The 63,726-nt window shown below is 35.3% G+C and overlaps 1 protein-coding gene across 1 annotated transcript; it reads left to right on the top strand.

Moving 5' to 3' along the window:
* The first annotated feature begins 15,142 nt into the window (after positions 1-15,142).
* On the top strand, positions 15,143-43,885 carry BSL1 (BRI1 suppressor 1 (BSU1)-like 1). The gene is made up of 21 exons (XM_039031841.2): positions 15,143-15,650; positions 15,845-15,905; positions 16,016-16,094; positions 16,202-16,281; positions 16,356-16,450; positions 19,446-19,545; positions 19,642-19,711; positions 34,408-34,509; positions 34,620-34,701; positions 34,795-34,965; positions 35,766-35,955; positions 36,070-36,262; positions 36,346-36,510; positions 37,769-38,007; positions 41,540-41,624; positions 41,714-41,812; positions 41,887-42,086; positions 42,155-42,230; positions 42,432-42,567; positions 43,185-43,324; positions 43,417-43,885. The coding sequence occupies exons 1-21, from the start codon at positions 15,446-15,448 to the stop codon at positions 43,498-43,500; spliced, it is 2,652 nt and encodes an 883-aa protein (XP_038887769.2). The 5' UTR covers positions 15,143-15,445; the 3' UTR covers positions 43,501-43,885.
* The last annotated feature ends 19,841 nt before the right edge of the window (positions 43,886-63,726 follow it).

The following is a 63,726-nucleotide window of genomic DNA, read 5'->3' as shown; positions in this document are numbered from 1 at the left end:
TTACTAACATTGTCAATGCTTTAGAAGGACTTGGGAAAAAGTACTCAAGTCTTGAGAAGATAAAGAAGTTATTGTGGTCTTTGCCTAAACAATGGGAGCCTAAAGTCACCGCCATTCAAGAGGTAAATGATCTCAAATCTCTCTCCATTGATGAACTCATGGGCTCGTTGTTGACGCATGAGATAAAGATCAAGAAAAACATGGAGGGTGAGAAGAAAAAGAAAGAAAAGAGTATAGCTTTAAAGACCATCTCTTTAGAAGTTGACTCCCAAGATGAAGATGACCTTGATGAAGATGATGTTGCCTATCTTTCACATAAGTATAAGAACTTCATCAAGAGAAAGAAGCAATTCAAGAAGCATCTCTCCAATCAAAAAGAGTCAAAAGGTGAAAAGAGCAAAAAGGATGAGGTAATATACTATGAATGCAAGAAGTCGGGTCATATTAGAACCGATTGTCCTTTTCTCAAATCATCCAAGAAATTCAAGAAGAAAGCAATGAAAGCTACTTGGGATGATAGCGATGAAAGCGAAAGTGGGAGTGATACTGAAGAAGAGGCCAATTTTTGCTTCATGGCTCATAGTGACAAAGATGATGAACAAAATGATGAGGTAACTCTAGAACCTCTTTCTTATAATGAATTGTTTGAAGCTTTTGAAAATATACAAAATGATTTAGAAAAACTTAGTTCTAAGTATGTTGTGCTTAAAAAGAAATATAATGTTTTATCTAGTAAAAATAAATCTTTACTTGAAGAAATTGCTTGCTTAAAAGAGAATGAGCATGATGCTATGCATATTGATGAAATGAATATCTCTTGTGACAAGCACGCTTTTGATTGTGATGAAAAAAATGCCTTTCTTGACAAAGTTAAATTTCTTGAGCATAATAGTTGTGAAAAAGATAATTTGATTAAATTACTCAAAGAAAAGGAATTTAGTGCTTTGCAAGAACTTGATAAGGCTAAAGAATCTATTAAAAAGTTGACAATAAGTGCTCAAAGATTAGACAAGATAATTAAAGTAGGCAAGCTTTTTGGTGATAAAAGAGGTTTAGGCTATATTGATGAATGTTCTACTCCTTCAAGTTCTAAAACTATCTTTGTTAAAGCTTCTCATAATATGCCTAAAGTTGTGTCTAAGCATGTTAAATCTAACTTTGTGCCTATATGTCATTATTGTGGTGTTGAAGGCCATATTCGACCTAAGTGTTTTAAATTTAAATACGCTCATACTACTTCTCCAAGAAGAAATTTTTCTCAAAGGGCAAAGTTTCACAATGCTCCAAGGAATAATTTCTCCAAGAAAAGTAGAGTGCATAAATGTGTTGTAAGAGATAAATCTTTGCATAATGTTGTTTGTTTCTCATGTGGCAAGTTTGGACATATAACTTATTCTTGTTACTTGTCTAAATCTAATGCCTTAAATGTCTATGCAAAAATAAAATGGATTCCCAAGTTTGTCAATGCTAACCATCTAGGACCCAAACAAGTGTGGGTACCAAAGAATCAAACTTGAACATTTGTGTTTGTAGGTTTGTTTGAAAGCCTCTAAGAAAAACAAGTGGTACTTGGATAGTGGTTGCTCGATGCACATGACGGGAGACCCGTCCAAGTTTGTCTCTCTCTCCAAAAAGGATGGAGGTCTTGTAACCTTTGGTGACAACAAGAAAGGTAAAATAATTGGTAAAGGTAGTATAGGTAATGAATCTTCTATTTTAATTGAAAATGTACTTTTGGTTGATAGTTTGAAGCAGGATTTACTTAGTATTAGTCAATTGTGTGATAAAAGCTTTAGAGTTGTGTTTGATAAAAAGAATCGCATCATTGAAAATGCTAGTGATAGAAAAGTTATATCTGTTGGAAATAGAGATGAAAATGTTTATACTATTGATTTGAATGATTGTCCTATTAATGATAAATGTTTATCGGCTTTGCATAATGATTCTTGGTTATGGCATAGAAGACTAGAACATGCTAGCATGCACTTAATTTCAAATATTTCCAAGAATTCTTTAGTTAGAGGTCATCCCAAATTTAAATTTGAAAAAGACAAAGTTTGTGATGCATGTCAAATGGGTAAGTAAACTAAGTCCTCTTTCAAATCTAAAAATGTAATCTCTACAACTAGACCCCTTCAACTATTACACATGGACTTATTTGGCCCTTCTAGAATTGCTAGTTTTGGAGGGAACTATTTTGTCTTTGTGATAGTTGATGATTTTTCAAGATTCACTTGGGCTTTGATGCTAAAACATAAGGATGATGCTTTGAAAAACTTTTCTAGTTTTGCAAAAAGAGTTCAAAATGAAAAAGGTTTTTTGATTTCTAAAATTAGGAGTGATCATGGAGGAGAATTTGATAGCAATGCTTTTGAAACTTTTGTGAAGAAAATGGTTTTTCTCATAATTTCTCCGCTCTAAGAACTCCTCAACAAAACGGTGTAGTTGAAAGGAAAAATCGTACTTTGCAAGAATTTGCTAGATCAATGTTGCATGAGTATGATTTACCTACATACTTTTGGGCGGAAGCCATTAACACCGCTTGTTATGTTTTAAATAGAGTTTAATTAGACCTTCTTTGGATAAAACTCCTTATGAACTTTGGCATAACAAAATTCCAAATATTAGGTATTTCAAAGTTTTTGGTTGCAAATGTTTTATTTTGAATAACAAAGAAAAACTTGGAAAGTTTGATTCTAAGACGGATGTTGGTATTTTCCTTGACTATTCATCTACTAGTAAAACTTATAGAGTTTTCAATAAAAGAACTTTAGTAATTGAGGAATCTATACATGTAGTATTTGATGAATCTTGCATTGTTATTTCTAATGAGCCTATTTGTAGTGATGTTTTAGAAGGAAATTTTGGAGATTTACTTGTTAGTGACAAAGGCAAGGAAATTGTTTCAAGTAAGCAAGAGTTGAGCTTAATCGAAAAGAACGAAGTTAGTTCTTCATCCATGCCTAAAGAGTGGAGGTATGCTCCTTCCCATCCCAAAGAATTAATTCTTGGTGATCCCGAACAAGGTGTGAAAACTCGTTCCTCTCTTAATATATTTAATAATCTTGCTTTTGTTTCTCAAATTGAACCAAAAAGTTTTAAAGATGCCGAAAATGATGATTTTTGGGTTTTAGCTATGCAAGAAGAATTAAATCAATTTGAAAGGAATAAAGTTTGGGAGTTAGTCCCTAGGCCCTCTCATGCTCTATAATTGGAACTAAATGGGTCTTTAAAAATAAAATGGATGAAAATGTAAATATCATTAGAAATAAAGCTAGACTTGTAGCTCAAGGTTATTGTCAAGAGGAAGGAATAGATTATGAAGAAACTTTTGCACCCGTTGCTAGATTAGAAGCTATTAAATGTTGCTTACTTTTGCTTCTTATAAGAATTTCATTTTGTATCAAATGGATGTGAAAAGTGCATTTTTAAATGGTTATATCATGGAGGAAGTTTATGTAGAACAACCTCCGGGTTTGAAAGTTTTGATTTTCCTAATCATGTCTATAAGTGGAAAAATGTTCTTTATGGCTTAAAACAAGCTCCAAGACTTGGTATGATAGACTTAGTAATTTCTTGCTTGAGAATGGATTTAAAATGGATAAAATTGATACTACTCTTTTTATTAAGACTAAAGAAAATGATATGCTTTTAGTACAAATATATGTGGATGATATTATTTTTTGTTCTACTAATCCATCTTTATGTGAAGAATTTTCTAAGTGTATGCATAATGAATTTGAGATGAGTATGATGGGAGAACTTAGCTTCTTCCTTGGACTCCAAATCAAACAACTCAATGATGGTATTTTCATAAGTCAAGAAAAATACACAAGAGATTTGCTCAAAAGGTTCAAATTCAATGGAGGTAAAATTGCAAAAACTCCTATGAGTACATCCACTAAGCTTGACAAGAATAAAAAAGAGGTAAGTGTGTGGATATAAAAACTTATAGAGGTATGATTGGATCTTTACTTTATTTAACCGCTAGTACACCGATATTATGTTTAGTGTATGTCTTTGTGCTAGATTTCAATCTTGTCTTAAGGAATCACATTTACATGTCGTTAAAAGAATTTTTAAATATTTGTTTGGTACTATTGATTTAGGCTTATGGTATCCTAAAAATGTTGAATTTAATTTGGTAGGATATTCCGATGCGGATTTTGCGGGTAGTTTACTTGATCGTAAGAGTACTAATGGGATTTGTCAATTTCTTGGTAGTTCCTTAGTTTCTTGGTTTAGTAAAAAGCAAAATTCGGTTGTCTTATCCACTACCGAAACGGAATATATTGCGGTTGCTAGTTGTTGTGCTCAAATTCTTTGGATGAAACAAACTCTTTGTGATTTTGGATTAAAGTTTAATAATGTGCCTATATTTTGTGATAATATAGTGCTATTAATTTGACTAAAAATTCTATACATCATCCTAGGACTAAGCAAATTGATATTAGGCATCACTTTATTAGAGAACATGTGCAAAATGATAATATTACTCTTGAATTTGTAGGCTCTAATAATCAATTAGCGGATATTTTTACCAAGCCTTTAAATGAAGAAAACTTTTGTAAAAATAGGCTTGAGCTCGGTATTATTCGTTGTGATGCCTCTTGATTTTATAATTTTACATGTTAAATCTTTTAGAAAGCATTTTGATAGGGGGAGATATGGAAAGCATGAATTAATATTCTTAGGGGGTAGTTGTGCTAAATTTATGTTCATGTTTTTAAGGGAAACATTTGTAGTTCTAAATTTTTCTTAATTATTCTTTTTTATGATTCCAAAGGGGGAGAAGTTTAAGAAAAATATGCTATAAATTTGTTATGATTTTGATTGTATTAATTAAGGGGAGAATTTTTTTTTTTGAGTGAATTTCAAAAATGATCTTTATGGTGATATGTTGAATTTTATTATGTGCTACATATGGTTTACATTTATTTCAAGCTATTTTTCTTGAATGGTTTGTCATCATAAAAAGGAAGATTATTGGCATTTTGGCTCTTAATCTTAAATTAATTAATTTTAATTAATTAATTAATCGATGTTTTGATGATAACAAACTCAATTTTTAATTACTGAAAATCTTAGTGTTTTAATATGTCCATAGCGTAGAGCTCGGAACAACGATTCCAACACCTCTTGAATCAATCAAATCGGAGCTAAAACGTAGACGATATGACCGAAACAAGTCTATAGAGAAAATATCGTGGTGATGACATGGCATAACCAGACCATTTGCATGTAGACATGTAGCAACATATTGGTTGAATAGTGGATCATTAAGAAATTAACATATGATGGACTTTTGATTTTTGGATTGATTTAATATAAAAAAAATTGAAATTTAATATTATTTTATGTTTGTGTCTAACGACTAGTTTTTTTTATCCATAATATGTTTTTTATTTTTGGATTGACTTTAAAGATAATGAATTTAAAAAGAAAATGAATTTAATATTATTTTATGTTTGTGTTTAACCGCTAGTTTTTGACACATGATATGTTTTTTTATTTTTTTGGATTAATTTTAAAAAGAAAATGAATTTTAAAAAAAAAAGGAATTTAATATTATATTTTATTTGTATCTAACGACTAGTTTAGTTTAAAATCTCCACCATTGATTTTTCTTTTCCAAAATCCAATGGTCCAAATTAATTGTGGTTTCTAAAAATTTTTCCATCTCTATATAAATATCTCCCTCTCCAAATTTTAAACCAACAAATTTTACATTTCATAATCCTCCAAAACTCAAAAGTTCCATTGTTGCTCTCTCTAAGTTCCCAATCTTTCTTTTCATCTTATTCTTGAGAGAGTGTTATTGTATTGTGAGGATAAACTTGTTGAGTGCTTAAACTTGTAAATCCACTCTAGTGAGAGTTGTATTGTGTTCTTAAAAAATTCCAACATTTGTAACGATTTGATCCTAAACTGTGGAAAGGATCAGGTTTGCTCTTGAACCTGTAAATAAAGCGGTGGTGTAACCGTTGGACTCTAATCCGTGGAAAGAGTCGGAAAGATTTTATTCAAATTCCCAAGAGGCGCTTGGGGAATGGAGTAGGTCGAGTTTAACCGAACCATTATAAAAACTACGGTATCTTCTTCTCTAACTCTTTCCTTTTTATTTTTGTAATTAATTTAAGCAGTTTATTGTATGTTTTAGTTTGTTCTTATTTATTTGTTAAAATTTGATAGAATTAAATTATCACATTTTTGTCATCTTATTTGTTGCATAAATTGAATTTTTCTTATTATTTATAAAACAAGTGTATTAATTAGTTTAATTGGGTTAATTTAGAAAAAAAAAAAGTTTAATTAAACCCTATTCACCCCCCTCTAGGGTTGCCATATCGATCCAACACTTTTAAATGCTAACACACGACAAGCCCGATCTCTAGTACTTGGTCGTCCAATTCTTTATGATGAATCTATACGATTGATTTGAAGGAAGGAAGGAAGTACGTGAATGTTCTTGTCTTAGAAGAACATTTGCATCTTTAAGGAGTGTTCAACTTCAAGAGTTATAGTCCTTTAATTGTCGGGAGAATTCTCTCTAGGCCCTTAGAATAAAAAATTTCGAACCCTTAAATTTGAAGAGTCTATTTATAGAATTCTCATGTGGGTTTTGTAGGCGTGGATTTGATTGGTCTGTGGACCTAGCCATTGGGTATAACTAATTAATTTTGAATTTGGTTGGCCTTTGGGCCAAATTAAGCATTTTTAGGCTCAATTGGACTCGAGCTCAAATATTAATGTCAAATTGGGTCAAACTATTTTATTTGATCTAACGATTACGATGAGAATACACGACATCATTGGAATTTGTCAACTTATGTTTTCGATTTCAATTTAGGACACATGTCAACTTTTAATTAGTCCCAAATTTGATTATTTATAATCTCGTCATTAATTAAAAAATAACGTACCGATTTGTAGTTAGTCCAAAATTTTTTGTTCAACAAATGGAAAAAAACCAAAATGGCAGGAAATTTAGGAGTTTTATCACTTTTTGAAATTCCAAATTAAATTCTTCATGAGGTTACCTTTCAATCATTTTAAATGAGTCTATAAAGGCTTGTTCAGTTCGCAATCAATATTCTATTTTATGTTTTCAGATTCACTGGGTTCAGCGAATATATGTTTAGCAGACAATCCAAATTCTATTTCTGAAAACTGTTATTGAATTATGTGACCAAAATAGTGTAAATTCTGAAAACAACATTTTTTTTATATTTTCTTTGTATCCATAATTTGAATTTTAAAATTTAAAATACAGAATTATATTAAATAAAGATAAAAACATTTAAAAATATAGTATGTCATGTTATAAATCCAATTCAATTTTTTAAAAAACTAAAATATATATTATGTAATGTATTATAAATTAATTTAGATTAAATGTAAGGAGTTAAATGTAACTACAAAGCGAAACGGTAATTTTGACCCAGCTGTACTTACGAACAATTTGTGAAGAGTCATCGAACTGTTGACTGGTTATATTCAATGGACACAAAAATATATTTGTAGTGCGAAGAGTGTAGTCATCGGTCTTTAATGAAGTGCCCGACAATTAATGGATGTTGAATAATTTAGTTAATTCAATTAAAGGAGTTTAATTAATTATTCAAGTACCATTGAAGTTTCAATCTACAGGTTCATGAGGTCCCTCTGTAGCTCAACAGAGATTTAATGAGAATTAATTTTGGATTAGTTTAAATTATTCAAATTAATCGAGAGAATTAATTATATGTGATATAATTAATTTTCTACTTAATTATATATGATATAATTATTATAATATATTTGATATATTATTTGAGAGAAAATAAATATTTGAATTTGATTTAAATATTAATTATGTGGATTGGATTCATATAATTAAGTTTAGTATAAATATGATTTATATTAAATATCATGTATTGTTGAGAGAATGAAAGCTATAGGTTATATTGTGTTTGATATAATATTAAACTATAGGTTATGTGTTATATTTGATATAATATATAGTTTAATATATATTATATGATAAGACAGTTATCATGTAAATATATATTAAATGGTTTTTTAAATAATTTTTAATTTATTTTGAAAATGTTTTTGGGAGGAAGTTGTAACTCTCTTCTTCTATGTCTCTTTATTAATGCGTGTGTGTGGTGGCGTGGAATGTGTGCTTTTCCAATTCTAAAAAGAAAAAAGTTTTTCTCTAGAAAAACACAATTTTCCTCTTAATCTCTTCCTCTTTTCCAAAAATCTAAGAGCTCACAACTCCTTAGTGATTCTCATCCCAAAAGAGAATACAAGAGGTTTTATTTATTGTGGTGTTTATTTGTATCATTTTTCTGTTCATGATTGTTCATGACAAAAACGGAGAAGGGAATTGGTTTTTGAGAAGAAAGGTTATTCAAGGATAAGTTTTTTCTCACCATAATTCTCTCTTTTTTATTTATGATTGCATGCTGTAAATTTATAACTATGCATAATATTTGTATTATGTAATTTTGATTTTGTGAAAATAAAACTTGGACTGATCTCCACGCTTCTGCTCAAGGACTTTAACAGGTTCCGTTAGATGACTTCTGTTTGTCATTTTTTGTCCGTGATTAAAAGTTGAAAATCCAATTTTATGGTAATTAAGGTGTTCTTAAGCATAATTAGTGGCCTAATAGTATTAATATGATACTTTAAACATGAAATTAAAAGAAATTGGAATCCTAAGTTGGATTTGAAGTTGGTTAAGAGGTTAATTTATAAAGTAAACCCTAATTAGAGTTAATGGAAAAATTAGGTAAAATTGGACAAAATTAAGGTTAATCAAGATGTTCTTTGATGGAACGAACACATGCGCGGTGGAAGAAATAATGGATCTAAAGTACTCTAATTAAGTTAATTTCAAAAACTAAACATGCAAGTAAAATAAGAATAAAGGGTAAGAAGACATACAATCTTTGTAAACTTGAATCTTCTCCAAATCAACTCCAATCTCCTCACGAACGATTCGTAGATCACCACGAGAGTCTTCCCGACTATTCTCTAACCTTAGAACGGGATGGTGTAATCCAGTGAGTGACTAATTTAGAGAAGAAAAAATTAAGAATTTGAGAGAAAATAATTTCGAGATTATCAAATAATCTCATAAACATCCACTTTGACCAAGAGTTTTAAAATTCATAAAACTCTTCTTTTTTAAAAGTCATTTCATGCAAAAACATGCAATTTTAAGTTTTACGAGAATTTGACACTAAAAAATCCACTAACTCAAAGTGGGATTAGTGGGGCAAGTGTCTTCAATTGAAAACAACACTTAGCAATGCAAACATTGGTATTTCTCACTAAAAAATGTAGGATTTTTTCACTAACTTGGTCAAAGGTCAAAGTGTGACTTTCAAAGTCAAAAGTCAATATTTTGACTTTTATTGCATTTTTACCTAGTCAATCATTTTGACCAACTCCATTTAATTTCAAAATTAATTCTGATAATTAATTTTAAAATTAAATTAATATTAAATAATTAATTAAACAATTTAATTTATTTAATTTAACATTAAATCCAACACTAATCTCAATTAATATGGATCTGTATTCATAATATTGATATTTAAATCTTATTTAAATATCTCCTATTTTCTTTTTCTTTATGTTTAATTCACAATTAAACATTAGGTTAAATATATCGTATATATATTTAACGCTTTTCTCCAAAAAACGAATTCAAACACTTTAAATTCGTTCATCGCACTATTCTAAGGTTTAGTCAGAGAGCTATTAGGGGACCTCATGAACCTATAGAACATGGACTCCAACGATCTGAGATTAATTGGCTAAGCTCTTTAACTTAAGTAACCATCATTCCTTAAATATCGGGTCACTCCACTAAAGCCCAGTCGTTGCACTCCCTTCACTGTAGATATATTGTATCCACTCGATATAAGCATGATTAGTAAGTCAACCCTTCACAGGTTGTTTATAATAATAGTTGGGTCAAAAGTTGTTTTACCCCCAAGATTACATCTTGTTCCTTAAGTTCCACTGATCCTTTAATGAAAATTGGTTTGTGATCAAATCACTAAACCGAGTCCTTCTCGAGCCAATGAGAGAGTGGGGCCCCTTGTTTAAGACTTGGAGTCAGCACTTAAAGGAACAACCTCTCTACTATCCCTAAAAGGGGTATGAGTGAATTCCGTCTTGCATCCTATGTCCCCAGCTATCTACTTGATTTTACCGCTGAAATAGGAAGCTTATTGAGTAAGCTCTGTTAAGCCAACCCTTACCCATGAAAATCTAAGAATAATCCCGAATAAATAGAAGTTCATAGTTATCTCAAGATTAAGATCAAGTTACCTAGGTCATCGCTTTAAAATAGTCAGTCTTAAACAATAAACCTCGTTATAAAGTAAGAGTGACTTATTTCTTGGTTCCATCTTATACAAACTCACTACATAGAACGCCTCCACTCCTCATGTCACTACATGAATGAATCAGTATCACTTCGCTTGTAGCACTTCATAATAAATTGTAACAGTACAAAGTAGGCCGCATCCGATAGTGTTACCAGAATAAGGCACCCAACCTTATTCATATACTATAAACCGTTTTGGCTATTTACTCAAACCTGATCCATCTTTTGTGTTGCCATATAAAGTTTAAGTATTCATATAATAACCATCGATCTTTAGTTTATTAGATTTAGTCTTCTTTCTAGAACAAAATGAGCAATTCATACATTCAATAACAACTTGAATAAAACCTCAATTATATCTTTATTGATAACGTAATAAGTTTATTGTTTATAAACCACGAGTTTTAGGACATAAAACCTAACATTCCTAAACTTAATTTAAGTCCTCATAGGTATTAATTAGATGTTTTGACCTTGGGATTGAATTGATTTGGAATCATAAGTTAATTTTTAGGTAATTTGAGGATCAAAGTATAAGGTGAAACTCTTAATTGGATAAATTAGGGTTTGAAAAAAGTAAGGATAATTGGCAATATTAGGGCACCTAAAACCTAGAATTGGAAATTAATTTTGAGATTTCAAGTTGATTTTAAGTAATTAAAGGACCCATTGCAGAATAAAAACCCTAAATTGGACTAAATTAAGGTTTTATGGAAGTTTAAATAAAGTTAGGATATTTTAGGGATTTTTTAGGGGTTAAAGGAATTATGACAAAATGAAAGATGTTTATGCACTGTTTGTACTGGATAATCATCTAGAGGATAACCATAAGTTAATAATGTTATTTTCAGGTCAAGTTCAATTAGGAAAGGTTTAAAAACCCCAAGGTTGGAGTCGGAAATTGTGAGTGACAGGTTTTTACAAATGATTTTTCTGCGTATAGTCAATTTAACATGTTGTTTTTATATCATGATTTTCTCGACACATACTGTAAATATATGTTGATATAGCATGATCCATATTTTAAAGACTAAAATTTTATATGTGAATTGACATGTATTTTCAATAAGGTTATGCCATATTATGAAATATGTTGAATATCTACAAAAGGATTTATAAGCATGATTAATGTTTACAAGGCACTATGCAATGACATGTAACTTTAAAATTTAACAATTTCATCATTGAGTATGTTGTTTTATGTTTAAGAAATGTTTTAATGATTCGTGCCTTGTACAAAAGCCCTACTCCAAATGTTGGTAACGCATGTATGGTAAAGTACCCAAATTTCATGTCATGCTAGGGATCCTTAATAATGAAGATATGGTAAAGTAATCAGGATCCTATTCAGTTCTACGTGCATGTATGACCTATGTTATCGACGCTAATGAAATCGAGCAAAAGGGCTCTCGCTTAACTAAGGATATTAGAAATTGAGCAAAAGGGCCCTCCCTCATGTTCAAATAGAGGAGTAAAAGTGCTTTGCAAGAAAAGGATGATGAGTTTTATTCCAGAATTTTTTTTTATGTACTATAATTCCATGTTTCTAGTTTCTATTTTCAAACAGTAGAAATGAGAATTTAAATGGTTCATGATGAGCAGGTTTATTTTTATTTATGTTTAAAATCTTTTAAAGAAGTCACTCACCGAGCGTTTTTAAGTTCATTCTTTCAAATGTTTTCTCTTCCCAGGTAGCGGTCGACGACTTGAGGCCTAACATTTCTACCAGTCAGACACTATTCAAGGATAATAGAGGGCTTGAAGTTTAGGTGGTCCACTATGTCCTGTTTAAACCTTAGTGTTTTTTTTTTTTTTTTTTTTGTACATGTCATGGGAAATAAGGTAGAACTTGTGTCGAACTGATGTTGTAAATAGGCTTGATTTTTCTGAAATTGCTAAGTATGTTGAAGTCAATATTCTGATTAGTAGTAATTTATATGCTTTGAGTTGTTACTAAGATTGCGTGTTAAGTTCTAGAGAGTTATAAACTGCTAATTAGGTTTAACAGGTGCTAAAGACACAGGTTCACAAGAGTATGTTGGGCAGTAGTTGTCATAAGAGGGTTGGCAACTACTGTATTCATATCTCTTCTCAGATTAAAAGGGTAATTTAGGGAAGGGTGTGACACAGGTGGATCATGTTTAAGTGATAACCTAAACGATCTATAGTAGATGGAAAATGTTGGATATCTTATCCTGATGACACTAGGAATACAACTTGTTTTGTAGTTGTTATAATTGTTATAAAGTGCTACAGATTATTTGATCCTGACCATTCATGTGGAGACATATGAGCGGGGGTATTCCATACAAAGAGTTTGTATAAGATCGGATTTGATTTGCATGGGTGAACGTGGCCAGTTTTACCAATTCAATATGCCTACCATTTTGAGGACTCGTCTGATGGAAAACTGAGAACACAATTACACAAGAAGAAATTCACTCATTTTTAGTTAGAGTAAGTAGAGGAGTTGCTCCCTTAAAGGCTGATTCTGAGACTTGAACAATGTGGCGCCATACCCTCTGCTAAGCTGAGAGGGGTTAAGTTATAGTTGGACTATAACCTATTGTTCATTAGAGAGATTAGTGGTACTTAAAGAGTTAGATGTAACTATAGGTGCAAAATAGTAATTTTGGTCAAACTGTGCTTACGAGCAATTTGTGTAACACACCATTGACTAGTTATATCCAATGGACACAAAAATATGTCTGTAATGCGAATAGTGCAACTGTCGGTTTTTAGTGGAATGATCAACAATTAATAGAAGTTAATTAATTTAATTAATTAATCAAGTACCATTGGAGCTTCAATCTATAAGTCTATAAGGTCCATTCATTAGCTCAATTGGAATAAATTAGAATCGAATTGATTTGAATTAATTTGAATTGTTCAAATTGATAAAAGGAATTAATTATATAAAATATAATTACATGAGATATACTTTGAGAGAAAATGTTTATTTGAATATGTTCAAATATCAAAACTAACATAAATTTGATTCATCTTAAATATTGTTGAATTAATGAGTGATCTTTTTAAATTTATGTTTATATATTATTTAAAGAAAAATTAGTTTTAAATAAATAATTTCGTAATTAGAGACAATAAGTCATTTGATAATCTTTTCCTTTCCTTCATTATTTTCTCATTAATATATGGAAGATGAAAAGAAACGTTCTTTCATTTCCCTCTTGCACTCTTATATAAACACTAAAGTATACTGAAGTTGCGTGCTAGAAAAATTGTTTTTTGCTCTCAAAATTTAAATAATACATTCAATTTCAAATTAATTTAGAAGCTCACATACTCTCTACAAATCTCTATCTCGAGAATACCGAAGTTTCCGCATGGTGGTGTTCGATTGATTGCTGCATTTTTCACGATCAAAGTATTCGTTGTGTTTGTGATTTGGAAAGGAATCGGGAATAGACTAGTCTTCAAGGGTATGTGCCTTTTGAATCTCTTTTTCATATTTTATTTATCCTGTTTCCGTCTTATATATTTTTTGTATGTTATGTAAAATTAAATAAGGATGCAACCACTTTTGCAAAAGGGTACTCATGTATCGTTTCAGTTCCCATCCCATTCTTGCTGAACCGCAACCAAGCCATCCAAGATAGCATCAGCTTCCAATATGTTGATGCTCAACCTATTTCTAGAAAAATTATAGCCACCCAAGATAATTTTTCCATCTTGGTCACAAACAATCCATCCAAAGCCCGCCAACACCTCGCTCCTTTGACCAAGCCGCATTTGCATTAAGCTTCTAGTGACTCAAACTCAATGGAGACCAACGAGAGGTGCGAGAAGGGAGAGACATGCAAAGCGAGTCTTGAAATAGAACCTTGCTCCCCAAAACCCAACAAGCATGAGAAATGACAAGCATAAGAAACGATAATCAATTAAGCACTTGAGGGTATCAAAGTCTGACATGCCATTTATTAAGCAAATATCGTTTCTCAAGTTCCACAAAATTCATAAAATAATTAAAGGCGCAATCAAACTCCCCCATGAGAGCACACAAATCTTAGACAATCCAATAATTGGGAGAAAAAGATTCCTAAAATTTTCTTGCAAACTTACATTCCCACATGATATGATAAGTAGACTCATGTGCGATCTACAAAAGAAACATAAGGAATTAGAGAAGATCGCTTTTGCTCAAAGATTGCAAATGGTAGGAATAATATCATTGAATATTTTACAGTAAGAAATTTTCATTTTTTTGACGCCATCCTTGTTCCCCACATATCCTTCCAAGCCTTAGGAGAATCGGGAGGAGGAGGGAGAAGAGATTGGAACCCAAATGATAAACACTCTTGAACATGGATATTTATTTATTTATTTTTTAAATCAAAACTCCAAAACATCAACAAGACCATTAAGAACATCCCAAGCATCTCGGGGGAAGGAAGAATTCTCTAACAAGGCTTTCATTCCAAGAGTCCTCCTTACATTGCCGAGTTTAACATTCTTTTTATCATATCTCGAGAGTGGAGAACAAATGTGCCTATGCTTTAGAAGTTTTGACCTCTCTCAGGGTTGTTCTTTGATCTGAAAAGAGGGTTTTCCAGACAACATCCTCTCCATCAATCGTTGGGAGGTAGTTAGAGTGCAGTTTCTAGGATTGTTTGTTGTTAGTTTGTTTTCTTAAAAAAAAAAAAAAAAAACACAAACAACTACAAATTATTAATAAAGTTTACCCCAAACAACCCCTCCGTTTAAAATTAATAAAGGTTGCTAAAATGTAAAACCGATCGTAAAAGAAAGAAAAGAAATGAGAATAAAGAAAGAAAAAGAAAGATGGATGGATTGTGGAAGACCCATTTCCAAATTGAAGGCTGGAAGTCAAGTAAGCGGAACTTCCTTTTACTCCTCCATTACAGAAAGCAAAGAAGCAGATTTTAGACGGAGGTTTCCGGAGCCTGGCTCGGGCCCCACGGATTCCGCCTTTTCTCATACTTTTCTGGAAATTAGGCTCTTCCTATCATGCGTGTTGAGTTTGTTTGTTAGATAGATCTGAAACTTCTCTTCGGGGCGGCCTGGTTATAGATGGGTTCCAAGCCATGGCTGCACCCGGCTCCGTCTTATCGAGCACTTGAGACATATTGGGACACCGACGACGACGCGCCTGGACCTCGATGCGGCCACACCCTCACTGCCGTTGCTGCCACTAAATCCTTTGGCCCCCGTCTCATTCTCTTTGGTGGCGCCACTGCCATCGAGGGTGGAGCCTCCTCTGCTGCTCCCGGAATCAGTAATTGTTTTCCAACCTCTCTACGATTTTTTTTAGTACTGTCCTGAATGCTGGTGATGGAGTTGATGTAATATGTACTTATTTTTTATCCTATTTGAATAAGAAATCTGGTCAATTGTAATTCAATGAGTTTGCACGCCATGGGCTCAACTTCTGAATTCTTAAATTGGGTTTGTGATACTTTTGTTATGAAGGGTTGGCGGGTGTGACCAATTCAGTGCACTCGTATGACGTTCTCACTAGGAAATGGACCAGGTAATATTACTTTATACAAACACACACATACACACACGTAACTCTGTTCTTCTACTTGTGGAGTTGACTTGGATGTGCTGACTGTTAATGCTTGGATGTTTGGATATTAGAATCAGACCTGCTGGTGAGCCACCATCACCAAGGGCTGCACATGCTGCAGCCGCAGTGGGTACCATGGTTGTTTTCCAGGTGATTGGATAAGAAAAGTTCGCAAAAATTAGAAAATTTTGAGGTTTCCTTGCATGGTTTCTCAAGCTGATACTTGCGTTAACCGAGTTCCTTTTTTCTTTGGTTAGGGTGGCATTGGTCCGGCTGGGCATTCCACAGATGATCTCTATGTGCTTGATTTAACAAATGATAAATTCAAGTGGCACAGGTAAAATTAGGTCAGTATCTTTATAGTTAAGATGTAGGGAAATCCTTGGAACTTATATAAAAATGGGAATATAGGGTGGTGGTACAAGGACAGGGACCTGGACCTCGCTATGGCCATGTGATGGACTTGGTTGCTCAAAGGTATCTGGTTACTGTGAGTGGCAATGATGGTAGGTGCAAATGAACAATTGGTTATATACTTATTCTTTTATTCTTTTGTTGGGACTTTGTGACTATTTTACTGCTTGGTTTAAATTACTGGGGATTAATTTAATTTTAAAAACGAGATAATCCCAATCCATCTACTTTTTAATGAAGAACCAACCTTTGTTGGACCGCAAAAGAGACATGTTCGAAACAAAAAGCCACAAAAACTGTTTTGCATACCATTTTTTTGGGATAAGAAACAAATAATGATATATTAAAGAAAAAAAAAAGAGAAATAGCCTAAAGACCTTAGGGATGAGGATTCCTTAGTCTATTGAGAAGACAAATGAGAGAAAAATCATACTATGTACTTATCGAACAATGTGCGTTGCTGCATACATGTATATATGGATCCAACTGTGTTTTCCCTTTGGTGGTAGGCTTTATATGAAGTATGGAATGCTTGTCACTTTTTCAATGTTTATTAATTTAGAATGATTGAAGTTGGTTAGATCAAGATGGTTGGCTATTTCTTGGTGTGAGATTGCTTCTTTGCATGTTACCTACTTTGGGCTACCTCTTGGGCACATAACCCAACCCTTTTTCGAACCCAATGGTTGAAAAGGTTTTAAAAATCTTTTTCTTTTGGAAGAAAACATTTCCTTTAGTGGTGGTAGATCGACAATTATTTAGTTGGTTTGGGTGGGTTCTTACCTAATCAAATGAGAATCCCTCCCACAATTAATATTTCAAACACTTCTCTACCTTATAACAAATGGTAGAAGGAATCTCAAACAGAGATAGGGTAGAAACTTCAGATTTGACGAGTCTAGGGTTTGGGTTTAAATTCCCTACTTCTGACCTGTTGATAATTAGCCTTTCGGAGGTCCTATTTGGTGGTGGGGGGGGGGGCCCCCCCCCCTCGATGTTTTGCTTTGATCGGTCTATTCGTTTTGGTTCGATTCCTCTCCTAGCTTCTTTAGAGCGATTTCTTTCCAAGCTTTCGGTGCTTCTCAATTGTAGGCTTTTTGTCTTTTTTGGCTTGTTCTCATCATTAGCTGTAGTTGTCTCTTATAATTCTTCTCATTTATATTTTGGAGCATTAGTCTCCTTTCATTATATCAACAAAAAATTGGTTTTTCGTTTTTTAGAAAAGCTCTTTTATCTCTCTATGAACGCTCGACTTCTTAAAAAGGAAAGAAATTATAGTACAAGCTTAGTTTTTGAACTTTTAGGTTTGTGTCTATTTGTTCCCTGAATTTTAAAAAAATGTCTAATAGGTCATCGAACTATCAATTTTGTGTTCAATAGATTTCAAGCTTTAGAAAATGTCTAGGTCCTTCAACTTTCAATTTGTGTCCAATATGTTTCTTAATTTTCCATTTGTGTCAAATAGGTTTTGACTTATTTGACAATTTAAAAAATTCACATACTTGTCAGGCATAAAATTGGAAGTTAGGGTCTGATTGAAGTTGAGCAGAAAAGTCTATCTTATATCTAATAGATAAGTAAATTTAAAAAAATTCTGAATATCTCAGGCCTTATTAGATGCAAAGTTGAAACTTCAACGCGCTCCTACTAGATACAAAATTGAAATCTTAAAGACATATTAAACACTTTTTAAAGTTCATGCGCTTTTTCAACCCAAACTTGTAAGTTCAAGGAAGGATACCAATTCCCTAGAGATTGAAAGAACATAGGCTATGGGAGTAGGGTCTAAGAGGATAGAGAATAGGGGCACATCCACTATCCACCAATCTTCCTAAAAAAGGTATCAAAAATCTACTTCAACGGGACATTTGACAAATTTAAAAATAGAAGTTTAAGTTGTAGAGATGACTTTCTACATATTGAACCCTACTCAAAAGGTCAAGGCCCCACTTAAGAGTGTAACGGGGATCATTATGAGTAAATATGAGGCTCTTAATATGTGGGGCAGAGGTACTTGCAGTTGCGGTAACCCTTGAAAAACCATCCTTTTGGGTTACACTTCTTTTTGTAAATATGTCAATTTTCAGGTGAAGATGGTCTAGAAACTCTTTTTAGGTTGTGATGGGTAGGGAATGCCCCCAATCACTCCTTTTTTTTTTCCCTTGACTTTATTTCCTATCTTCTTTGTGCGTCTGCTCACGGATAGGGAAACCTTTGATATTTTTGTCATTGATTTCTTTATTACTGGGTCTTTGCCTTTGTCTTGCCTCCAAGGGTGTTTGTTTGTAGAGCCCTATCCCTTTGGGAGCATCTCTTTTGGTTTCCCTTTTGTGTGTCCCCCTCCAAACCCTTTTATTTTCTTTGCTCTTCAAAGTGAGAGCCCCAAAGGTTGTATTTTGATCTTGATAAGTTGTGCACAGGAAGATTGAGAAGGCTTCCTCCATGATATTGGGTTCACAATGGTGTGTTCTATGTAAAATGCCTCGAAGAACTTGGAGGAGGTGCTTTAGTCATGCAGCTTTGCTTCTTCGATTTGAGATGCTTTTGTGGAGTCGTATGATACTTTTTGGCCCGTAACAGCTCATGTTAATTGTTTGCAAAGGTGTTGTTCCGCACCCCATTAGAAATAGGGGTTGAGACTTGTGAGGGTTTGCTTCTTTAGCGATTTTATGGAACATCTAGTTTGAGAGGAGGGATAGGATATTTTGTGAGGAGGAGATAGGTCATGGGACGTGGGAGGAGAAATGATCCATAATTAGATTTAATAGCTTTCACTGGGTATCAGTGTGTGAAGAGTTATGAAATTATTATTTGTTTCTCGTTCTGAACTGTTGGTGCATTTCCCAGTAGGTTGACTTTGCCATTGTTTTTTTTTTTTTGGCTGTTTTGGTTGTGGGTATCTTTTCATTTTTTTTAAAATTTAATCATGACAATTGTATATCCTTTCAGATTTCGAAAGAAAGAAGAAAAAGTCTTGCCATAATATATTTTGTGTGCTCATGTATTAAGCTGATGCCAATTTATGCTAATTGGGCATACAAAAGGTTACATGATACTTTTTACTTTTTATGTTTTTTTTTTAATCAGGAAAAAGAGTTCTTTCTGATGCTTGGGCTCTAGATACTGCCCAGAAACCATATGCCTGGCAGAGGTTGAACCCGGAAGGTGATAGGCCATCTGCTCGAATGTGAGTGTGTTATTAGTCTCACCAGTAAAAGAAATTTCTAGTGTTCTTTATTTCTATAGATTATGGTAAATTATAGAGTTATATGTTTCTTTGTAGGTACGCAACGGCTAGTGCGCGGTCAGATGGCATGTTTTTGCTTTGTGGTGGAAGAGACTCTTCAGGCGCAGTATGACAAACCCTTTTCTAGTCGATATAATCTAACATGCTTATTCATTCTAAAAAAGAACTAGATGTTTATGTTGATCAACTTCTTGCATAAGCATATAGTATTTGATGCCCATAGTTTGTGGAAAATAGAAGACTTTCTTGTTTCTTTTTCTTAAACAAGTGTTATGTGTACTTTATTTCTTCTCTCTATTTTACTTTCAAACCAACAGACATTTACAGAAAATCTATAAGTTTTATCAAAGGATACTTTTCTTTTCTCTTGTGCTCGTCTGTTTGCACAGTACATTTTTCTTTTATTATTTTTATTTTTCGACTGAAGTTTCTTTTGATAAGGGTCATTATGGTCAGATAGAATAGATAAAAAAACATTGACAATGAACTTTGATGGTTATGATAGAAGTTGAAAAGTGAAAATGGTAGAGAAGAGTTCTGTATGATATTCATGTAGTTTAAGGTGGCTGTTTGAATACCAATTGGGGGGCTAGAAATTGGGAATTTAAGGCTCAGAACAGAGCTTTGATAGCCAAATGGTTGTGGTGGTTTCACCTTGAGTCCAATTCCCTTTGGCATAGGATCATTACTAGTAAACATGCCCCCGCCATTTGAGTGGTTGACGAAAGGGGTTAGAGGCACCTACTGCTCCACCTTTGCTCTTTATTTTCTCATCTTTACCAGTTGTCTTCCCTTAAAAATCGTCTTGTGTCTTATTTCCTGGTGGTCTTGGAGCTCCTGTTTGTTTTCTTTCGGGTTTAGTCATTCTCTTTCCGATAGGGAAGTGATTGACATGGCCTCTCTTTGTCTTTGCTCGAGGGTTACTCTTTAAGGCGTGGGAGATGGGATTTAAGGGTTTGGAGTCCCAATCATTTGAAGGGATTTTTGTGTGTCTTTTTTTCATTGTTTGTTTGACTCGTCTCCCATAGGTGATTTGGTCTTCTTGACGCTTTGGAGGATTAAGACCCCAAGGAAAGTGAAGTTTTTTACCTGGCAAGTTTTACATAAATGCACTAACACGATGGATCGTCTTGCGGGTAAGTTTCCCTTGCTTGTTGGTCTGTTTTGTTGTATTTTTTGTTGGAAGGTGGGGGAAGACTTGGATTATATTCTCTAGTGTTGTGAGCTTGTGAAAGCCATTTCTTTTAAATATTTGGATCATAATCAATCAAGGATTTGACCAAGATAGCCCAATTTACCCTATCCCAAACAGATCTTCCCACATACACATATATATATATATAAACGTTGGTTTATCAAGAATACACAAGAAAAACACTTCGGATTGTTGATTTATTACTAGAGATAGCTTAGAACCAATAGTTCATTATCTAATGGTTTTTTCCATTCTAATATTCCATCCAAGAGTTATCAGTATTTATCAAATCTGTTCCTATCTAACGAATAGAAAATGAAGATAAGAACAAAAAAAAAAAAAATCAAAATAAACATCCTTGAATTCAAAATACATGGTAAAACGTAAAAGAAATGTAGCTTCCTGACTGATTGAACATAGATAACAGTATGGCTTGAGGAAAAAACTGCCAAGTTGAACAATGTTGAAAATCGGTTTAGTTAATTCTGGAAAAGGTTTGGGCGTGGTTGGTTTCTATTTGGGAATGATTGGATTAAGGGAAAAAAATGAAGAGAGTTGAAGCTAGGTTGCGTTGTGTGGATCATGTGGCCAAAATGAAAGGAGTTAGTTAGAGGTTGTGTTGTGTGGGGTTTGGAGAAAAAGACTCATTACATGGGTTAGATCGTATGTTTCTATTTCTTCCTTCTTGATTTCTTTGTCTTCGCATGAAACAACACAAATTTCTTTGTTCATTTCTTCCTCCTCTATAACGTCGATGAATTCACCTGGGAACCTTAAAATCTTTAGTTCGGGTAGCACATGTAATGGGTTGAAAGAATCACACAACTTTGTTCTTTGAACGTGTCTTCATTCTCCTCGTCGCACGTGATAACATAAAAAGTTTGGTCGATTGATTCTTCCCCCTCCTTGGTGCTTGTAACTGATGAAAATAAGAAAGGAGAGAAACCAACACACAGTTTACGTGGAAACCCTAGAACAGGGAGAAAAACCACGATATAGATCTTTTTCTTATTATTTTTAATTGATACATTGAATACAAGAGAACAAGGTGAATAAATAGACAGTAGAGAGCCCTAGGGTGAGAGACAATTACAAAAATACCCCTAGGGTAAAAACTCTATTTTCAACACTCCCCTCAAGTTGGTGCATAAATATCAATAAGACCCAACTTGCTAAGACAATAGTCAAAATTAGGTCTCAGTAGCCCCTTGGTGAGAACATCTGCCACTTGTTGATTTGAGGGGATATAGGGGATGCAAATGCTCCCATTATCCAGTCTTTCTTTAACGAAGTGTCTGTCGATCTTTACATGTTTGGTTTTGTCATGTCGGACTGGGTTGTTTGCGATGCTTATTGCAGCTTTATTATCACAAAACAACTTCATTGGAAGATCCCTATCTTGGTAAAGATCAGTCAACACCTTATTTAACCAGATTTCTTCACATATCCCTAAGCTCATTGTCCTGTACTCAGCTTCAACACTACTCCTAGCCACCACTCCCTGTTTCTTACTTCGCCAGGTGACAAGGTTACCCCAGACAAAGGTGCAATATCCAGAGGTCGACTTTCTATCAACGATAGAGCCTGCCCAATCAGAATCTGTATATGCTTCAATAGTCCTTTTTCCAGACCTCCTGAACATTAGACCCTTACCAGGGGTCCCCTTCAAGTGCCAAAGAATATGCTCAACCGCATTCATATGTTCCTCATAGGGAGCTTGCATAAACTGGCTTACCACGCTTATTGCATATGAAATATCTGGTCTTATATAGGACAGGTAGATCAACTTCCCAACCAACCTCTGGTACCTTTCCTTGCTAACAGGAACTCCGTTATTTATAACACCAGGTTTTGCATTATACTCTATGGGTGTGTCAGCAGGTTTACATACAATCATGGCTGTTTCTTTGAGCAAGTCAAGTATATATTTCCTTTGCGATACTGAAATACCTTCTCTTGATCAGGCCACCTCCATTCCCAGGAAGTATCTCAGCTTACCAAGGTCTTTAATCTCAAATTCTCTGGCCATTCTCGTTTTAAGCCTCATAACTTCATCCTCATCATCGCCGGACAGAACAATATCATCAACATACACTATGAGGACAGCAATCTTCCTGGAGTCAGATCGTTTCGTAAATAGTGTATGATCTGAGTGCCCTTGGTTGTATCCCTGTGCTTTAACAAATGTGGTGAACCTATCAAACCAAGCCCTTGGGGACTGGTTCAGTCCATATAAAGATTTTCTCAGTTTGCAAACTCTGTGCTTGAACTGGCTCTCGAATCCAGGAGGATGGCTCATATAGACTTCCTCTTCAAGTTCTCCATTAAGGAATGCATTTTTTAACGTCCAACTGATGCAGTGGCCAATCTTTATTTACAACAATTGACAACAAAACCCAAATAGTGTTGAGTTTGGCTACAGGAGAGAACGTTTCAAAGTAATCAACTCCGTAAGTCTGGGTGAAACCTTTAGCAACCAGTCTGGCCTTATATCGATCAATCGTCCCATCTGATTTGTATTTTACGGTGAATACCCATTTGCATCCAACTGTCTTGTGCCCTTCAGGTAAAGGCACCTGTTCCCATGTACCATTTTTCTCATTTCTTCCATAACAACCATTTTCCATTCAGAGTTCTCCATTGCTTCACGAAAACTGCTTGGGACCAAATAGTGTCCGAGCTGGTAGTGAAAGCTTTAAATTCGGGAGACAAATTACTATCTGTCATGTAGCTGTGCATAGAATACTTTGCGCATGAACGAGTACCGTTCCTTAGTGCTATTGGAAGATCGAGAGAGGCATCATGATTTTTCCACCTCTTTTGGTTTCTCAGCATGACTGGTCACCTGTATATCAAGGATTTTAGTAGTATCTTCCACTTCCTTGTCACCAACAGGACTTTTCCCTTTACTGTGATCACTCTTAGCTGTTTCCTCATCTGTCACATATTCAGTATTGCCACCTCCTTCATCCTCATCTTCCTTGCACTTGTCAGTCTCCATACATATATCAACATCATTAGTTTCAAGAATACACGTACCTAAACCAGATGCAGGGTCTGATTCATGGACCGGAGCCGGCTGTTCAATAGGTGGCAACTCTTCCTTTCTACTATTCTTCCTATAGTAGGTTATCCAAAGAATTTGGTGGGTAGGGAGGACAGGACAGGCATTTTCAGAACTAGGAGAAGGAATCAGGGTGGAATCTTGTGTGATTTGGGCCATGGGAGTGGACAAACGCGACACAGCCGAAGACGTGGAGGGGTACATTAGAAATCAGGTGAGTAGTCGGAAAGGATTCTTTGAAAAGGTCCAAGGGATTATGAAAGTCAAGAATACGAGAAGGCATACGGTTGATGAGGCGAGTCGCTGTAAGAATGACATCCACCCACAGGTAGGACGGAAGAGTGGCGGACAACATTAAAGACCGGGCAACCTCCACCAGATGGCGATTTTTACGCTCGGCTACTCCTTTTGTTGGGGAGTATAAGCACACGAGCTCTGGTGGACAATTCCCTTAGATACAAGAAAGTCATGGAAAGTGGTGTTAAAGAACTCTCGTCCATTATCACTCAAAATCCCAATCTTGGCATGGAACTGGGTTTCAACCATGGTATAAAATTGTTTAAAGGTAGAAGACACCTCAGACTTATCAGCAAGTAAGAACACCCAAGTGAGGCGTGTGTGGTCGTCTATGAAGGTGACGAACCAACGTTTACTAGTGGAGGTAGTAGTCGGTGATGGTCCCCAGACATCACTATGAATGAGGGAGAAGGGACTGGACGACTTATAAGGTTGAGAACAAAAAGGAATACGACTTTGTTTGGCATAAATTCACAATTTAGAGACGCTATATTAATATTGCGGAATAAATGTGGAAATAAATATTTCATATACCGAAAGTTTTTATGTCCTAAACGATAATGCCATAACATAAAGTCATTTTCGGAAGTAGAAAACTTTAAAGACATAAAACCAGTTCTATGATCCTCCCTAGAAGAAGCATCGTCAGAAAGGGAGTAGAGCCCCCTATCGTGCCGGAACAGTGCCAATCATCATCCCCGACTTCTGATCCTTAAACACAACATAATCTGGTGAGAAAATAGCCTTACAGTTCAGATCTCTTGTAATTTTACTGACCGATAAAAGATTATATGAGATTTTAGGCACATGAAGTGTATCACATAATACTAAACCATCAAACGGGGAGGTAGTTCCTTTCCCTGCAACCAGGGCAAAAGACCCGTTTGCAATTCTAATACGTTCATTTCCCGCACTCGAACAGTATGAAACAAACAACTCTGAAGAACTAGTGAGATGATCTGTGGCCCCTGAATCTACGATCTAGGTTTTCTTGCCATTAATGCTAATAAGCCAAAAGATGGGAATGTACTTGATTGAGCAATGACACTCACCTTGACAACATTCAAATTGGTCTTACTATCGGCTGAGGACTGATGCAGTGTATTCTCAGTAACTAAATCACTTACAAGAGCACGCTCGAAGTTTGATTTGTCATGTGATTGTTGTCTCTTACTATTTGGGGGCCTGCCGTGCAGCTTCCAACATTGGTCCTTCGTATGCCACGGCTTCTTACAATGCTCACAGACAGGTGTGGGCTTTTTATCACTGTCGGAATTGGACGCCTTTGAAACAAAGGCTGATGCATCAATGGAAGTTGCCACAGGATTGTTCATAGCATGTGATCGATCCTCTTCTAGTCGAACCTCTGAATACACTTTTGACCCAATATGCGACTCCGAATACTATCAAATTGGTCCCTTGTTTGCATTCATGGACCTGTTTGTGTAACGTGTACAACCGGGATGCGTTCTATCGTTTCGAGTACAAGTCCCTGGTTGCCTCTCAGATATCTCTAGCAGTTGCTGCATACAGTAAGGGTGGCCTGAGTCTACGTCTTTTCTCACGTAGGTCTGGATTTGACCCCCTTCGTCCCGCTAGTCTTGAGTGTGAGGGCGAGGCAGGGGCTTCCTTTTGAGCCTGGTGGTAAGGTCTAGTTATTTACACAGCCTTACACCATAAGGCTATACAACCTAGAATTGCTTGATGCAGTGCCTTATGGTTGAACGGGGATCGTCGAAGAAGTGCCTTGACGCGCCGCAACCACTACTTCTCCTCCTTTTATGCAATTATGAACTCCACGGAACTTTATCAATTCCAACGTCGGCCAATTTGGGGTTCCATACTATTGATGAGAACAGACCGTAATAGAGAATCCTCCCCTTTCCAGATTCTTTCTTGAGGATCGCCTGGGATAGGTTTCAGAATTTTTCCTGTCAGATACCCGAATTTGTGCCTTCTAGGGCCATTCTAATCAACTGGGACCATGAGAAATAATTCTCACCATTTAGTTTTTCTCCAACTAGAAATCCTGCAGAATTTCCCATTGAACCAGTTAAGTAAGTTGTATTGGGCAAAATAGAGAACGGGACTCTGAACAAACAGGTTGAACTGGTTGGGGGTTTGCGCCAAGAATTGCATCCAAATTTGAAATCTGCTGGTGTAGAGAGGCCAACCGTTGTCTAACATCGTCTGAGTAATGGACCGAACTACAAGCGGCTGGAAACTGGGCTGCCGCTGTTGACTGAACACGTCGCTGGCTGAGAGATCGCCGACATGTATGAGGATCACGGTTGGTTGTGCTGCTCGAGGTGGCTACCGGACTGCTGCTGGTCGAACACTCCTAGGGCAGAATCAGAAGGGTCCAGATCTCCCTGCCGAATGGGTGGGTTCACCGAATCTGAAGCGGAAACCCTAGGGCACGCCGGCGCGAAACCAGTCGGCGCGAATCGAGAGGGTTGTGAGTTTGTCCGTCGAGGTGCAAACCCAGCCTGTTCGTCGAGCGTTTGCAGGTCAAAGGCGCGATCGGACTTTGAGTCGAAGGCTGCGATTCTGTTTGTCGAGGGGTTGCTGTGGACGTACCTGATCGGAGACAGATCGGTCGATGGCGGCGCGAGGCGGATCTAAGGGGTTGTTGTGAACGTACCCGATTTGAGCCGGATCAGTCGACGGCGCCTGCGAGACGAGGAAGATCGGTTTTGTCTGTGTGTTCTTCGGATCCGTCTGTGTGCGGCGTGAACATCCGGCTGGATTCCGTTAGGTGAGGCAGCTTCCATTGACGGCGGCTCTCTATTGACTGCAACTAGACGGTAGAAATTAATTCCGGTAAGGTAGCTTGAAAACACTCGTTCACAGTTGCTCGAATAGCAGTTTTCTTATAAAAACTTGAAGATCCACCAACTGAAGGCGACTGCGGATGGTTCTTTTCCATAATGGCTAAGGTTTCGTCCCCTTGCTCTGATACCATGATGAAAATAAGAAAGGAGAGAAACCAACACACAGTTTACGTGGAAACCCTAGAACAGGGAGAAAAACCACGATATAGATCTTTTTCTTATTATTTTTAATTGATACACTGAATACAAGAGAACAGGGTGAATAAATAGACAGTAGAGAGCCCTAGGGTGAGAGACAATTACAAAAATACTCCTAGGGTAAAAACCCTATTTTCAACCGTAACTTTATTTAACAATAAATCTGATTCACCTTTGTCTTTAGTTGTGCCGCAATCATCTTTGTTTTTCCCCGACTCCGTTTAGTTCGTCTCTTTTTCTTCTTCTCCTTCATCATAGGACTTTTCTTCTTCGCACGATTGGTTTTCCCCTTCAGTTTCACTCGTGATCTTCAACAATGATTTATTGGATTTTTTCTTGTGCAAATTTGAAGCTTTGTGTGATTTTTGGCCTTTCATGAATTTTTTCCAAAAGACACCCTATTTCATTTATTCCCTTGTGAAATTTCTTGATTCATGTTTTGATCAAAATATTTCCACGTTCTTGAAAATATTTCAAACTCCATATTAGTGTAGGGATGATTCATGGATGTTCTTTGATGTTGGCCATAATAATTTCTTTCACACTCAAAATCATTTTTTGAATCATTTGAGTCCCAATTCTTACGTTGATTTCTTGAAAACTGGTCTAGTTAGATCTTCGAGCCTTTCCCTTGGTAATATTGATTTGTTTTTATTTTTTGATTTGTGTTCAAATCTTCATCGACATCACTTGAATCACTAGAATCAAAATTACGATGTGGGTCCTGATAGGTTCTTTGATAGAATCGAGCATGAGTAACGTTGTGATGTTGAAATTCCTCTTTCAAATATGAGTTAAAATTCCAACGCTGTTTTTGGGAGAAATTTAACTTTCTTGCCTATACCAATGGTTGTATAGTTTCTTGTGGCATCTTCCTTGATCAATAATAGTCGATTCTCGCAAAATCTTGACAAAGTCTTTGGTTTCTTTTTTCTTTTCTTGAATTTAAAGGGTTCCCCCTAATTAGATATTTGGATGTGAATTGATTGGTAACGAGCACACTCGCAAAGCTCCCTTGTGACCAGCTATCGCCAAGAGTTTTCTAGTCTTCCATTGGAGGCAATCAACATTGCTCCAGGTTGCTATTCTGATACTGAATTGAATTAGCCTAAAGGATAAAGGGAGAACTCTCTTTAGAATCAAATCTTGAAACTAATCCTAATCCTAATAAACCAAGGAATCTAATCATCCTAACCAATCAAGGATTTGACCAAGATAACCCAATTTACCGTAATCCTTACCACATCACTGTTCTTTGGTCCTGTGGGGGGAACAAATAACAAGATGTTTCAGGGGTTAGAAAGGGGCTCTTTTGATGTTTGGTCCCTTGTTACATATTATGTTACTCCTTAGGCTTTATTTCAATGACTTTCTGTAACTTTTAATTTTATACTTGGAGATTTCTCTCACTTTATCCTTTAAGCAATGCTAATTTGGTATTAGAGAAAACATCTCGGCCAACATGACTGTCACCAGTGGAAGATTGAGAAATTCTTGGCGACACAGATCGCGAGAGGGAGCTTTGTGAGTTGTGCTCGTTGCCAAACAATGCACACTTAACGGAAGGAACCCTTTAGATTCAAGAAGAGCAAGAAGAAATTTGAAGAATCGTCCAAGAATGGAGTTCTATGATGCTAGAAGAACGTTGAAGACCTGAAATACTCTCTTGGTTATGAAAAAGGACCAAGAAAGGTAAAAGCCCATTCAAGAACACGTCACTTCCTGCTACAGTTATCTTGAACCTAGAAAACTAGTCGGCATATCCTTTGTCAATCTTGAAGCACTGGCAAAAAGTAGAAAAGGAGTGGCTAATGTTCATGGTATCTTGAGAAAATAATTCAGAATTTGGAACATTCTTTTTTTTTGGGATTAGAAACAAATTTCATTGATATATGCAATTTACAAAAGAAGGACAATAAGCCCAAACCAAAAGAGTTACAAAAAACTTCTCCCGTTGGTTTAAAGGGAGGATAGACTATAGGAGCTATAGAAGACGACAAGAATCCGAAAAGGCTAGAATTACAAGTATTGAGAGTAACATTCATGAAATTCAAGATCCCAGTTGAATATGAAACCGTGCAAGCAACGAATGAAACAGAAAATCTAGAAGATTCGAGACTTGAGTGTGGAGTGGACAACAAATATGTTGAGATCCAGGGCTCGAGTGTGAATCGCAAGCAAGAAATAAGATGGGATCATAGCACCTAAAATCTTGATTGTAGTCCTTGGCAAAGCAGAAGAAGTTTGCGATCCTGGGTGGTTGTGTTGTTGCTTGCAAAGAAATTGGAAATACATGAAAGCCAAGATTCCATCAAGAAAAGAACAAGATCTCTAAGATAACCGAAGATGTCCTACATCAGTTTATCAATAAGGTAACTAGTTTGGGAAGATTTAAGGAGCTGCCCCCTCTTAATACAATTCCTCTCACAAAATACTAACAAAAAGCATACCTCTCCAGCTCTTCCTCACAACTTATATGTATCACTAATGTCTGCCCAATTTCACTATATTCTCATGGGCCCTGCCTTTCCAACTACCCACTAACAAATTATCATTCCCCCCTCTCTTTCCTCATGTACCTACACTTATAAACATGTTTTATAGGTGGTCTATCACTACTTGGCTCACTTATAGTTTCCCCTTCCTAATGAGTCAACACCTTTCTAGTTGCACTTGGATCAATAGCTTGGGTGAAATCTTGGGAGGAACAGGCACCACATGAAATGCGTGCCCTATCACCTCCCATTATTGAGAAGCATCAAAAGCGGGATGCACATGAACTCCCTCAGGAAGAGGTGTAATCAGTTGAGTCTGGTTTGGTTTTAGTGTCAAATCGAAGCCCTAATATATAAAGAAAATTAGAAAAGAGAATCGAATTGCTACAAACACATAAAGCTGAGAATTTTGAAAGATGCTTTGAGTCCTATCCTATCAAACCTAAAATTTGAAAAGTAGGACCAGCGAGCAATCCGAAAATATGTTTCTTGAATATGTTGGAGAAAACCCACTCAATGAGAATAAGTCGGAGATCTCAAGAGACCAGCTTCTAAAATCAGGCAAAGATGTCTCTTTTGCTTCAGGAAAAATAGCCCAAGGGCAATTGAATATCTAGCATTTTAATTTAAAATAGCTTGTAACTAGAGGTACTCCAAGAACAAGTGGTTGAGAGGTTGATATTGTGGATAAACAAAGAAATCGAGACTTCTAACTTTCAGAATTATCCCATGGAGCATGCCAAAATTTATTCAGTTACCACTTCCAAGCTCGAAAACTGCTAAAGCACTGCAGCCACACTTTTGAAAAATTAAACCATGATCCTTGTGGGATTCCATGATGGACAAAGTTCGCACTAGGCTGGCGTTGTGGAAAAAGAGTTTATTCTCTAAAGCGGGCCGTCTTACTCTGATTAAGTTCGTCTTGAGTGGCATTCCGGTTTACTTCTTCTCTCTTTAGAGCTCTGAGTGAGGTGTATAAGCATTTGGAGAGAATGATGCATGACTTCCTTTGGGAAAGGATTAATGAAGGAAAAGGTAAAGGGTCACACCTTATTAGATGGGAGATTATCGACAAACCGGTTTCCTTGGGGGGGTTAAAGATTGGGAATCTTAGGATTTGTAACAAAACCTTTTTAGCCAAATGGTTGTGGTGCTTTTCTTTTGAGCTGAATTCTCTATGGCGTAGGATTATTGTTAGTAAACATGGCCTCCATCTTTTCGGGTGGCTAGCTAAAGGGATTAAAGGCACCTACCGAAATCTTTGGAAAGACTTCTCGAAAGAGTTCCCTGCTTTTGTTCTTTGGGTCCGATGTGTGGCGGGGGAAGGGAGAGGGATATCTTTGGGAAGATCACTTGGGTGGGGGAGAGACCTTTTTGTGGGTTATTTCCTTGGTCGTATCATTTATCTTCTCTTAAAAAAATCATTTTGTGACAAATTTTCTCGTGTGGACAGGGAGTTCTTGCTCTTTTTCATTCGGGTTCCATTGTGCTCTTTCCGATAGGGAAACAAAGGATGTGGTTGCTCTTCTTTCTCTTCTTGAGTCAACCTTTTCGCTTTGGGAGGAGAGATGTGAGAGTCTGGAGCCCTAATCCTTTGGAAGAGTCCTTGTACAAGTCTTTCTTTCAATGTTTGGTTAATCCTTCTCCTTTGGGTGAGTCTGTCTTTTTGTTTTTATGGAAGATTAAGGTTCCTAGAAAAGTGAGATTCTTCACTTGGCAGGTCCTCCATGGCCGTATTAGCATGTTGGACAGACTCGTTAGGAAGTTGCCGTCGTTGGTTGGGCCTTTTTGTTGTATTCTTTGTTGGAAGGCGGAGGAAAACTTGGACCATATTCTTTAACATTGTGATTTTGCGAGCGTACTCTAGGACTCTTTTTTCTAGACGTTCGGCATGTTGGGTGCTCGTCATAGGAATGTTAGAGGTATGATCGAGGAGTTCCTCCTCAATCTGCCGTTTAGGGAGAGAGACCGCTTCCTTTGGCTTGCTAGTGCTTTTGCTATTGTGTGGGTGTTGTGAGGAGAGAGGAGTAGCAGAGTGTTTAGGGAGGTTGAGAGGGAAGCGGGAGGAATTTGGTCTCTTGCTCGTTTTCATGTTTCTCTTTGGGCTTCGATTTCAAAGATTTTTTTTATAATTATTCTGGTGGTATGATTTTGTATAGTTGGAGTCCCTTCTTGTAGAAGGAGTCCCTTTTGTGGGCTTGGTTTTTGTATGTCCGTGTATTCTTTCATTTTTTCTCAATGAAAAATCCTCTAGAGACGTCAATATCGGTACATAGGAGGCCCCTTAGATGGGTCACTGAAACTTTCAAATCCTTCCTATTGCTCTATTGAATAAAAATTTCTTTAAAGAAATCAAGGTTGAGGATCAAATAGTATTGGTTGCAAAAATATCAGGCAAGAAAGATTTTTCGGCGGAAATAGTAAAGCTCTACTGAGGAAAAAGCCCGTCTTCTAGTTCCTGCTGGAGAACAAAGGGAAGAATGGATTGCTTTCATAGGCCTCACTACTTTCTACCCCTCAGAAGCAACCAAAGCCATTAATGGAAGTCAACAACCCTCATACAAGGAAGCCTTTCTTAATGAAAGAGCCAAACCACCAGATAAAGAAGGAAAGAAGGAATGGAAAACCACGGGAAAAAGTTCATTTCTTCCCCAAATTACTGACCCCACCAAAAGGAATCTCCCAGCCCCTTGTCTCCTTTTACACGAATAACATAAGAGGCTTTTGGGTCAACTATAATAACCACCTCTTGCTACAGTACATACTATTTTGTAATCCTCAATTAGCTACAGATAACACTATTTCAAAACCCCATTTGCTGCAGTTTTACTATTTGCTACAGTTTTTACTATTTTACATTCATCATTTTTTTAAAATTTTTTATTATAGTGTTTACTATTTCCTCTTCAAACTAAAATAGTTTACACCTCAAACACGTACTATTATAATCCAAACTAAAATAATCTACATCCCAAATTCAAACTATTATAACTTAACTATAATAACCTAGGATTATAATGACCAACTCCTTGCCCCAAACGTCCCATAGTGTTTTCAAGAGGAAGATTTTTCACAATGATTGCTACAGCATTCTTAGAGCCATTCAAGAATTGTCACAGCTTTTGTTCTCTATCTCCCTTCCAACCCAACAATTTATGCACTGTGAAGAGCACAAACAAGAAAAAATATTGGGGTCTTATAAAGGTTGGCAAAAAGTTGGCTACTTTCATCTACTCTATCCACCAGAGAGTCATGAGGAATATTTCAACGACCAAGTTGTTCCATCATTTGGGAGATGGATTAAGGTATGCGGTTTACAGGGACAGATGGGACATGGAAACCTTCAAACTTCACAGGAGAGGCTTGTGAATGTTTGATGAAGTTGTAAAGAAGACCTTCACGAGTAGGGACCTCATGGAAATCAGCATTTGAGTCCGGGGCAACGAATCCGGGTTTCTCGCAATGAACATCATTCTCCTTTTGCCCTCAATTGCTGATAGTTGTCTCTAATGAAGGACAACCCGATCCTCGAGGTCTAGCATGGATACTTTAGTTTGGCTAGCGTGTTCGTAGCCGATACTTGTTAGGCACTTGGACACTCTGACGCTTGTTGGACATGTGTTGGACATTTATTACTGCAACAAATATGTTATACATGCATAGAACACTTGTTGAGTAGATTAAAAAGACACATATATGACAGTAATAATAACTTTTGGGCTCTAAATACATCAAACTAAGTTTTTTAAACATATAAATACGTCAACCCATAAACTTTGGATTTTCTTTTGGTATAAAAATATTCTATATTTTTTAAAATATATATTTTAATAAGTGTGTCCTTGTCATGTCACGTCCTAGATTTTTAAAATATAGCGTGTCGCCGTGTCTGTGTCTCTTATTCGTAATTGTGCTTCTTAGCTCGAGGTTACACACAAAAATAATATTACAATAAAGAATGGGCAACAATCGTACCATGGAGAAACACAATTGCCATTGTGTCTGAAAAGCAATTCTAACATATCCCATCCAGCAGACCTGGGAAACTCGAAACTCTCCCGCAAGCGTCCTTCTTAAGTCGGCATTTGGCTTTGGCCTTGCTTGTTCGGTTTTGGCTCATTCTTTTGATTGCCATGTCTGCTGGTATAACATAGATGTCTTCTCTGGCAATAGCCAATCAAGAAGCCAAAGCAGGAGCCAAGCCAGCACACTGGGCGAGGAATCCCTTACTTGTTCGGCTGGCGGATGCAGTATAGTACGAGAATGTATAAGCCAAGTTCGGTACACCAAGCCGTTATGGTCAATCTTATATAGTGGTACTCATCTCCCCTTTCTTACGGCTGCAGAATGCTGCTTGTAGTCCCAAACCAGGGTAGGACAAAGTGAGGGGAGATGGGGCAGACAGGTAGGGTAGGGAGTGGCGGAGGGGATCATCATGCTAAGAAAGGGAAACTGTGGGATGTGAGGTTGGGTGGATGACAAGAGGAAGGAGAGGAAGCCGATAGTTTCTGGTATGATTGTTATTGACAAAATAAAGGAGAATGTCTTTAAGAATGGATTGGAACAACATGCTGCAGCCCTTGTGCTCAGTCATTTCTTTGATTTCTATAACTGAGAAATATTTTGTTATTTAGTTTTCCCCGCCACCCTCCAAAATGAAAGACATATTTCCTTATTGAGACTTTTCTGCACAATTATGTTGCGTGTTGTTTTTTACAGCCATTGGCAGACGCATATGGGTTGTTGATGCATAGAAATGGTCAGTGGGAGTGGACCCTTGCACCTGGGGTATCTCCTTCACCTAGATATCAACATGCTGCAGTAAGTCCCTGATTAATTCTGGTAACCTGAAAGAAGGGGGGGTGGTGTTAATTTTTGGTGCTTGAACCATGAGGCCATGATCTTTAAAATTTGGCTTCGGTACTATTTAGGTTTTTGTTGGTGCACGACTGCATGTTACAGGAGGTACTCTGAGGGGTGGACGTGCAATAGAAGGTGAAGCATCTATTGCAGGTACTTTTTTTTTGTTGTTAGAGTGATGATCATTAATTTGTGTCCTCATTATACATCTGTTTATGACGTGTTAGTTTTCTTGAAATTTAATAGTATTGGACACTGCCGCTGGAGTCTGGCTGGATAGAAATGGGCTGGTAACTTCATCACGGGCAAACAAGGGTCACGCTGACTACGATTCCTCTTTGGAGCTTATGCGTCGCTGTCGTCATGCAGCTGCGTCTGTTGGTGTCCGAATTTACATTTATGGTGGTCTTAGAGGGGGTAAGAAGATGAAGCTGTTCTACTTTCATGCTGTAACCCTGTTTAACCGTATGCATGCTTGTAACCCTGTATAACCTTATGATGGAGTTTCATATTTGCCTATGAGGAAGCAGCAATGTTGATTTGTTGGTCACACATAGCACTATTGCACCCATAAGTTCTAATTTTCTGTCTACAATTCTATGTTTCAGATTATGGGTTTTTGCAACTCTTGAACTTCTTTTAGCTGGATGTTATGTTTGACCAACATTTGAAGTCATTAATTAACTTTTGGAAAAATATCAGTTTACACCCCTGGGGTTGTATCATTTTAAAATCTGAACTAGTAATTGTATTAATTTAAATCTTGAACTTTCGTAAATGTATCAATTTACACCCTCTATTACATTTTGTTTGGATAAACATTATGTTGAGACTTATAATTTTATCAATTAAACTCCCAAACTTTCATAAGCGAATCAGTTTAGACTCTCAATTAAGATTTCCTTTAAAAATTGTCCATGTATCGATTCTAATCGTCCATTTTATTAATCCGACATTTGAAGAAGTCTACACACATGTTAGAATTGAAAGCATGGACAGTTTTTAAATATAATCTTAATAAAGAATCTAAGTTGATTCACTTATAACATTCCAAAAGTTTATTTGAGACATGTATGAAAGTTAAGGGTTTAAATTGATACAAATTATTAGTTTAGGGTTAAAATTGATGACCCCAAAGTTAGGGGTGTAAATTTAAATTTTCCCTTAATTTTTTGTTCCATGTTCTTGACATTGTCATAAAAAACATTGTTTTGCAGATGTGCTCCTAGATGATTTTTTAGTTGCAGAAAATTCATCTTTTCAGTCTGAAATCAGTTCTCCTATGATAACATCTGAGAGGGCATCTCTTATAACAAGTTCGAAAGTCATCCAATCTAATATAAGTTCATCTACAACATTACCATCTTCAGATGGTGGACTGGAGAATCCTTCAGCTGGTGGCACGAGGTATTATTCTGAAGACCTTTTCTTGCACTTGCCCTTGGGGTATTTATAATGATTCCATTTGTTCCAGCTTTGAGAAAATATTTCATGAAGATTGCAATTATATATCTTTTTCAGCATGGACAAGAGTTCCATGGAGAAATTAAGGGAGGCTTCTGCTGCTGAAGCTGAGGCTGCTAGTGCTGTCTGGCATGCGGTTCAGACTGCTTCTGCTGAAGACACATCTGTTTCAGATGACAACTCACGAGCTACTGAAACAACTTCAGATGCTAGTGACTATGAGGCCGATGTCCGGTTGCATCCAAGAGCTGTGTGTTCTCTTTGGAACCAGTAACATTCTATGACTTTCCATTTTACATTCTTGTTGTGAAGTTGTTTATTTTCTTGCTCCAGGTTGTAGTAGCTAAAGAGGCTATTGGTAACCTTGGTGGGATGGTGAGGCAATTGTCTTTGGATCAATTTGAAAACGAGAGTAGAAGAATGATTCCTTCAAATGACTTGTCATATCCAACCAAGAAGTTCACCAGGCAGAAATCTCCTCAGGGGTTACACAAGAAGGTATCTCAATGCAGCATGATAAAAACTGATTTGTTCCTTTCTTATATAAATATGTATATATTTCAAGAAAACAGATTTCTCATTGAAATTCAGTTAGTACAGAAATGAGAAATTAAGCTCCCGTTAGAAGCACAAATCTGCATAATAAGTAAGAATGATAAATGTGTGCCCTCATGACAATTCAGCATTGGTATTGAGAGAGCAGATGAATTTAATGCAATAAAGTTATATGTTGTGCAATAATCGTCCATATAACTACCAGTGTTGCTTAATCCCCAATTTGTTCCACCTTGAAAAACAATGAAGTTTTTCCACTTTCTACTGTTGTGTCTCCACCAAATTTGGTTATTCTGTCGATTAATTCTTCCTTCCCACCAGAGTCGATATGGAGAGAGTACTAAGCTGCAAGGACAGCAGCATATTGGTTTTAATTGAAAGATAAATCAGATGAACAGAACTGATTAATTTATTCTTGCAGAATTATTATTAAACATATCAAGTCCACTTCTAAATAGCAACATCAGATTCAAGTAGATACGAACTCTTATTAGGCTATGATGTGGTTTTTTTCAATGTTTGAAAGTTAGCTGACAGATCTTGGATGCATTCCTTACTCTTTTGCATTTATACATTACATACAGCTGTGAAAATCCATCAGATATAATTTCTAATATTTACCATTTTTCCAATCCTTCCCATAAAGCAAGGGTATGAAAACAAGATTTCAACGCACTTTTTCCACAAGCACTTGCTAAACGAGAAACTACTCCACTTCTAAAACCAGAAGATGCTAAAACAAACCATCATGGGTTGGCCTGGTGGTAAATAAAAGGCTTGTGTTTGATAAACGGTTAAGAGGTGATGAGTTCAATCCATGATGGCCACCTTCCAAGGATTTATTATCTTACGAGTTTCTTTGACACATAAATATTATAGGGTTAGACATGTTGTCCATTTTTATTTTAAAAAAAGGAAGTTTAGTGGATTAAAATATTAGACAATTCAAGCAACAAGCCAGCTCAAAAAAGAGAAAAACTTATGAATTATTGTCCTATGAAGAGCTCGCAAACAGGTTTCTGCATGGGAAAAAAGAGATTGGATAGGGTATTTTCAATAGTTATAAGGAAGTTGGATAATAGAATAATACTTATTTTTCTTTGCAAACGTGTTTGGGTTCCCTAAATGATCCATTGTTCATATAAACCATTCTTGTTTTCCAATCTGCAGAGGTTGTTATGTTTCTCTGACCCTCTTGCAGGTCATTTCAATTTTACTTAGACCTCGGAATTGGAAAGCCCCTGCTAATCGGAGGTTTTTCCTAGATTCCTATGAAGTGGGTGAGCTTTGTTATGCTGCCGAACAGATCTTTATGCATGAACCGACTGTTCTACAGCTTAAAGCTCCGGTTAAGGTGTTTGGTGATCTTCATGGACAGTTTGGTGATTTGATGAGACTTTTTGATGAGTATGGATTTCCTTCCACAGCTGGAGACATAACGTGAGTATAGCCAATTGAGATTGTATTACAACTCCTTGTTTCCTTATAGCCAATTGAGATTGTATTACAACTCCTTGTTTCCTTACATTGCATCTTACATAATTCTTTTAATTTTGAATCAACTTAAATTCTGGAGTATCTGCTGTATGAGCTTTACGTATGTCTTTCAGTTTTATAGAACTTGTTGTCTAGGATGAGTCTTATTCATTATCTTAATTTTGTTTCTTATCTCAAGTTAATTTTCCAATATGCATATTAAGAATTTTTCATTCCCTTTATGCGACCTTTTGATTCCTTAGGTGTATTAAAACATTCCTTAGGTGTATTAAAACATGCGAAATCTAATTCAACATTGAGATAGTGACGTTTTAAGGGCAATTGAATTTTCATTATGGAAAAAAATGTAAGGAAACTAGGAGATACAATTATAAACCCTACAAAAGAAAAAAGGAGCCAACCTAAAAAAGGGGCTCCAAGTAAAATAAAGGCATAAAGGATAATGGTGTACACCAAATATAAAAAGAACTTCAATTGTCTAACCTTCTCAAAAAGCCAACCTCAGTCCTTTATGTTGGAATGAAGAGGGGCACAAAAAGTTACAAACTAAGTAACTAATTGATGTAGTAGGGTTAGGGTAAATGAAGATATCTTGGTCAAGTCCTTGTTTGATTAGGAGTGAGTTTAGTTTCCTTGATTAATTAGGACTAGGATTAATTTGTTTTTCGATTTTCTATAAATAGAAAAATTGTCTGCTTGTGTTGATATCTTTTGATTCATATTAAAGGATTTGATTTTATTCTTGGAGATTTCTCTCATTTTATCCTTTAGGCTACATCAAAATGTTTCTTGATAACCGCATATGTTTGAGAGATGCCTTTAGCTACAAATTTGGCCTTATATCTCAATGTTACTATATGCATTAGCATTACGTTTAATGGTCAAAACCCATTTACTGCCCATCAATTTCTTGTCCGTTGGTTACTTTACTATTTCCCCAAGTATCATTTTGTTTTAGAGCATTAATCTCCTCCATAATTTCTACCATTTTATTTGGATATTTTAAGGTATTATGTATATACCGTGGAACAAACAACTCATTTATCCTATATGTGAAGGTTTTATGACTGACTCTCTGACAATTTTTTATATGACATGTAGTTTGCATTAGGGTATTTGGTAGAATTTTTAATTGTTGAAAATAGGGTTATTAACCTAGGGGCATTTAGGTAATTGTGTAGACCCCTAGGGTTTCCTTCTGTCTATTTATACAGTGTGTCCCTGTGTATTCAGTGTATCAGATTAACTAATAAGAAAAGATTTCTATGTCGTGGTTTTTCTCTTTGTACTAGGATTTCCACGTAACTGTGTGTTGTCATTTTCTTTTCTTTTTCTTCTATTTTTTAACATGGTATTAGAGATTTCAGTAGTATCCTCCACATCATCATTAGCTAGAATCATTTCATTCTCAGCTATCTTCTCTTCTGCCATTTTTTCAGTATTACTACTTCTTTCACCCTTATCTTGCCTGCATTCATCAGTCTCCATACACACATCAACATTATTAGTTTCATGAATGTACGTACCTGGATCTGATGGCGGGTCTGACTCATGTACTAGAGCCCGCGATTCTGGTTCGACAGGTGACACTGCTTCCTTCCTGAGATTCTTCCTATAGTAAGTTTTCTAAGGAACTTGGTTGGTAGGAAGGACCAGGTCGTCATGCTCAGAACTAGGTTTAGACGAGATATGAATAGGAGCTGACTCTAAGAGAATAGCATAAGATGACCAATTAGTCTCTTCATTCATGTTCTCCCCTTGAAGATAACTAACAGGAAAGAACGGCTGATCCTCGAGGAAGGTGACATCCATGGAGATATAGTATTTACGAGATGACGGGTGATAGCACTTATACCCACGTTGATGAAGTGGATATCCAACAAAGACACACTTCTGAGCACGAGGAGTAAATTTTGTGCGGTTTGGACCATGGGAGTGAACAAAGGCAACGTAACCAAAGACTCGAAGAGGAACATTGGAGATTAATCGAGTGGTTGGGAAGGACTCTTTAAATAGTTTTAATGGAGTGTGAAGGTTAAGAATACGAGAGGGTATCCGATTAATGAGATGGGCGGCGGTAAGAACCGCAACCCCCCACAGGTATGACGGAAGAGCAGATAACACAAGAGATCGGGCTACTTCCACTAGATGACGATTTTTCCGCTCGGCTACTCCATTCTGTTGTAGGGTGTAAGCACACGAGCTCTGGTGGACAATTCCCTTAGAGACAAGAAAATCCTTGAAGGAGGTATCGAAGAATTCTCGCCTATTATCACTCCATAAAATTCCAATCTTTGCATTGAACTGAGTCTTGACAGTTGTATAAAATTGTTAGAAAATGGATGATACCTTAGATTTGTTAGTGAGGAGGAAGACCCAGGTAAGGCAAGTGTAGTCGTCTATAAATGTGACAAACCAACGTTTACCAGTGGAAGTGGTAACAGGTGATGACTATGAGAACATCAAGATCAGACACAATTGACATAAACTTAGGAATATGATCAAGATTAGTAGTAGGATGGAAGAAAGATCACCGGTTCTTCAATTTCATTCCCCGAAGTTTCAAATTGGTTTTGGGAAGGATCAACTATTTGGTCTTGGTTTCTTTGACCAAATTTTCTTCTAGTTTAAAACTTTAGAAACTCAATCAGTGGTCGCTGAAGGTGGTAATCACGTGGAGATGATTGTTGGAGGTGGTTTTCATTGGAGGTAGTCACTGCAAGTGGTCGTTGTCATTGGTGGTTGTTGGAGTTTGGCCTGGGAGGTGGTTGTCAAAGCATGTCACTGATGATGGTTGTTGTCGGAGTTGGGCATTTAGAGGTGGTTGCTGAAGATGGTCGTTGAGTCTTTGACAATGATTGTTGTTGGAGTTGGACATTGGTGGTGGGCAGTGAGTGGTGGGTGGAGTCATTGGAAACATTGGAGGGAGAGAGGGAGAGAGAGAGAGGGAAAGATGCGGTTCCTCGATTAATGTGCAAACTTCAATAGTGAACACGGTTGAAGTTGGTGGAGTTGAGTTATTTAACACCGACTTGTGAAGTTGGTGGGCTAAACATTGAGTTGAGTTAAAAACCTAACACAATTCAACTCAAGTCAATGACCCGAACACCTCTTGAGCATGCAACTCTCTGACCTGTTGGATTCTTTTCATCTTGCATTTAGTTTAAATTTTGGAACTCAAATTGTTGGTGTTGGTCCCGTTATGATTATGGTTTGCATTCAGAAAGTTAGGCTAGTTTCTTATATTAACAACATCAAGAACTAATTCCAGAGATCAATGTGTTCGACGAAGCATTCAAGTACAAATTTTTGTGCTGTTAAAAAATCTGTCAAATATGCCACCTGACCCTAACTGATCTCTTGTAATCGTAGCACTGTATCTATCGTCTTGATTCCCTTTATGAATTAATTATCTAAAGAGCAAACATGAAGTTTTTTATTTTATTTTTATTATTATTCTTTAACAAATTTTCAGGTATATTGATTACTTGTTTTTGGGAGATTATGTTGACCGAGGACAGCACAGCTTGGAGACTATAACTTTACTTCTCGCTCTCAAGGCAAGGTTTTATTTTAAAATTTGTTAATGATCTGTTATGTCACTCAACTACTCTTATAACCGTATATTGGAATGGTTATGGATTTGCAGATTGAATACCCTGATAACGTTCACTTAATACGTGGAAACCATGAGGCCGCGGATATAAATGCATTATTCGGCTTTCGTCTTGAATGCATAGAGAGAATGGTAGTAATAGATATGTATTTACAGCATTAATATTACTTGAAGTTAATTAGAGCCAGTAACGTAGGTGTCTGTAGGGAGAGAGTGATGGAATTTGGGCATGGACACGCTTCAATCAACTATTCAACTACCTTCCTCTTGCTGCGTTGATTGAAAAGAAAATTATCTGCATGCACGGAGGCATAGGGCGATCAATACAGACGGTTGAACAAATAGAGAAGCTCGAAAGACCCATTACAATGGATGCAGGGTCTATTATTTTGATGGATCTGCTCTGGTATATTTAAATTCTTTCAGCTTTTTGTTTATATTTCATTTGGATTGTTAATTGTTGTCTGTTTCCAGGTCTGATCCAACGGAAAATGATAGTGTTGAAGGTCTAAGACCAAATGCTAGAGGGCCCGGTCTTGTCACCTTTGGGGTATGCCAGTTATTAGTTGCTATGTATAGATGTTTGAGTGTGCTTTTCTATATTAACCATCTGTAAACGGAAGAACAAGAGAGAAGAAAGATGCAAACCACATTCTCTCTTATTATTCTTTTATCTGTGTTGAACAATAATTCAAGAGGACATGAGCTTGCTTTTTCTCCTTTCTTTTTAAATTTTTTTCTTCTTGTGCAGCCTGATCGTGTTACAGAATTCTGCAAGAGAAACAAATTACAGCTCATAATAAGAGCCCACGAATGTGTCATGGACGGATTTGAACGGTTTGCTCAGGGACAATTAATCACTTTATTCTCTGCCACTAACTATTGTGGTAAGTAGAATATTAATAGTCGTGTTTGTTTAGTTACTGAATTTATAAGTATCAACTACGACTTTAAATTTTTTATTTTTATATAATAACTCCCTGCTAGTACCAACACCACTCGAATATTGATTATTTGGCACCATGGCATATGATACATGGGAGTAGGTCAGCTGAATAGAATGAATACAGAATAAAATTAAGGCAGGTAAGTCACCAATCCTAAGCAGGCAGCAAATACTAGGTTAGCTTGATTTTTTGGCCACTCATCCACCTTTATCCAGCTAGCCTAATCTTTTGTACAGTTGTACTACATTGTCCCAGAATATAATTTGTCAGTTCAGTGAGCGACCAACATATTATATCAAACATTTGTATAATAATATTAATAACAACCAACCCTATGATTGGGGTCCTCCTGTACCCATGGATATCCATGGATTTTATTTAATCAATGAAATTGTTTCTTATAAAAAAAAAAAAAAAAAAACAACCAACGATGTGTTATCAGAATCAAAATTGAAAGAAATTAATAGATATTGTACATGTAATCATTGAAATACATCCTCCTACCATTAATGCGCCCACATAGCAATGTTACTGGACCTAATGACTCTGATATGTAGGAACCGCAAACAATGCTGGTGCCATATTGGTTATTGGTAGGGGATTGGTCGTGGTCCCAAAGTTGATCCATCCTTTGCCACCTCCCCTCCAGTCACCCGAAACATCTCCGGAGCGTATCATTGAAGATACTTGGATGCAGGTACAACTCTTTGAATTTAAATAACCAAAATATCGTGTACTAGCAAAGCATGAATTTTTGCTGAGCAGTAATCCTTGTTTTGGTTCTTTCAGGAACTTAACATTCAGAGACCTCCAACTCCAACCCGTGGCCGCCCACAACCTGATCTAGATCGTAGCTCACTTGCTTATATATGAATTAACCTTATCGCCTTGGTAATAAGGTTCAGATTCGGTGTGATTCTCCAGTATCCTCAGCGAGCAACATCTGCATTTGAAGACAACAAAATAATTGCACCAGGACTTTCTAGTTTATGGAAGATATATGACGTTGGTGTTGCACAGAGCATAAAACAGTGGTTCTTTTTTTCGACATTGGGGCCACATTTATATTATTGTAATATATGTGTGGGTGTATGTTAGGTTGTAGGATTCACTGCCCAACATAGATTTTACAGGGAGTGTGTTAATGTTTTAGAATAAACTGTTGTGTATGTAATTTAACCTTGGACTGTTTTACAAATGACCCTTGTTCCTGTAGGTCCATTTTAAAATACATTGATAATGCATTCTCTTAAAAGAAGTCTGCACTCTCCAAAACCTTTGTAATAATACCATTTTACTCGATAAGTTCCCCCCGTCCCGAGTCCATTATGTGAGCCAAGGCAAGTCTACAATCGCAAATAGGTAGCAACAATGGTACCCACATTAATTAACATCACACCAAACGGCTAGATAAAACGAAAATTTGGTTTCAACAGATATTACCTTACCATTTCAGTTGTGCAATAGAGAATCTATTATTGTTTTGCGGTATCTCTGATTTGCAGAGAATGTACACATTCTAGAAAACTACATAATTATGAACTAATATTAGCACAATAGCCCGTGCAAAATCAAACAAAGCAAAAGCAAAAGCAAAAGCAAAAGGTAAGATAGAGATGAAATAATGTATCTAAATATATTAAAAATGGTTATTTATTTCGAGATTATAGGTTTATAACATTTAGCTTTGTCGTCGTGAGTCTAAAGCTCGTCAGAGGAAGATAAAAAATTGGCCGGCTGAAATGACCGATGATGAAGCTGCTAACCTAAGAAGACCATCAAGCGGTTTTTGCCAGGGGCCGCTCAAGCTTCTCCGATTTGAGAAAAGAATTCGGTGGGTTTAGGACCAAATATACCTAATATTCTAAATCTAAAAACTAAAAATGTAACTTTTCCTTCCATTTTTTTTTTTTGTTTAGATAATATGTATTTTTAATTAAACAAATTTGATTTGTTATGAACTTATGATTTAGGAACCTATACTATTTACGAATTTTCTAATTCAACCCCCCCCCTTTTTTTTTTTACATAAATGTATTATGAATGCCAACTTTTGAATGATTTCAAAATATGGATTTTTTGGGATTTTTCTAATTTATTTTTTTGTTTAGATAAAATGTACTTGAAATACCAACAAAATCTAGTTTGTTCTGATTTGTTTAAAAATTTGTATATTTTGAAATTTGCTTAATCAATTTTATTCAAAATTTGGTCTGTTGAGGTTTAAAAATTTGTATATTTTTCTTTTAGATAAATCAATTATCTGTGTTTTATGGGTATTTTGGTAATACATAGATTATTAATTAATTATCTCTAAATCCATTTTGCTATTTTTCTAATTTAGAAATTATTTTCCTCTATTTAAGGATGAGATATTAAAATTTGTTATTCATCTGGTCAATTCCTAATGCCACGTTTGGTAACTTTTTTTTGAAGAATTCTTAGCCAAATTCTAAAAAAGAAAACAATTTTTTCAATTTTTAAAATTTGGCTTGATTTTATAAACTATTGATAAAATATAAACAAGGAAGAAACCTGAATGTAAGAATAGTGTTTATAGATTTGGAACCTAAAAATTTTCAATTATCTACTATTAACATAACACCTTTGAAGTTGGGATATGATCCATATTTATTGGCTAACCATTAGAATTATTTAGTTAGAGGTTTTATTAAAGGTATAAAGATAAAGTCTAATAGTACATTTGTATATTTTTTCCTTTTATAATATTAAATTAAGTTAGCCATCAGATGAGCAAAATCTTCCAAGTTGCATATAAAACTCAAATTATAGTAACACAAAATATCAGACCCTCTTGGAGATGGTAATCTATTGGTGTCGGCATAAATGGTGATATTTTGTAATTATTTGTAAATATTTTCAACAGTATTGTCTATAACTTGTGTCCAAATTTAAAAAACAAAAATAAGTCTTTTAAAAACTAGGCCCCTATTTGGTAACCATTTAGTTTTTAATTTTAGAAAATTAAGTCTATAGACATCTCTTTTATTTTTAAATTTCTTTTACTGATACCTACCATTTATCCATGTTTTAAAAAACCAAGTCAATTTTTAAAAACTAAAAAAAGTAATTCTTAACAGCTTTTATTTTTGAAATTTGGATAAGAATTAAAGTCTTATACTTAAGATTGATACAAACCAGGTAAGAAAATGAAAATAAATAAGTTTAATTTCAGAAACCAAAAAACAAAAAACAAAATAGTTATTAAATGAGGTAGACTTTTTCTAGTTTTCAAATCTGGCTTGATTTTAAGAAATATTGGTAAAAAGTAGATCACAAACCAAAATATTTAAAAGTGGAATGAGTATTTGCTTAATTTTCAAAAACTATAAACTAAAAATTACTAAATGCGACCTAACGTATTCCATTCTAAGTTAACATGCAAGTAAATTAGGATTTCAATCCATTCTTTTAGGAATGAGCCAAATTAGGTTAATACAAATATTTGCTGTGTCAAAATGAGTATAACTCAACTTAGAAGTCGAGATTTGAGATTTGATTTCCCCATCTCATATATTTAATTCAATACCTAAAAAAAAAAAAAAGTCTACTTTGAAATATTACTTTAATAAAATGAACTTTTCTTTTTAACATATATTTTTGACTTACAAAATTAAAGGAGACAGACAACTAGCATACATTAATTATTACTAATCTTGACAGTAATTAACAGGCTTCCAATGGACTATATTTGTCCATTTTCTTCTAGAATATGAATAAAGCAAAGCATATAGACCAATATCTCAAAATATTAAAAACAAATAAAATAGTGGCCTTCGTTGCAATTATATATGATTAAATTAGATTTTAGTTTGAAAATAGGTTAAAATATCAATTACATATGATTAAATTAGATTTTAGTTTAAACATGGGTTAAAATATCACTATATACTCTAGAGTTGGTTTAATTGAAGTTATTTCAATAAATCTTAATCGTATAAAATTTAAAATTTTTTGAAAATATATAGATTAAAATTAAGCATTTAAAAATAGAATATAGAGACGAACGAGAATTTAAAATTTATTGAAGTTGAAATAATTTAATTTTTTTTGAAAATATATAGATTAAAATTAAACATTTAAAAATAGAATATAGAGACGAACGAGAATAATAACAATTAACAACCAAGGCACGGGAGGTGTTATTGTTTTCCATGATTATTGGTTTTATTTGGACAAAAGAAGATTAATAAAAAGATTGAGCAATTATTATTTTGTTTTATTTTATTTATTATTATTTTGCTTAAGATTGAGCAATTAAACTATAATACAGAATGGTGTGAATATGATTTTAGTGGAGACTCCACTTATTCCTTAATGTCTTTGTCTTTAAGCAAAATAATTCTTGTTATTAGGTATTAAGCAATTTGTACCCACGCTTCAAATGTTTTTGGTATTAAAAAGGATGAAGGGATGTTTAGATTGACTACATAAAAAAGTATTTTTTTAACAAGTCATTTTTATTTGAATTATTTTCATAAAAATTCTATAATACATTTTAATAGTGTTTTCAGAGTTATTTAAAATTGTTGTCAAATAATTTAATTTTTTTATAATGATTTATTTTTAAAATTAAATGTTTGAGCAGTGAAACCAAACACACTCAAAATTAATTTAAAAAACGAGCTCTTTGCATATATATATATATATATATATCTATATATATATAGATATAAATCTATATAGAGAAAAATAGACTAAAATATTATAAAAATAGCAAAACTCAAAACTAATTGTAAAAATAGCAAAACTCAAAACTAATTGTAAAAATAGCAAAATTTACCTTCAACCCATAGAAAATATCTAAAAAAATCCATTGAAGATAAAAAATATTGAAGGCCCGAAATTTCCGATTCTAATGATAGACGGTGATAGACGATAATCACTAAGTTGATAGATAGTGATAAAAGATTGCTAATATACTTATTTGATACTTTATTTTTTTAAGGTTAGTGATAACCTTATTGTTTGTCTTTACATATAACCACCTTGATAATGCGTTTTCAAAATAAGTTAATTTTGGTGAACTAAAATTTAATTTTGGATTTCATCTTGGTTATGTAATTTGGATTAATATACTATATGATTGCTTATGTCCAATAAATGTATATAAAAGTCTATCGTTGTTGTTGTTGTTGTTGTTTTTTTTTTTTTTTTTTTTTTTGTATTGTTTTCACTTTATCAACTACTATCAGTAATAAACTTCAAGAAACAAATAAAAGTCTATTAACAATAGAAGTGATATAATAAAGAAGTATATCAGTGATAGACTTCTAACACTATCTATATTGATAGACAGTAATAGGAGATGCACCGATTATATTTTAATCACTGATAAACAATGATAGAAGTTGTACACAGTGATAGAATTCTAGCACTGACTATAGTGGTAGGCTGACATTTATTGGTTTTTTTGTTTGAGCTTTGTCAGTTTATAACAAGGAAAAATACTCATAACAAAACATAAAATCTACAATCTTTGATAATGATAAACAATGATAGAATAAAAAAAACATAAAATTTACAACATTTGATAATAATAGAAGCCTATCATTGATACATAGTGCTAGACAGTGATAGATTTTTTATCATTGACTATTAGTGGTAGACTTCAACATTGATGGACTAAAATGATATCAGTCTAACAAGGTCTATCACCAATATAACTATGATTTCTACTATTTCTAACAAATATCACCGAATCCACCATGTGAAAAGCTCGTGTCTAAGTTCATACTTGATCAAATCTCTCGTGGTATAGTGTTGATTATTTTTCTCAATTTATCCAAACCTTATTCCTTAACCAATTTATTCCTTATTATTATTATTTTTTAAAATTTAATCCGTGTAGATTCTAATGGATGTTAATGGTGAAAATATGACCAAAATTAGGGGATAGTCGATTCGATTTTCTTGGTTTTGACGTCAACCAAGAAACAATCGAAACCGATCAATAGAATAGGGATCCAAGCCAGAGTCCAATAAAGGTCAAAATCAACAATTCGATTTTATATTGGATTGAATCAATATCGGTTTGAATTTTGAGTTTGGGCCTAATTGAGCATTTTCTTTTTCTTGTTTTCCTCAATTTCATTTAGAATTTTCTCATATTAAAATTTGTTTTCTTAATTTATTTTTAATTGTAGGGTGGATTGAAATTCGAATATTTTGTTCTTATCTTTTAGATAATAACTTAGTTTTTTCTTGTTTATAAATAACAAACATACATGCACCATAATATTTAAAATACTAAAAGTAAAAGTAATAGTTGAATCCATCTTCATCCAAAATAATAAAATACAAGTTTTAAATAATACAAAATTCTTTCAACATAATACCCTAAAAAAAAAAAAAAGAGAGAGAAAAAGTAAATGTAATTAAAATAAAAATCGGACAAACAAGCATATTGAAAATGAAAAGATAAAAGAGAATGTGTACTAAGAAATTTATTGATCATCTCCAATTCTCCTTCAATCATCGATGGTAGTAATTTCACTACTTGTTGATTGAGAATCTAAACAAGAATATAATCAATTGAATATAAAGTAATAATAAAATGAGTGAGTCACAATAACTAAAATTTCTTACTTATGCAACCTTTGTTATTTCATCCTAAGCACCTTCGACAATTTCTCATATTTCACTAATAAGTGATGAACAAATCCAATTATACAAGCAAATGAGAGTTTCAATGGTTGTTGGAGATAAAGTACTACGAGATGGATCGAGTGCTCTACCTTCAGAAGAAAAATTTAACTCTAAGGTTATGGTAGAATGTGAAATTATCAAAATATATTTGCCATTTTAGAAATATTTCTGAGAGTTTTGTTTCCACCGACCTAAAAGATAAAAAATCTCAGCACCCCCTCTCTCACATGCCTCGGAAAAATACCTATCCAATTCAAACTTACTTTCTATATCATCAGTTGTATCAAGAAATTCAGTAAAATCTAGAGTTACATCCATTACCTCATCATCGTTGCATCCAGTTCAAACAATCACATTATCTTTCAAAATTGTTTGATCTGTAGTTTAGTTATTTCCAACCTCATCTTCTGTGTAAAATATTTTATAGTCTTCAAAAATACGTTGAGTCACACTTTGTATTTTATTTTTAAGTTCAGTTATAGCAATTAGATCATCATCCCTAAAGTATTTAGAAAGGGAAAATCAAACAAACTTAAGCTTATAATGGGATCAAGCACATACAAAGGAAAGTTTGTCCTATCATTATTCCCCCAATACTTTTCATACTTTAATTTCATGTTTTTTGCCATATTAGTCAACAAAACATTATCAGAGGTTAAGTATACTTGAAGTTGTTTTTGGATCAAACAAATTTCAGGAAAATATCTATATGACTTTAATGATGAAGGACCTGAAATTCGTAATGTTATATCACGAAATTGTTGGGGTTGTTGCACTAATCTCGTGGATTTCGTAGTTTGTAAATTATTTGTACACGAATTGTTTATTTAATAAAATAAAGTGTTATTTTATTTGACATTTAGTTTGCATTAACCCAAATCCAATAAACTAAGATCCTAGGTTATTTAATGTAGCTTAAGTATGTATGTGGTGACATATAGGTGGATCATGTTTAAGTAATAACTTGAATGGTCTGGTAATATATGGACTGTTAGGGTTAATACCCTAAATCTCGTAGGATACTATAGTTTATAAACTTTTCATGAACAAACTCTTATGTGAATAATAATATATGATATTTTTATTCACCTTGTCTATAAAATATGTGATATTTTAGTTGCATTAACCACAAACCAGTAAACTAACATCCAAGGTTATCGTTGTAACTTAAACATATATGTGGAGACATACAGGTGGATCATGTTTAAGTGATAACCTAAATCTGTAGTATATGGATAAGGCTGGGAACCTTATCCTGATGACACTACGAGTATGACTCGCTTTGTAGGTATTACAATTGTTGTAAAGTGCTACAAATGATTTGATCCTGATCATTCATGTATTAGACATGCGAACGGGGATATTTTATATAAAGGAGTTTGTATAAGATTGAACTACGGAATGTTTAGTCTCATTATATAACACCGTTTATAATAGAGACTTTCATTTCACCAAGATGACCATAGGTAACATGACCTGAATCCTGAGTGAGTTGGGAACTCCTACCTATGAGGGCGGTCCTTTGATTTGTATGGGTGAGAGTGGCCAGATCGTCGACTCAACAAGCCTACCATTTTGGGGATTTATCTGATTGGGGAGCTGGGAACACAACTACACAAGATGAGATTCACTCCTTCCCCGAAGCAGGGGTAAGTACATAAATTGTTCCCTTAAGGGCTGATTTCGGACTTGAACAATGTGACACCACACCCTCTCCTAGCCCAAGAGGGGTTTACTCATAGTGGGACTATGATCTATTGTTCATTAGAGGGATCAGTGGTACTTAAGAAGTTAAATGTAACTACAGGGGAAAAACGGTAATTTGGCTTAGTTGTACTTACGAGCAATTTGTGAAGGGTCATCGTACTATTGATTGGTTATATCTAATAGACACAGAAATATATCTGTAGTGCAAAGAGTGCAACTGTCAATCTTTAGTGGAGTGCACGATAGTTAATGGATGGTGGATAATGTAATTAAAGAGTGTTGGGAATGGTGTCCTAAATCTCCTTGTAATCTCGTAGTTTGTAAACTCTGTATAAACATATTGTTATTAATAAAATAAATGTTATTTTATACGTATTTACTCAATCAAATAAACTAAGATCCAAGGTTATTTTATGTAAATTTAAACAAGTATGTAGAGACATACAGGTGGATCTTGTTTAAGTAATAACCTAAATGGTCTGTAGTGGATGGATAAGGTTGGGTACCTTATCTTGGTGACACTACAGATACGACCCGCTTTGAGATGTTACAAATGTTGTAAAGTGCTACAAATGATCTGATCCTGATGCGAGTGGGGGTATCCTATAAAAAGAGTTTGTATAAGACTGGACCACAAATGATTATTCAGTTATATAACACCGTTTATAATAGAGACTTACATATTTCACTGAGATGACCATAGGTGACATGACCTGATTCTTGAGTGAGTTGTGAACTCCTACTCATGAAGGCAGTCCTTTGATTTGTATGGGTGAGAGTGGCCAGATTGCCAACTCAACAAGCCTACCATTTTAGGGATTTGTCTGATTGGGGAGCTGGGAACTCAGCTTCACAAGACGGAATTCACTCCTTCCTCGATGTAGAGGTAAGTAGATAAATTGCTCCTTTAAGGGCTGATTCTGGGTCATAAACATAGTGGCAACACCCTCTCTTGGTAAGAGAAGACTCAGTGGTACTTAAAGGAGTTAGATACAACTATAGGGACAAAATGGTAATTTGGTCCAGTTGTACTTTCGAACAATTTGTGAAGGGTCATTGCATTGTAGATTGGTTATATCCAATGGACACAAAAATAAATCTGTAGTGCGAAGAGTGCAACTGTCGGTCTTTATTAGAGTGCTCGACAGTTAACAGATGTTGGATAATGTGATTAAAGAGTTTAGTCAGTTATTCATGCACCGTTGGAGCTTCAAGCTACAGATCCATAAGGTCCCCTTGGCAGCTCAATGGATTCAAGTTGAGAATAAGTTTTTGGGTTAGTTTGAAATGTTCAAATTAACAAGAGGGAATTTGATTATATATGATATAATTAAATTAATTCAATTATATATGATATAATTGATATGATGTATTTGATACATTATCATTTGATTGGAGGAATTAATATAAATATGATTTATATTAGATGCTATAAAAATAGAAAAAGAACTATGATTTATATATTGCATATGATGTAATATTAAAATTATAGGTTATAAATATAATATGATAAGTTAATTATTGTATTTATTTATACTTTATTAACTATATGATAATTGATATTTATTTTTCTCAATAACTGACCTTAATGGGTGGTTATACACCATTTTATGGCAACTGTGAGATAAAAGAAAATTGGTTTTCAAAATCTTAGAAGACAATGCGTTATCAGAATTTCTATCAAGTGACTAAACGATAGGATCAAGTTTCCTATACAATAGTACTTCTTTTCTAAATGATCGAGTATTAAGTCTATACGATAGACTTCTTCTTCTATACGATAGTTCATTGCTTACTCGATCATCTACTCCAATCCTTCCCTCATTTCAAAATAAGCCAAAGCCCACAACTCCTGGATTCTCACACCGAGAATACCAAGGTAATCTAGTGGTTGTGTCCAGTTGATACTCGTTGCTAGTGTTTGAGGAAGTTCGAGTTCCTATTCGTTGCGTTCGAGTTTGATCGAGGAAAGCACTTGAAGAAAGGTTCTTCAAAGGTATTGTTTTCTTGATCTTTTGTATTTAATTCAAGAAGCATGCTGTAATTTATTGATTAATGCATAATCTGTTTAGTATGATTGTAAATGTTTGAGTTCTTTCACAATGGAGTTTGAGACGATTGGCTTTCGCTCAAAGGTCCTTTATATTTAGAGTTCCTTCAAAGAGTTTAATTAATTATTTATGCACCGTTGGAGCTTCAAGCTACAGGCCCATAAGGTCCCATTGGTAGCTCAAAAGGTTTAGTTGAGAATAAGTTTTTGGGTTAATTTGAATTGTTCAAATTAATAAGAGGGAATTTAATTATATATGATATAATTAAATTGATTCAATTATATATGATATGATTGTTAATATGTATTTGATACATTATGGTTTAATTGGAGGAAATAAATATTTGAATGTGATTCAAATGTATTTTCTATGAATGAGATTCATAGTTGTTAAATTTACTATAAATATGATTTATATTGAATGCCATAAAATAGAGAAAAAAAGCTATAGTTTATATTGTATATGATACAATATTATAACTATAGGTTATAGGTTATATGTTATATTTGATATAACATATAATTTAATATAAATATAATATGATAAGTTAGTTATTTCCCCCAATTAAACCGTAGTGTATCAAATACATAATAACAATCATATCATATATAATTGAATCAATTTAATTATATTTGAATGTGATTCAAATGTATTTTCTATGAATGAGATTCATAGTTGTTAAATTTACTATAAATATGATTTATATTGAATGCCATAAAATAGAGAAAAGAAACTATAGTTTATATTGTATATGATACAATATTATAACTATAGGTTATATGTTATATTTGATATAACATATAATTTAATATAAATATAATATGATAAGTTAGTTATCATATTTATTTATATTATTTTATTATTTTGAATAATAACTATCCTATTTTCTCTCCAACCACCTTAGTGAGTGGTTATTTGATTTTATGGCAAGAGGAATGGAAGAAAGGGGTTTCTCTTCTTCCTTTACACAATTGAAGGCATTGCTATACGATTGAGTGTTTTACAAAAACGTTTTGTGTTCTTCAATCTTCTTCCTCAAAATCTCAAACAATCCCTCAAAACCAAAATAGTCAGAGCCCACCACTCTTGGGTTCTCACCCTGAGAATATCAAAGGCTCACTGTGGTAGTGTCCTCTCTATTTGGTTCATGAAGTTCTTGAAAAAGGCTTCAAGAAGTTGCTGAGTTCGAGGCTTGTGACCGTTCGAGGGAATTACATGAAGAAAGGTTCTTCAAAGGTGATATCTCCTGAACCCTTTTTCCTTGTAAAAAGCATGTTGTAATTTGTTTATGAATGCATATCTTGTATGTTTACTATAAATTATGTTTTCAATAAAAATGGAATTTGGACGATCCGCTTTCATTCAAGGATCTCCTTGTAAAACGAGTTCCTTCAATTGGTACCAGAGATAGGTTGTGGTTTCTGATTCCAAATTCCATTTATGTATTGAATTCTTTTATAGTAATGGTGAGTTTTAATTTCTGCATTACGTTTATATGATAAATGTATGTGGGTGTTGTTGATGGATGTTTACGGGATAGAAGTCTCCATTTATGGCTTTCTATTTAAGTTTACAAAGTTAATTTGTAAGGGCCCCTGCATTTTTGGGCAATAAATTGCAATCGAGTCTGTATTTGTTTAAGTTTTGAGTCATTCGTGAGGCTTCAGAAGAAGGGTTGCAACGATGGAGAAGACGAAACAGTGGTTGCCGCATCGTGTAGCTAGAGCTAAACGATCGTTTAGATTTTGTTATGTGATCGCGTAGAGTTTACTACAAGATCGTGTAGCATTTTCTAAATGATCGCATAACTAATGCTACAAGATCGTATAGAGTTTACTACACAATCATGTTGTGTTGGCTGCATGATTGCGTAGGCGCTCGATGGGTAGATGATCGCACGGTATATGATACTCGACACAAGCTTACGTGCTAAACGATCGTATAGACTATCATGCTCATCGCATAGTCATTAGCTATACGATCGCATAGTATACGATACTCGACACACGCTATACGATCGTGTAGACTTTCATGCTCATTGCATAGTCAAAAGCTACACGATCGTATATAAACGATCGTCTATACTTGATGCCTCGTTGCTCGATGATCAGGAGTTTGCAACACGATTAGCTGCAAGGGTTCTTGGTGGAGCGGTTTGAGGCGAGCGGTTCAAGACCCGATTCGCTTGTTCTGAACCGGTGGACTCTTTTTTGCAATAAGTTAGCCTTTAATTTCTAGTTTTTGAGATTGTCTATCTCGGTCCATCAACTTTAGCTTAAATATATATGTGATGTATGCCTATTTTATATGCCATAATGTATGTCATATAGTCTTAAAATCCACCATAGGTTATGCATTTATTTTCATGCATTATTTTATAATATAAGTGTTATAATATATTAGTATGCGCGATTTAAATTACATAAAGCATGCTCATGCATCATATAATATAAGAGTTATAGTATATGTATGCATGCATTATAGCATATCTATGCATCATTTATATTATAAGTGTTATAATATAAGGTTGAATGGTTGTATGGAATGTATGCTATAGTATAGTTTATTACTTAGTTATATAAAAGTTATATATTAGAAATGAATAAACATTGCATGAAGCATGACACTACTTTAGGTTAAATTATAAGTATTATAATTAACTTATGTATGTCTAGCTTGCCATGGTTGGTTTTAATTGTTTCATTTCTTATATGTGTTATAATAAATGAACTTAGAATTAAAATCAATAATAAAGAGTTGCATGCAAACCTTAGGCAATCATTTTTTAAAAGTGTTTTAAAATTTGATTGAGATAGACCTAAGATCACGTTTCTAATGAGATTAGAAATTTAAATTTAATCTTTTAAATCGGTTTAATAGGATTAAATTGATTCCTAATAAAAAATTAAATATGTAACAAATATATCTACAAGGGACCTTTTGTCTGAGGTTAGTTCTAGCTAGGCTGGGGTACTTAAGTTGATGGAAATGTCGCACCCTTACCTGGGAACCTACCTGAAAAGGTGAATTAGATAGATTTGTTACATGCATGCAATTTTGATGTAAGTATGTTCAAGAGTTTAATGAGACTTGAATCAAAGTTGTTTAATCATCAAAGACAAGAGTTGTTTTTTAGCAAATTAAACAATCACTTAGATAAAATTAGTAGCCAGATTTTCTAAGTTAATGAACCTTAGGTAAAACACTCAGTGGGAGGAAAATGGAGTATATGATACTTCACTTTAACCTCTACATGTTTCTCCCCAAAAGTTCACACCGTGAGATCTACTCTTAGCCTCGAGGCACCATGGGTGTCCCCCTACGGGTGACATTTGGGTAGGTCAATACCAAGGTGAATGGAGAGAGTGTTTATAGTAAGTGGGAGTGGGACGTGTGACAACATATCCCTTGGTCTCTCTCATTAGATTGGATAAAGTTTCATGCATTGCCTCGAGGCATCGTGGGTGTCCCCCAAAAGGATGATAATTTTTTAGTCTCTTGTTCTAATCGGCTTTTCCCTAAGGTTGGCTCATTAGGGTGGGGCTCTAGAACCTAAAATGAGAGATTACACTTACACAGAATTGTTAAGGATGTTAACAAATTTTGGATCGATCAATGGTGACTATTAGTTACAGTTACAAGGAGTTGTTTATGTCTAATGGTTGAAAATGTCTCATTTCAGTGAAGGGGCACTTGATCACCCTACGATGACTTTTGTCCTGCATTACTGAAGCATTATTGCAAAATAGATGCAACTTAGGGTACACTAGACTATTTTGCTAAAACTTGATTGGTTTTCTAAAAGTGGTTTAATGCAAGTAGACTTAATTAAGTTTGTTCTGTTTTCAACAGTTGAAATGGCTACCGTGACTCTTAGTTTACTTGCCGCCGATAAATTAACTGGAAAAAATTACGCTAGTTGAAAAAACATGATTAACACGATTTTAATCATCGATGATCTAAATTTTGTCCTGATGGAGGAGTGTCCTCCCATTCCACCTCCTACTGTTTCTCAAAATGTTCGAGAAGCTTATGAGTGCTAGACAAGGGAAAACGAGAAGGCCTGAGCGTATATCTTGGCAAGCCTTAACAATGTCTTGGCCAACAAGCATGAGCCCATGGTCACTACACGTGAGATCATAGAGTCCCTGAGGGGCATGTTCGGACAACCATCCGCATAGCTCATGCACGACGCTCTCAAGTACATCTTCAATTCACATATGCAAGAGGGGGCATATGTTCAGGAACACATTCTCAACATGATGATCCCCTTCAACGTGGCAAAGATGAACGGGTCAAGCATCGATGAGGCCAACCAGGTTAGCATCATTTTGGAATCTTTACCATAAAACTTCCTGCACTTCCGTAGCAATGCTGTTCTGAATAGGATTGACTACAATCTGACTACCTTGCTCAATGAGTTGCAGACTTTCTAATCCTTGTTGAAAAGCAAGGAGAAGAAGGGTGAAGCAAATGTTGCTTCATCATCCAAAAGGTTCTATAAAGGTTCGACTTCAGGAACTAAGTCTGCACCTTCTTCCCCCGACAGTAAAAAGTGGAAGAAGAAGAAGGGTGGAAAGGGGAAGGCTGCTGCTAACCTAGGAGTTGCTGCTCCAAGGGGTAGACAACCAGTGAGGGTTGACAAGGAAAAGTGTTTCCATTGCAATCAGGACGGGACTAGAAGAAGAACTGCCCCAGATATTTGGCAGAAAAGAAGAAGGCCAAACAAGGTAAATGTGATTTACTTGTTTTGAAAACTTGTTTCGTGAAGAATGATGATTCTGCTTGGATTATTGACTCTGAAGCCACTAACCATGTTTGTTCTTCATTTCAGGGAATTAGTTCCTGGCGAACTTAATGCTGGTGAGATGACGATGCGAGCTGGAACCGGACACATCGTCTCAGCGGTGGCAGTGGGAGGTCTCTGGTTAACTTTACAGAACAAATTTCTCATTCTGAATGATATATTTGTTATTCCTAATTTAAAAAGGAACTTAGTTTCTGTAAAGTGTCTTTTAGAACACAACTATCAATTAAAATTTTCTTATAATAAAGTGTTTATTACTAAGAATGGTATTAATATATGTTCTGCTCAACTGAAAAAAAATTTGTATGTGCTAAGACCGTTAGCAAAAAATGCACTCCATAACATAAAGATGTTTAAAACTGCCATAACTTAACATAAAATACCTAGAATTTTTCCTAAGGAAAATGCCCAACTTTGGCATCTAAGACTAGGACACATCAATCTCAATAGGATTGAGAGGTTGGTGAAGAATGGACTTCTAAGTAAGTTAGAAGAAAATTCTTTACTTGTGCGTGAGTCATGTCTTGAAGGCAAAATGACTAAAAGACCTTTTATTGGAAAAGGTCATAGGGCAAAAGAACCTCTAGAGATAGTGCATTCAGAACTTTGTGGTTCGATGAATGTAAGAGCTAGGAGAGGTTATGAATATTTCATCATTTTTATTGATGATTATTCAAGGTATGGGTACGTTCGTTTACTGCAACATAAGTCTGAGTTTTTTTGAAAAGTTCTAAGAATTCTAGGCTGAAGTTGAAAATGCATTTAATAGAATGATTAAAACACTTCGATCTGATCGAGGTAGAGAGTTTATGGATTTGACTTTCCAAAATTATTTGAGAGAACATGGAATAGTATCCCAACTCTTAGCACCTTGTACACCTCAACAAAATGGTGTATCAGAGAGAAGAAATCAAACCCTGTTGGATATGGTTTGGTCTATGATGAGTTACACTTCCTTGCCTGACTCATTTTGGGGTTATGCAGTGGAGACTACAGCTTATATCCTGAACCGTGTTCCCTCTAAGAGTGTTGCCATAACACCTCTGGAGTTATGAAATAGTCGTAAAGATAATTTACGTCATTTCAGAATCTGGGTTGCCCAGCACATGTGCTTGAGGCCGATCCTAAGAAACTGGAACCACATTCAAGATTATGCCTATTTATAGGCTACCCTAAGGGAACAAGAGGTGGTTATTTCTTTGATCCTAGTATTTGTATCAAAAAATGCTACTTTTCTTGAGGAAGGCCATATAAGGGAGCACAAGCCAAAAAGTAAAATCGTGTTGAATGAGATTTCCAAAGAAACTACTGAATCTTCAACAAGAGTTGTTGAAGAGCCTAATACCTCAACAAGAGCTGTTGAAATAGGTTCATCTAGTAGGTCAAATCCACCTCAAGTGTTAAGGGAACCTCGACGTAGTGGAAGGGATGCAAACCCACCTATTCACTATATGGGTTTAACTGAAATCCTAGCTATGGTAGCTTATGGCGAAGTTGAGGATCCATTGTCTTACAAGAAGGCAATGGAGGATGTTGACAGAGATGAATGGATCTCGAAATGGAGTCTATATACTTCAATTCAGTATAAGATCTTATAGATCACCCTGATGGAGTTAAACCCTATAGGTTGTAAATAGATCTACAAGAGGAAATGGGGTGTTGATGGGAATGTGCAAACTTTCAAGGCTAGACTGGTGGCAAAAGGTTATACCCAGGTAGAGGGAGTCGACAGTCTCCTCGCCTATTGCCATGCTAAAGTCTATTCGGATCCTCCTATCCATTCCCTCATATTATGACTATGAGATATGGAAAATGGATGTCAAAACTACTTTTCTGATTGACAATGAGACCATTTATATGTTGTAGCCTGAGGGATTCATAATCCAAGGTCAAGAGCCAAAGGTTTGTAAGCTTAATTGGTCCATTTATGGACTAAAACAGGCATCTCGATCTTGGAATATAAGGTTTGATACTGCGATCAAATCTTATGGCTTTGATCAGAACGTTGATTAGCCTTGTGTCTACAAGAAGATCATCAACAGTTTAGTAGTTTTTCTAGTGTTGTATGTAGATGATATCATACTCATTGGGAATGATGTAGGTTTACTGACTATAGTTAAGAACTGACTAGCGGCCCAATTCTAAATGAAATATTTGTGAGAGACTCAGTTTTTTCTGGGTATTCAGATCTTTCTAGACCGAAAGAACAAAATGCTAGCATTGTCTTAGACATCGTATATTGATAAGATGTTTGTCAAGTATTTGATACAGAACTCCAAGAGGGGCCCATATCCTTTTAGGCAAGGAGTTATGTTGTCTAAGGAACAGTATCCTAAGACACCTAAAGAGGTTAAGGATATGAGATGGATTCCCTATGCATCTTCCGTGGGCAGTTTGATGTATGCAATGTTATATACTAAACCTTATTGAGGTTGATGCCCTAAAGTCTCGTGTCCTATAGTTTGTAAACAGTATGTACGAACACTTGTGTTGTTAATATACGATATTTACTTCACATCTTGTATTTTGCTCGGTTAATTGTTTTATTTGTTTTATCACAAACCAATAAACATAAATCCCTGGTTATCTGTATTGACTCAAGCATGTATGTGGTGACATACAAGTGGATCATGTCTTGAGTGATAAACAAAATAGTCTGTAGTATATGGATATAGGAGGGAAACCTTATTCTAGTAATGCTACGAATGCGACCCGCTTTATGGAATGGTCACAAGTGTTGTGACTTTTCATAGATGGTCTGATCCTGATCATTCGTGTTGGGGACATGCGAGCGAGGGCGTCCTGTATAAAGAGTTTGTATACGACCTGACCACGAAGTGTTAACATCTCGTTATATGACATCGTTCATGACAAAGACTTCACTTTATTAGGATGACCATAGGTAACATGACCTCAATCCTGAGTGAGTTGGGAACTTCTGCCATTGAGGGCGGTCCTTTGATTTGTATGGGTGCGAGTGGCCTAGTCACCGATTTAAATCTACCATTTTGCGGATTCGTCGGATTTGGGAGCTAGGAACTCAGCTACACAAGATGGAATTCACTCATTCCCCAAGGCAGGGGTAAGTAGATAGATGGCTCCCTTAAGGGCTGATTCCGGGGATTGAACGATGTGGCGCCACACACCTTCTCTTGGCCCGAGAGGTGTTCACACATAGTTGGACTATGTTGTATTGTTCATTAGAGGAATCAATGGTACTTAAGGAGTGAGATGTAACTACAAGGGTAAAACGGTAAATTGACCCAGATGTACTTACGAGCATCTATGAAGGGTCATCGTACTCATGATTGGTTATATCCGATGGACACAAAAATATATCTGTGGTAAGAAGAGTTCAGCTGTTAGTCTTTAGTGGAATGCCTGACAATTAACGGATGGTGGATCTCATAGCTAAAGAGTTTAGTCAGTTTCACGTACCGTGGAGCTTCGAGCCACAGGTCCATTAGGTCCCATCGGTAGCTTGGATAAAGTCGAGAACCAGTATTTGGGTTAATTTGAAATGTTCAAATTGACAAGAGGAAGTTCGATTATATATGATATAATTGAACTGGTTAATTATATATGATATAATTGGCTAAATGTATGAGATACATTATTTTGGAGGAAATTAGATATGTTGATTTATATCAAATAGAGGAGAAAATACTATAGTAGATATGTGATATCAAACTATAGGATATAAATATAATATGATTATATTAATTAATTAATTAATTGATTAATTATATGATAATTAATCCTAATATCACATTCGGACGTGGGTTAATGGGTAGCATTGGTTATGGTAACTGGTGAGTTAAAAACGAAAAAAGTTGTCATTTTGGATGGTGCAATCGATAATCCATCAATCGCCCAAAATAATTCGGAAGCGTTCGTTGGTGAAAGTAAATGATCACTTGAGAGCCCATACGATAGCGTTCTTTGTCTAAACGATCGTATACCTCACGCCTCAACGATCGCACACTATCGCCTAGACGATCAGATAGCTTCTCTAAACGATCGTATAGTGTGCCGATTTAGCTAAACGATCGTATACCTTTTCCTAAACGATTGTTCAGCAAATCCTACACGATTGTGTAGTTCCTCTATGCGATAAGCACTTCTGCTATACGATAGCGTTGTTTTCTCTCCCACTTGCTTATCGCCTACACGACTCATTTTTCCTCCGTCCTCTACTAAATTCACCAAAGCCCACCCTTTGGGTTTTCACTCCAAGAATATCCGTGGCTCATTAGTGCTGGTGTCGTCCCCGTTGTGGCGTTTGTGTTCGCGTTGATCGTGCTGCTGCAGTCGACGTTCTCGCCGGGCGTTGGTAGATATGTTGGAGGGTTCCGCTGTGTTGGGGTTTTGAAGTTCGAAGATAGTCTTCAACTGGTATGGAACTCTGTCTCCTTGTTATTTATCTTTGTTCGTAGCATGCCATTAATTAAGTTTTGATTGCATAACTATATGTGTTGAATGTATAATGTTTCGGTCACGGTGAGATCGAAGTGATCCGAATGCACTCATGGAACTCTCGAGATCCTTCAAACCTGACATCTGCTATGCAGTGGGGATAGTCAGTAAATATCAATCTAATCCAGGATTAGATCACTGGACAACCATTAAGAACATCCTCAAGTATTTATGGAGAACGAGGGCTACATGCTTGTGTATGGTTCTAAGAATTTGATCCTTACAGGATACACGGACTCTAATTTTCAGACTGATAGAGATTCTCGAAAATCTACATTAGGATCAGTGTTCACTCTTAACGGAGGGGCAGTTGTATGGCGAAGTACCAAGTAGGGGTGCATCGGGACTCCACCATGGAGGTTGAGTATGTAGCAGCTTGTGAAGCTACTAAGGAGGCCGTTTGGCTCAGGAAATTTCTGACTGATCTAGATGTTGTTCCAGACATGTCAAAGCCCATCACACTTTATTGGGATAATAGTTGTACTATGCCTAATTCCCGAGAGCCTAGGAGTCATAAACGTGGTAAGCACATAGAGCAGTAGTATCATCTCATCCGAGAGATTATGCATCGAGGGGACGTGATATTCACGAAGATAGCTTCGGAGCACAACATTGTTAATTCATTTACGAAGGCTCTCACAGCTACAGTGTTTGAGGGTTACTGCAGAGTATGGGTCTACGGGACAGACCATGGTTGGACTAGGGCAAGTGGAAGATCTTGTACTGGGCGTGTTATGCCCTGGTTTATTGTTTTGTGTACTTGTATTTTATTATCTTGTACACCCCACTTGCTTTAGGACAAGTGGGAGATTGTTGGGGTTGATGCCCTAAATCTCGTAGGGTCCTATAGTTTGTAAACTTTATATGAACAAACTCTTATGTGATTAATAATATATGATATTTTTATTCACTTTGTCTATAAAATATGTGATATTTTAGTTGCGTTAACCACAAACCAATAAATTAACATCCAAGGTTATCGTTGTAACTTAAACATGTATGTGGAGAAATACAGGTGGATCATATTTAAGTGATAACTAAAATGGTCTGTAGTATATGGATAAGGCAGGGAACCTTATCCTGGTGACACTACGAGTATGGCCCGTTTTGTAGGTTTTACAATTGTTGTAAAGTGCTACAAATGATATGATGTTGATCATTCATGTATTAGACATGCGAGCGGAGATATTCTATAAAAAGAAGTTTGAATAAGACTGGACCATGAAATGTTTAGTCTCATTATATAACACCGTTCATAATAGAGACTTTCATTTCAGTAGAATGACCATAGGTAACATAACCTAAATCTTGAGTGAGTTGTGAACTCCTGCTTATGAGGGCGGTCCTTTGATTTGTATGGGTGAGAGTGGCCAGATTTCCGACTCAAAA

Source organism: Benincasa hispida, chromosome 5 (assembly GCF_027475165.1).
Source record: "Benincasa hispida cultivar pf3 chromosome 5, pf3_genome.v1.1, whole genome shotgun sequence".
NCBI lineage: Eukaryota > Viridiplantae > Streptophyta > Magnoliopsida > Cucurbitales > Cucurbitaceae > Benincasa > Benincasa hispida.
The sequence above is the reverse complement of the archived record's forward strand: the minus strand, read 5'-3'. Positions and strand labels throughout refer to the sequence as shown.

Bases quoted from the DNA above. Each gene is read 5' to 3' on its own strand.
- BSL1 (XM_039031841.2), top strand. From the start codon at position 15,446: ATGGGTTCCAAGCCATGGCTGCACCCGGCTCCGTCTTATCGAGCACTT. The intron at 16,282-16,355 runs GTAAAATTAGGT...ATGGGAATATAG, and splicing joins GATAAATTCAAGTGGCACAG to GGTGGTGGTACAAGGACAGG. The intron at 36,263-36,345 runs GTGTGTTCTCTT...TTCTTGCTCCAG, and splicing joins TCCGGTTGCATCCAAGAGCT to GTTGTAGTAGCTAAAGAGGC.